The following is a 55,439-nucleotide window of genomic DNA, read 5'->3' as shown; positions in this document are numbered from 1 at the left end:
AGAACTTTCTCCGTGTTGGTAAACATTGACACATTATCAAACAGCATCCATAAAACAAATTTGGTTTTGAGTTCAAAATAACTGATAAATCGCGTGTTGAAAAGATTGCAACAATGTTGTGCTCTGTGATTGTCATGACAATTTTGCTTTTAATTGCGTCCTTATCCGCAACAGTTGTGACAAATGGTTGTGAGCGAGCTTGCTTTGTTGTTTGTTTTTCGTCTTTTTTGATGACAATTTGATTCACTGCCCATCACCATTCAAGGTCAACCCATTCCGCTGAAAAAGACCGTCAAAACCCTTGGAATCATAATCGATAGAGGGCTTACATTCAAACAACATTTTGAGTCTGTGAAAACAAATTGTCGTACTCGGTTAAACCTAGTGCGTACAATCTCTCGTCCACATCGATCTAACAATCGGGCCATACGTTTTCGAGTTGCTCACGCAATAATCGACAGCCGTCTAGTCTACGGTCTGGAATTAACGTGTATCGCTACTGGAAGGCTGCTCCAAACCCTCGCACCAGTGTACAATACATACGTTCGCATCATCTCGGGACAGTTACCGTGTACTCCGGCGGACGCCGCATGTACTGAAGCTGGTATACTTCCTTTCCGCCATGTTATATCCGCAACTATCTGCAAGAAGGCCGCTGCTTTCGCCGAGAAAACCTCCGGAAATGAAAGGATCTTCCTCCTCTCCGAGGGGTGCAGAATCCTTCGTACGGTAGCCAACGTGGATCTCCCTCCAGTGGCCAAGATTCATTGGTACGGAGACAAGAGTTGGCAGTCAGGAAAACCAAAAATCGATAGTACAATCAAGGACCGTTTTCGTGCCGGTGACAACTCCATCACACTTCGAGCGTCTGTCATTGAATGGCTCCGTAATAACTACCCAAACCACCTCCACAGATACACTGATGGCTCCCTATCGAACCGTGGCGTGGGAATCGGCATCTATGGACTTGACGTTTCGAGAAGCCTAAGTCTCGCCCCACTATGTTCCATCTTTTCCGCCGAAGCCGCAGCCGTTTTTATCGCGGCTACTACTCCTGCTGAACAATCCATCTTAATACTTACTGACTCAGCTAGTGTAGTATCAGCTCTTCAGTCCGAGTCCCCCGCCCATCCATGGCTTCAAGGTATTTTACGGTTTGCCCCACCTGACACCACCTTTGCGTGGATCCCTGGACATTGTGGTGTACCTGGAAATACAGCTGCTGATCGCCTCGCTGGTGCAGGATACGCGTCAACAAGGTATACAAACAAGGTTCCTCTTCAGGACATCAAAAGATGGATAACCAAGTCCGTCAACGCGCAGTGGGCAACCGAATGGTCCCAGCAGAGCACTTGTCATCTACGCAAGATCAAACAAGATACCCAACCATGGACCGACGTTATTTCATTAAAAGAACAGCGGATCATCTCCCGACTGCGGACTGGATACACCCGTTTATCGCACAACATGGAAGGCTTGCCTTTCCACAGAATTTGCACCACTTGCAATACACACAACAAGGTGGAACATTTGCTATGCGTCTGCCCTCAGTACGAATTTCATCGTAGAAACCATGGACTAACGGGGAGTATTCGGGAAAACCTATGCAACGATACGACTACACTCAACACTGTCATCTGTTTCCTGAAAGATTCAGGACTATACTCCCAAATATAACCTTACCTCTACTTTTTCCCGCAGTCGGGGTATCTCTGCCGGTGGAGGGTTTCGACCTTCCTCCGGGAGAGCTCTACCTTGTTCTTGCCTCCCCTCCATTCCCGGTTTAGTGTGAAACAATTATGTTTAGTTTGAACCTAATGCTGGCGACTAATTTTATCTCACCGAAAACGTGTTTTTCAAATTTTGTGATAGTTTATTTGTATTTTGATATGCTGCTTGAAAGTCTGTAAAACTCCTTATTAAAAGCAGCCTTTCTGGCGCTTTTCTGACAAATGGTGATGAACTAGCCGTATGCGCTAAAAATCACCTTAATAAAGAACAAAAAAAAAAAAAAAATTGACAATTTTAGAGTTACGTCATGAATGAAAAGGCCTACTTTCCTGCAGTGATTTATACAATGTGGTAATAGTCATTACGCAACTGAAACCTTAGCTGTAATGATTCATTACGGAACGCCTTCTCATTACGTAACTGTTTTGAGTTTCGTAATAAATTATTACAGAATATTTTTTTCAGAAATAGTGAAAGAATGGTGAATGGATGCTTGTATCCTCAAGTGGTCTTCTACGAAATTGCAATAAAAATGTTGTACGCAACTCATTGCAGAACTCGATTTTTACAACACTCGTCGTAATTATTCAACTCGGTAAGCATCGTTGTATAAATGTACGACGCGTGCTGTAAAAATCATCATTCTGCAACTCGTTGCGTAAACTACTATTTTATTATGGATCCATGATATCGAGTCATAGAACATCGACTCATAGAGGTTTTATTGTATATTGTTTCGCAGATAGTGCCAACTATTCCAAATGGAATCTGAATACGCCAAAAAATGTTATAATTTCCAAAATAATTTTCACCACTGGCACTAATGTTTTTTTTGCTTGCTTGAATTTCCACCTTAACTATCTAAATTCACAGTAGCAATCACAATAGTCGTTCTCTGAGATCGTTCTGAGCTCACTGACATGGCGTCGCGTTAATTTTATTATCTATCTATTATTCTTTCATCTATATCCGTCGAACCATTCTGAATGGCCGTTTTGCTAGATATTGCAGTTTTGTTGAGATATCCTGAATTCAATTCTATAGTCAGTACCGTATATGGCGTACAGGATCAAATGATCAATTTTTTTAACTTATGTGAATGCCAATACTACAATAAAGCAAGTAACAATCACTAACATTGCTTTTCTGCTTGTTCGTGTTTTCATACCTAACCCGCAATTACTACGAGAAATAATTCATCAGAGAAGAAGGACAACGATAGTGCCACTTTTAGTAAACATTTTTTAAATTAATTAAAAGGAAAGTCACATTAACTAATTATTTAATTAATTACAAATTTGATCCTCAGCGCAATTTGCAAAACACCACACAAAATCACTTCTTTCCAATATCCCTAGGCAAAACATTTCACAAACCGCTATATGTATGACTGATTAATGTTCTATTGACCTTGCATCATTCATACGTGTAGTGAAAGTCCAGAGTAAAAGCAAAACTTAAATAATTTTCTGGTCAAAGATGTTGCGTTGTGTACTTTCCAAACTTTTAAAATCCGGTGTATTATGGAAGGTGTGAATTTTCAAGCTCATGCCAGTGACATGGCTATTGATTATACATCATCAATAAAAAAAAATAAATAAATATATTTGGTGTAAATGCCATTTTATTTCCCATAAATTAACAATTAATAAACTCTGTAACTTTGCAATACTTAAAAAAGCATCTATGTTTTAAGACTACTGTACATTTTCCAGTATTTTCTCAGAAAATACGCACCATAATTTTGTTCGAGTATGGCTGTACACACTACCGCCACCTGTATCCTTATTGACCAATTTTCTTGGCAAGATATCGATCACAATTTGTGCTAAGAGTTACGTCTGTTTGTCTGTGATTCTTCTTCCATTACATGACATTGTTCCTCGGCAAACCAGAATGCATGATCTTGCATTTTCTGCTTCCAGTAGACGGTGAGATCATGATAGGATTCTCCGGTTCCACCCAACTCGATGGGTAGATTCACCAGGGTGCCTACGTGCGTTCCGCGCCTCGACACTTTCACGCGCGATTTCATCTTGGGGCTCATGAAACTCCTACAACAATAGAGATAAGATGTATGATTAGCGCCAATAATCAACGATTAAACACAAATGTCGATAGTCACCTGAATACATTCAACACGATGTTCACGTGAATCGGGGCGTTTATAAATTCCAATAATTGAGGTCGGCAGGGGTAGTTCTCCCAGCTCTCGACGGTGCTACAAAAACAATATCAAGATAACAATGATCATATCTCGCCAGCTACTTTCGTCCACAGAGAATAGACATCCAAATCCAATTTCAAAAATACGTTACGCATGGTATCGTCAAATTCTTATAAAAATAAGAGTAATGATATAAAGTTACCGTGGACACTCCACCAGTACCGGCAGCTAACCCCAATGCACAACATGCGACCGGATGCATTGTAAGCACCTTGCGCACCTAGCAACAACGACGAGTGACGACGACGACGACGACGCATCATCGGTTGGTCAACATTTTAGGCTACTTGCAGATTCAGCAGATTAAGCTATTAAATAGGGCCGATAGGATTCCGATCAGGCAGTCATCAGTGGTTATTATGTGAAGATAGTCGAATTGTGTTAATTAATTGTGTAAAAGTGAATAATTGTCGATAAAGTAAATGTAACAGTGATTAAATCTTTTTTTAAAAATCCGATCACGATAGCCCTGTGATTATTGGCGCAGCCGTCCGGAGTCGGCTGAGTGACTATTTGTGATAACAGTGGAAAATTCACGAACTAAAAACGTGAATAAAGTGATCCCGCGGCGTTCAACGCGAATTGGACAAGGCATCAGTGACAAGTAGACGGTACATGTCGTCACGCGACTCGAGGATCCCCCTGCAAATAGCATCTGGACAACCAGCAACGTCAGCCAGACCTACGAGGACACGACTACAAAAAACCGTAAGTAATTTTTATTCCATTTTCACTCCCCCAAAAATTACTTGCGAGGAGATTTGCGAACTACTAAATAGGCGCATAATCTCTACAAAGAAATCGCACTATCAGATAGACGATTTCTTTGCCGCAACTTGATTTACTACCAGATAGGAATCAGGCCAAGCCTCTCCTTACCCCCTTCTTAGCGTACTACCAGATAGGCGCACACTCTTTACGACGTGTCGCTCTACCAAATAGACGACCCGTTCGTTTCAACTCAATTCACTACCAGATAGAAATAGAGCGAAGTTCCCCCCCCCCCTCACTCAATTTAATGCCAAAAGTTAAAAGTGCTTTAAAGAAAACTCGAGAGCTCTTTCGGCCCGACATCGATAGCAGCTCTGATTCGGATAGTAGTGAAAAATCGGAGGAAAATTCCCACGTACCGTTAAAAATCTGACTATCCCAATCGAATCCCTTAACATGGCAGAACAAAACGCGCTTGAAGCCATGGCTCGCCAAATGGAAGCTATGATGCAAGCCATAAATACCCTCACTACAAAACAAATGCAATACGAAACGCAAATCGGTGCATCAACCAGCCGGGCTAGTGACACCCGCGAGGCCGGCAACACATTTACACTGATGGGTGATCCATTCAGGATACCCGATCCAATAAAAACCTTGCCAACTTTCAACGGCAATAAAAAACAGTTGAATTGGTGGCTGGAAACGGCCGAAAAAACATTGAAGAATTATGAAACTCTAGTATCACCCGAAATATTCCAAATTTATTTGACTGCAGTTAGCAACAAAATTGAGGGTCACGCCAAGGATGTATTATGCACGAACGGCAACCCCACAACTTTTGATGAAATTAAACAAATTTTAGTAGCTGCTCTTGGTGACAAACAAGACCTGTCCACATACAATTGCCAACTCTGGCATAATAAAATGGACGGTAGTGTGAGCAAACACTACCAGCGAACAAAACAGCTGGTCCATAATATAAAATCGTTGGCTAAGCAGAACCCGAAGTATACCGACCATTGGGAAGCAGTCAATGATTTCATTGATGAATATAGCCTCGCAGCGTATGTCAGTGGGCTGCAAAAACCATATTTCGGCTACGTGCAAGCTGCCGAGCCCAAGAATATTGAAAGCGCTTATGCATTTCTTTGTAAGTTCACCTCGAACGAAACCAACAGAGAGATGACGCTTTATCACCAAAACGGAAAAGATAATTTTACAAGATCTAGCGATCAAGAAAAACAATTTAAACCAGGATTTAAAAAACCTTTTGATGCTCAAAACAGGGCAAGGAACGAAAATAAAGTTCAAAAACCTGAATCAATGGAGGTCGGCTTGACACGCAGTCGTCTAACGTTAAATAATGTAAATAATATAGAAACCAATTCTGGCAACGAAGAGGAAGAGGACGAAGCTTTTCAAGACACAAATTTTTGCGTTCTGAACGAGTCCGACTCGGACACATAGAACATGATTTTTTACCTTACATCAAAATCAGGACTCCAAAAAAAACAAATTTTCAAAATTTTGATAGATACAGGTGCCAATAAGAACCTTTTGAGACCAGGCATTTTAAAGAATACATCCAAAATAGAAAGCACCCAATCCAAAAATGTAAGAGGTACGTTTAAAATATCCACTAAAGGAAAAATTAAATTACTCGGTCCCGACTTCCCAGAATTAACTTTCTACGAACTTGATTTCCATCCATCATTTGACGGACTGATAGGCTCTGAAACCCTTTCTAGGCATAAAGCCGAAATCAATTATGAGAAAAAAAAACTATCGTTTTTAATAACAAAACGATACCGTTTTTCAAACATTTCATTAAAAAGGAAAAAACATTCAATCACATTGTTACTCTCAAAAGTAATGAAGATGGCGATTGGTTGGTAGGTGAACCCACCGAACTTTATAAAAACATCTTGATAGAACCAGGAATCTATAAATCAGTTAACAACAAAACATCATTTCTTGTACGGACAAATAGCAAAGAACCCCCTAAACTCCAAAAAAATATTATTCATATCAAAGTCAATAATTTCGAAACGCGGAATTTTTTCTCGAACGATAAACATCCTCCTATCCAACATGTAGAGAAACTAGAAAATTTAATAAGAACTGATCATTTATCCATTCTCGAAAAGAAGTCTCTCATTGAATTAATTAATAAACATAAGAATGTCATACTGAAAGAAAACGAAAAGTTGACATCTACCACAAAAATTAAACATAAGATTCAAACATCCCACGAAAAACCAATTTATACAAAAACATACAGATACCCCCATGCCCACAAGCAAACCGTGAAAGATCAAATAGAGGATATGCTTGAAAATGGCATAATCACGCATTCGGATTCTCCCTGGAATGCACCAATATGGGTAGTACCAAAAAAACCTGACGCCTCTGGGAAAAAAAAGTTCCGAGTAGTTATCGACTACCGGAAACTTAACGAAGTAACAGTTGATGACAAATTTCCAATTCCTCAAATTGAAGACATCTTAGACAATTTGGGAAAATCAACATATTTTACGACTCTTGATCTGAAATCAGGGTTTCACCAAATAGAAATGGATGAAAACTCAAGGCAGAAAACGGCTTTCAGCACTGACCTTGGCCACTATGAGTTTTTAAGGATGCCATTCGGGCTTAAAAATGCGCCAGCTACTTTTCAAAGAGCCATGAATTCCATCCTTGGAGAACTAATTGGAACAGTATGCTATGTCTATCTAGATGACGTGATTGTGTTTGGTAGATCATTAAACGAACACATTACAAATTTAGGAAAAGTATTAGAAAAGTTAGAAAACGCTAATCTCAAAATTCAACTCGATAAATGCGAGTTCCTAAAGAAAAATTGTGAATTTCTAGGACATGTAATCACACCAGAGGGAGTTAAGCCGAACCCCGACAAAATTAAAGAAATCCAAACCTGGGAGTTACCAACAACAGAAAAACAAATAAAACAATTTTTGGGACTAGTTGGATATTATCGAAAATTTATTCGAGATTACGCCAAGCTAACTAAACCTATGACAAAATACTTGAAGAAGGATGTTAAAGTAAATACTGACGATCCAGACTTCAAAAAATCTTTCGAAAAGTGCAAAAACATGCTTATTTCAGACCCCATTTTAGCCTACCCAGATTATTCGAAACCATTCGTACTGACCACAGATGCGTCTAATTATGCACTGGGGGCAGTATTATCCCAAATTAACCCATATCCGCCCAGCGTCCTAAAAATAGGACAGAAGCCCCGAACGCCCAGCGTCCTATAAATAGGACAGTACTTGTAGTGCAAATATCTTGAAAATAAAGAGATGTAGGAGAAAACTGTCTTCTGCAAAGCTGATCACAGGACTGCTGACTTCCACTTGGTAACTATTTTAATTCACCAGGTGGCGCACAGACGCCACCAACTGTCGCATATAGAAGCAACAAATGAAACAACTTTCCAGCGTACAAATATTTGCTTCGTTTATATCTCAGTCTAGCAATGAGATACAAAAATGGTGTCTTCGACAAAGTTGAACATCTAAATAATACCTATTCGCATAGAACCTTACAAATTCGGAAAACACTCCCAAGATGGCGCTAGTGAGCCAAAACTTCATTTGCTTATATCTTAGTCCAGTTATGAGATACAAAAATGGTGTCTTCGACAAAGTTTAACATCTAAATAATACCTATTCGCATAGAACCTTATAATTTCGGAAAACACTCCCAAGATGACGCTAGTGAGCCAAAACTTTATTTGCATCTTGGATCTTAGTCCAGTTATGAGATACAAAAATGATGTCTTCGACAAAGTTGAACAACTAGGGCAAGTGTACCATTAGTGGTGCACCTAAGGGAAAACTGCTAAAACACGGTGTTAAGATCATGAAATATATGATTTTAACGTATCATTCGATAGATCTCAAATCCTTCTATCATTCAAATGTATAAAAATCACGATTCATTTGAAATTTCCCTGCAAAAAGCCTTGCACCAATAATAGGAACACTGTTCCTTTAGTGGAGGTATATTTTAAGGATGGTTCCTTTAGTGGCGCAAACCATTGATTTCTTATGGGACCCTCCACTATGGGTACTGATGCACCACTATAGGTGCAGAGGAGCAAAAAAATTAAGCAAAATAATTGTTATAAATAGTTTTACGGTTAAATTTCATGAATATTATTCGATTACTTGTATCATTTTCGCATCGTACATAATACAAAAATATCACATAATCATTTATTAGCGCGAAACATGCCAAAACACACTACCTCCACTATTGGAGCTACCTCCACTAAGGGAGCGTTTGCCCTAAATAATACTTTTTCGCATAGAACCTTATAAACTTGGAAAACACTCCCAAGATGGCGCTAGTGAGCCAAAACTTTATTTGCTTATATCTTAGTCCATTTATGAGATACAAAAATGGTGTCTTCGACAAAGTTGAACATCTAAATAATACCTATTCGCATAAAACCTTATAAATTCGGAAAACACTCCCAAGATGGCGCTAGTGAGTCAAAACTTTATTTGCTTATATCTTAATCCAGTTATGAGATACAAAAATGGTGTCTTCGATGATTGGTGATCAACTAAATGAAACCTATTCGCATAAAACCTTATTAGTTCGGAAAACACTCAAAATATGGCGCCAATGGTCGAACATTTTGATTGTTTATATCTCAGCTCAATGATAAGATACAACATTGGTGTTTTCGACAAATGTGTTTAACGGAATGAGATCTAGTCACCCGAAAACTTATAAGTTCGGAAAACATTCACTAGGCGCTAGTGAGCAGAGATTTTATTTGCTTGTATCTCAATCCAGTTATTAGATACAAAATTGTTGTATTCGAAAATTTTGAAACATCTGTAGGTTTTCTTTTATAATCAAAATATATGACGTAAGATTTTATTTTGTTTTTGGTATAAAGGGTGTACATGTACATGTACATGTACATGTATGGAAATGTATGTATGCCTGTATCTTACTTACGTGGTAGAGCAGAAAATTGCATTGAAGTCACTAAATAATTTAGTTCAGGCATGCATCTTTCGCCTCTGGAATTTTCATTCTTTATGTTGCAATTTATTTATCAGAGTACGTCCATAAATTACGTCACGCAAAGTTTTGCCATATTCATCCTCTTCAATTTTCCTCTATATCACACTTTTTGTGTGGATATTAATATTTGTATGGGCAGTCACGTTTCCTTGTGACCCCCTCCTTCCTCTTCTGTACGTGACGTAATTTATGAACTACCCCTCACCTGCAGTTTTTTCAACTTGTTTACATTGTAATGGGTCAAAGAGCATGAAAATATATTTGATTAATCTCGAACATAAACTTATAGAACAACTAGATATGGACGACACACTTTCAAGAATTTTTTTGGATCCCCACCATAGACTTGAAATTTTTTGGTGAAATAAGGTTTAATTTATGGGAATACGACTATGAATAACAAAAACAGAGCTGAATTCCAATTGTGAGATACCTTGGGCGTTAACGGTTTAATGAAGGTAAAGACCAACCTGTAGCATTCGCATCAAGAACCCTCAATAAACATGAAATAAATTACTCAACTACAGAAAAAGAAGCTTTGGCAATTATTTGGGCAATCGAAAAATTTAAACCATACCTCTACGGTCAGAAATTTACTCTAGTTACTGATCATTAGGGTGCCAATGAAAATCGATTTTTCGAATTTCAAAAAAAGGTAGGGCTCAAAAGTTTTGTCTCCTCGAAAAAAGTCCCCATGCAAAATTTGAGCTCAATCGGACTTCATTAAGTGGACCCCCAAAGCGGTCAAAGTTTGGCTTTTTTGACCCATGAAAAATCTTGATGGGTCATGAAAAATTTTGACCCATGAAATTTCCGAAATCGAAATTTTTTTTTTGATGCCAGATGTCTTAGAAATGCATGAAACGTCGAGATCTGGTGTTATTTGGAAATTTTTTTTTTTGAAAAAATCGACCTTTTGGGACTTTTTGAGTTGGGGGAGTGAATTGAATTTGAAATGAACGATTTGAATTCAATTGCTAAGAAATTCAAGGCAATAGTATTGAAACTTATCCTATATGATTGTTGGCCACTGAAAGCATATGATATGTGATATTTCATTAGGGTGGTTCATTTACTTTGCATTAGAGTGGTCCTTTTTGTTAAAAAATAAAAAAAAAATAAAAAATAGAATTTTATTGAATATTGAAGACAATAGTATTGGAACATCTCTCACATTATCGTAAGCCATTTTCTACATTTAATATGTGGTATTTTATTAGGGTGGTTCACTTATTTTCCATTCGGGTGGGCTTTTCTGTCGAAAAATCATAATTTGAATGGGATATTAAAAACAATAGTATTTTATCACCTCTTTCATCATCGTAGGGCATTTCCTTCATTAGATTCGTGATATTTTTGTTTAGAGAGGCTTTAAATTCCTCTGAATTCATGCGCCTCTAGTTCCATTTGATATGCGACATCATCGTAAGATACTGTTAACATATTTCATTAGGGAGTTTCTCTTATTTTCCATTAGGGTGCATCATTTTTCGTATAGTTTGAAACCATGATTTCTCGAAAAAGTCTCGTCCACTTTCCTTAATTATGGTATCATTGTAAAAATTTCAACCTTAATATCTACAGACCGAAAGATTATGGTGTGGACTACTACATAATATTTGCGTAATGTTCGACGAAAAATGTAAAGGTAACTTAGTTAACAACAAAAGAGTTTTCTAGAAAGCCTCTCATTGTTAGAAAGGTCTTTTGAAAAGTTTTGCGTGATTTTCATTCGGAATGCAACACTTCACTAAGCTGAACCAGTTAGGAGTCCTCGTCTCATACAAAATCCGCTTGCTACTTCGTGATTTCAGATGCACTCATCTCAGAGATCAAGCATTGAGCCTCGTGACCTTTCCAATTTAGTTTAGCGAATTCCAAAGGAAATTCTACAGAAAATTCTGAAGGAAATTCTAGAGGAAATACTGAAGGAAATTCCAAAGGAAATTCCAACGGAAATTCCAGAGGGAATTACGAAGGAAATTCCAGTGGAAATTCCGAAAGAAATTCTAGAGAAAGTTCCGAAGGAAATTCCAGACGAAATTTCTCAGGAAATTCCAGAGGAAATTTCGCAGGAAATTCTAGAGGAAATTCCGAAGGAAATTCCAGAGGAAATTCTGAAAGAAATTCTAGAGAAAATTCTGAAGGAAATTCAAGAGAAAATCCCGAAAGAAATTCCAGAGATAATTTCGAAGAATATTCTAGGGGAAATACGGAAGGAAATTCCAAAGTAATTTCCGAATGAAATTCCAGAGGAAATTCCGAAGGAAATTGCAGAGAAAATTCCGAAGGAAATACCGAAGAAAATTCCAGAGGAAACGAAAATTATAGAGGTACTTCCGAAGAAAATTCCGAAATAATTTCAAAGCTTCAAAAGAAATTCCGAATCAAATTTAGCATGAAACTCCAAAAGGAATTCCGAAGAAATCTAGAAGAAATTCCGAAGCAAATTGCAAAGTAAATTTCGACGAAAATAACGTAGAAAATTCCAAATCAAATCCCGAAGGTAGCTCCAAATGAAATTCCAAAGCAAATCCCGAAAGAAATTCCAAAGCAAATTCAAAAGGAAATTCCAGAAAAATAAATCCGAATGGATTTTTGAAGGATGTTCCGAAGCAAATTCCAAAGAAAACTCGGACGAAAATTGCGCAGAAAATTCCAAATGAAATTCCGAAGCCAGCTCTAAAAGAAATTGCAAAGGAAATTCCATAAGAAATTTCAAAGGAACTTCCGAAGCGAATTCCAAAGGAAATTCCGAAGGCAATTCCAGAAGAAATTCCAAAGGAAACGCCGAAGAAAATTTTGAAGAACTGAAGAAGGAAATTCCGAAAGTAATTCCAAAAAAATCCAAAATAACTTCCTGAAGCAACTTACTGAAAGAAATTCATGAAGAAATTCCAAAGGAAATTCTGAAGTAAATGAGATATGAAGTTCCGAAGAATACAAAGAAATTTTAAAGGATACTCCTAAGAAAATTCCGAAAAAACAATACGAAGGAAATTCCAAAGTAAATTCCGCGAAAATTCAACGGAAAACAGTCCAAAGGAAAAAATTCCAATCAATACTTCTAAATAAAATTTCGAAATCTCCATAGGAAATTCCAAAGGTTATTCCAAAGGAAATTCCGAGGAAACTCTATAACAAATTTGGAAGTAAACTTCAAACGAAATTCCGAAAGAAATTTCAAAGAGAATTTTGAAGGAAGTAATAAAGGAATTCCTAAGAAAATTCTGAAGAAAATTTGATAAGTAGCCCCAAAGAAAACTGCAAAGGAATTTTAAAGGATACTCCTAAGGGAATTTCGACGGAAATTCCAAAGTTAATTCCGAAGGAAACTAAAAAAAATCCAACGGAATTTCCGAAGCAAATTTCAGAAGAAATTCTGACGAAAATTGCGTAGAAAATTCCAAAGGAAATTCCGAAAAAAACCCAAGGAAATTCCGAAGAAAAATCCGTGGAAAATTCCAAAGGAATTTCCGAAAACTCCATAGGAAATTCCATAAAAAAATTCAAAGCAAATTCCGAATGAAATTCAAAAAGGAATTTCTAAGGAAATTTCGAAGAAAAGATCACAGCTCCAAAAGAAATTCCAAAGGAAACTTCGATGGAATCTTTCGAAAATACAAGGGAAATCCCGAAAAAAAAATTAAAAAAAAATGAATAAAATTGCAAAAGAAATTCTGAAGCACATTCCAAAGGACATTCCGACGACAATTCTGAAAAATATCCAAAGCATATTCAAAAGGGAATTTCTAAGAAAATTCCAAAGAAAATTCCAAAGCAAATCCCGAAGCAAATTGCAATGAAAAAAGGAAGTTAATGGAAATTTCGTAGAAAATTTCTAAGGAATTTTCTATGGAATATCCAAAGCAAATTTGTAAGGAAATTCTCAAGAAAACTCTGTGGAAATTCCAAAGAAAATTGTAAAGGAAATTTCTAAGAATATTCCGCAGTAAATTTCAAAGGTCCAAAAGAAATCCCAAATGAAATTCCGAAGAAAGCTCCAAAGAAAATTTCGAAGGAATTTCCAAAGTAAATTCCAATGCTTCGAAAGAAATTCCAAATAATATTTCGAATGCAATTCTGAAGGAAGCTCCAAAGATAATAACACAGGAAATTCCGAAACAAACTCTAGAAGAAATTCGGAAGGAAACTCCAAAGCAAATTTCGAAGGAAACTCAAAAAGAAACTCCGAAGTAAATTTCGAAGAAAATTCCAATGAAAAGTTCAGAATGAAATTCCGGAGGACACTTCATAGGAAATTTCGAAGGAAATACCACAGAAAATTCAAAAGGGCACTTCTAAAGATACCGAAGAAAATTCCACAGGATATTCCGAAGCAAATTCAGGATAAATTTCCGATTTTGATAAAAATTCCGTAGAAAAAAAAGGAAATTTCGTAGAAAAGTCAAATAAAAATTTTTAAAAGGAATTTCGAAGGAAATTCCGATTAAAATTCAAAAGGAAACTCCAAAGAAAATTCCATTGAAAACTCCAACGAAAAAATCCATATGAAATTCCGACGAAATTTCTTGAAGGAACTTTGTTACATCTTTGAAGAATAAACGAGAACTGATTGTCAAAACTTGAATTACCTACGTTGTCACAACCGAATCGCGTGTACTATAGCAAGCAGAAGGCAACGTACTTTTGTTTCGGGAATGAAGGAGCCCAAGGCTGAGAATCTCTTTTGAAAATATAAACTAAACACTTTTGTTGCCCTTCATCGTCGCTCATCAAGCTATTGTCATAATTTGTATACGTCAAAAATTATTTCATTCCTTTTTTATCTGTATTTTGAATATGGCAGTTAGAATTGTGCTTCACTGAATTCACTGATGATTGGAACGTTTTATTTTAACTATTCAAAAGAAACCCTTAATGAAAATAGCTTAACGAAGAGTTGCATGCCAATGAAGAATCATGATTCAAAACTATACAAACAAAGTTGATTTGTTAGATCTATTGAGAATATTTTACAAATTAAATGATCACCCTTATGCAAAACTGAGGACAATAGCCCCAATGAAATATCACATATTATACATTAACAGTGGCCTACGATGACATAGGAGATGTTTAATTACTCTTGTATTTACTATTCCATTCAAATACTCAATTTTTTTTAAAGAATCACCGTAATTGAATATAAGTGAGCCTTCCCAATGAAATATTACGAATCTAATGAAGGAAATGGCCTACGATGATGAATGAGGTGATAAAATACTATTGTTTTTAATATCCCATTCAAATTATGATTTTTCGACAGAAAGGCCCACCGTAATGGAAAATAAGTGAACCACCCTAATAAAATACCACATATTAAATGTAGAAAATGGCTGACGATAATGTGAGAGATGTTCCAATACTATTGTCTTCAATATTCAATTAAAATTCTATTTTTTATTTTATTTTTATTTTTTAACAAAAAGGACCACCCTAATGGAAAGTAAATGAACCACCCTAATGAAATATCACATATCATATGATTTCAGTGGCCAACAATCATATAGGATATGTTTCAATACTATTGCCTTGAATTTCTTAGCAATTGAATTCAAATCGTTCATTTCAAATTCAATTCTCTCCCCCAACTCAAAAATTTACTAAGTCCCAAAAGGTCGATTTTTTCAAAAAAAAATTTTTCCAAATAACACCAGATCTCGACGTTTCATGCATTTCTAAGACATCTGGCATAAAAAAAAAATTCGATTTCGGAAATTTCATGTACCCCCCCCTTTGGAGATTTTTCATGGGTCAAAAAAGCCAAACTTTGACCGCTTTGGGGGTCCACTTAATGAAGTCCGATTGAGCTCAAATTTTGCATGGGGACTTTTTTCGAGGAGACAAAACTTTTGAGCCCTACCTTTTTTTGAAATTCGATGGCAAAATTTTTCCCATACATTCCATTGGCACCCTATTATACAGTAATTTACAAGACGGGCAAAACAAATGTAGTGGCTGATGCGCTTAGCAGGAAAGTCGAAACTAATGTCAACGAAATATCTGATCCTTCAGACATCGAAACAGTTCATTCTGCATCAAGTTCAGAAGAATTTTTTATTCATTTCACGGAAAGACCCATTAATAACTACCGAAACCAAATAATTTTTAGAACAACAATTTGTGACAGTAATTTCACAGCAGATAAAATTACTGATTATCTTAAAAGATATTGGAATGGTAGACAGACGGCTATTCACGCGCCAGAAAGTTTACTGAACATGATCCAAGTGTCCTATAGAAACCACTTCTCGCATGCACACCTTGTTATTACCCAAAACATGGTAGAAGACATAATCAGCGAAGAACGTCAAGATAATATCATTAGGCAGGAACATGATAGAGCCCATAGAGGAATCCAAGAAGTCGAACAACAGATAAAAAGATCCTACTTTTTCCCTGAAATGGTCAAAAAGATAAGACAGTTTAACAATGCTTGTCAAATATGTTCCGGGCACAAGTATGATAGAAAACCATATAACATAAAAATTTCACCAAGACCCATTGAAACAGCACCCTTTCATAGAATACACATCGATATTTTTGGAATGGACAAAGTTAACTATTTGACTATAATTTGCGCATTTCCAAAACATCTGCAGGCTATTAAAATTGAAACAAGAAACACTATTGATATCCAAAATGCCCTTAATCAATATTTTTCAAACTTTGCAATACCAAGATCCATAGTGTGCGACCATGAAGCCGCATTTACAAATATACAGATGGCAGATTACCTTGCAAATTTAGGAACTCAAATGGATTTTGCATCATCATCCCAGTCCAACGGGCAAATCGAAAAAACGCATTGTACTTTAATTGAGCTTTACAACACAAACAAACACAAATTTCCGAACATGTCTTCTGAACAAATTATGGGAATTATAGTAGCATTGTACAACAACACAGTACACTCCGCTACGGGATTCACCCCAAATGAAATAATATTTAACAGAACAGATGCAACAAGTCCTGCGGAGATCGATAATAACGCAAACAGAATTTTCAGAAAAGTAACAGAAAACTTACAGAAAGCCCAACAAAAAATGGAACGTTACAATGACGAGAAAGAAGACCCCCCAGTAATAGAAGAGGGACAGACTATATTTGTTAAACGTGGTACTAGGAAAAAAAAAATGGATCCTAGATTCAACACGACGAAATGCTTGGAAAATAAAGAAAAAACTATTAAAATTCCTAGAAATACGAAGCGGAATAAAAACAAGATTAAAAGAATTAGGAAACCATAATATTTGTTCTTTATTAATCAATACTCTACTTTTCATTTCAGAGAACCCACTTTTATTTTAAACTTATGCAACCCGGACAGACATCGTTGTGAATATCACGTACATTTTCAACAATCAAAACTAAAAGATCAATTCATTTATAGAATTAACCAACCATTGGGAAGAACCTTTCATACCTTGACGACATACATAACCAGCCAGGAAGCCAAAACTTGCCGTATAATATCACAAATTTCATATTTTCAGACAAAGCATATTTGATTTAACGGATGAAACACAGCATACTGTAAACCTATACATTTGATTTATCCAAATCTAATATTAAACTTAACCAACTTAAAAAGCAACTATGAATATTACGCAATTTGTACTACTTCTGCTATGTGTAATTTCAATCGTTCACCCACAATCGTTAAACATTAGAAACCTTTATAATGAACCACTTTTATTATTGAAATTCAAAGACAGTAGAATTCAAAAATCTTTTATAAAAATAGTACATCCAATCAATCTTACATCTATCGAAACAGAAGTTATACGTATAGCTAAATTAGCCAGTCAGTTAGATCAATCTTTACAGATTTCTCAATTAACGATTCAGAAAAGCCGAATGTTGATCAACAATCTTCGACAGCTGAAACCAATCCATCATAGGAGAGTACGACGTTGGGACACCATTGGAAAAGCCTGGAAGTGGCTAGCCGGAACCCCTGACGCAGACGATCTCAGGATCATAAACAGCACTATCAACCAACTTATAACGCAAAACAATAACCAGGTAATCGTAAACGAGATGATAACGAAACGGATAAGCGGAATGACAAGCGTTATAAACGAACTTATAAACAAACACAACATGGAGAACAGAATAATTCTTAAAGAATATGATGCTCTAACACTCATACTGTACATAGACAGCATGAATCATATTATCGAGGAAATCCAAGATACCGTTTTGCGTACCAAAATAATGCTCCCTAACAACAAATTACTAACGCTCAAGGAAATAACATTAGTCGAATCGCTTCTCGTCGAACAGGGAATAAACGTACGGTTTCCCGAAGAAGCACTCGAGTATGCTACACCAAAAGTTGCCATCAGAGAAGATTGTTTGCTCTATATCCTACAGATTCCAAAACTCTACGACCAAAATGCGGAAGTCATCGAAATTATTTCTTTGACTACGAATAACTACATCATCCCAGAAGCACCAAAATACGTGATAAAAATGCAGAACAGCTGGTTTCTAACACACTACCCAGAGAGAACCATCCAAAAGGAATCAGACTTAAGCACAATGAATGACGATTGCATCCACGCGATACTCAAAGGTGTGGTAAGTCATTGTAAAACCATAGAAAATCATGACATCACTGTTAAACAGGTGTCAGGAAATAAAATCTTAATCAACAATAGCAAACAATCCTATATTGGATCGAACTGTGGCCCACATAATCGATCACTAACAGGTAACTACTTAATTACATTCCATAATTGTACGGTAGTTATAAATAACAAAGTATATGCACCAGAAGAAGTGATCGACAATATAACGTACGATTTCCAAGGAGCTTTTCCGAACTTAAAAATCAATTGGAGCTTTACAGAGCATTACAATATTTCAACACTCAAAAATTCAACAGAATTCAACAGAGAGCACATGGAGCTGATGAAACTGGAACAAAGTCAACATAAATCATGGATCATCACCCTTACCGGAGGACTCTCGACTACAACATTAACAATAATTGGAATATTTTTATACGTTTGTCTCCGTAGAAGAAAACTTATCATCAAAATCAAAAACCCTGGAAGAATTAACCAAAAGCTCGAGGACGACCTTTCTCTACCCCCCCGAGGAGTTACCGTGGACACTCCACCAGTACCGGCAGCTAACCCCAATGCACAACATGCGACCGGATGCATTGTAAGCACCTTGCGCACCTAGCAACAACGACGAGTGACGACGACGACGCATCATCGGTTGGTCAACATTTTAGGCTACTTGCAGATTCAGCAGATTAAGCTATTAAATAGGGCCGATAGGATTCCGATCAGGCAGTCATCAGTGGTTATTATGTGAAGATAGTCGAATTGTGTTAATTAATTGTGTAAAAGTGAATAATTGTCGATAAAGTAAATGTAACAGTGATTAAATCTTTTTTTAAAAAACCGATCACGATAGCCCTGTGATTATTATATACCAACTTTTGAATACTCATGTTCATCACTGATTGACCCAACTCGCTGTGTGTGAGCGCTAGGGATTCCAACGTAGATGTTTTAGTTTGAATCTTTACCCATCATTTGCAGAGATGTTTGTTCTAGCATGGACGTTTTTCTCTGTGACTACTTCTCTGAGCAATTCCCGCTGAAACCAGGCCGCCATCGGCACACATCGTTAGAATTCCAATTTTATGTCACTGATCGCTAGTATATGCTAAAACTAAAGGGTGGTCCTTTCGGTTTTTTTCGGTTGGTGGACACCTCGTACACCAGCTAATTAAGGCTGTGAACCGTTTCACCAATTCGTTTAACTATTAGTTAAAATTTGACATATCGATAGTTATTTTCCCCTCAAATGGTTATATTGAACTTCGCGGTCGACCAATTTGAGCTTTGACAGTCGAGTAGTTATTTCAGAACAAAATGATGGTTAGTTATTCTCAAATTCACGGGAGCAGAAAATAACTGAGGATCGCAGTAGGCAGCGCGCGCGAACGGATGTGTTGAAAATTTATCTGTCACGTTTTTATCGTCTCCGAAAATTACTAGATTCGGATGGTGAATGCAGTAAAACGGCTGGTGCAGTTTGTGGACAAAAGTGTCTATAGCGAAAATGAAACGGTTATTCTGCTGGGCAGTGTTTCGTTAAAGCCCAAGCAGAAGGTGAAAATGCTTCGTGGCCGGACCTCAAATTTTCGGGTACACGGGTCTGGAGAGCTGGAGAGCAGATCAGACTGAGGGCTTGATCGAATGCTCGCTCGCTGGTGGTGACAAATCGATAATGTTTTCTACTTGAAAGGCTGTCTGGATCTCTAGATTCGTGTTTCGGGGGTTAGGGTTTTGGCTTTGTTTCATCTTCACTAAATCGTGTTTTTTTGCGTCGTCGCCGGAGTTTTTTTTTCTTGTTTTAATTTGCACGCGTTCTGAGTGCAATCGAGTTTAGGTTCTCGTGTCGCCGGAGTGATATTTTCGTTTTGTGAACCAAGCATGCTGATCAAACTAGCTACAGCTCCTCAATCAAGGATGGATGATGAGCAATTTGGTGAGCTCGTTTCATGCTTTTATTTTAAGTGTAAAACATATTATGGAACATCTATATATTATGACAACGGTGGGAATGTTTCTTAAATGAATTGACTTAAAAAAATATGAACAGTTCGTCACTTTAAGTGTCGACATAGACTCTTGTACATTAACATTACAAGCACACACCTTTCCCTTTACCAGATTTTTATCATTTAAAAAAAAAACTTTGAATGGTTCGACGCTAAAAGTGTCGACTTATCGTATGTTCACGTCTTTAGAGTACTGATAGGTGATTTTTTGAACTGAGGTTGCATGAATCGCATTACTTACCAAGGTGAATCCTGATCATGCAGCTATGATCCCTTCCCACTAACACAACTCCTTCCCATGACAACCATGGAGATGCAGAGGTGATCTCGGTTTCTAGTAACAATGGATGTCACACTAACATTCCTTCCCTTCCCCCGATGACCGTAAGGACGTGGCCGGCGCCGTTATTGACTTTTCAATGTCTGGAGTTCTCGAAAGTGTACATTGAAGATGGAAAGCTACTCCCAAGCTACATCTGTTGGTTCCTTGTGCAACTTCGATTATTCTGGTCAATCACGGAGTAGCAACTACGAATTGTACGGTCATCAATGCTTATGCTTATGCTTATGCTTAATTCACGGGAGCAGAAAATAACCTTCGAACTGTCAAGTTTAACCATACTCCAGAGCAGGGTTATTTCTAACCGGAGGGGAAATAACTATCGATATGTCAAATTTTAACTAAAAGTTAAACGAATAGGTGAAACGGTTCACAGCCTAAACAGTTTGTAAAAAAGCCCATTTTTTGATAAATCTTGGGTATTTCTTCGCGTGAAATGAGACACGGTTGTTCCTTTCCACTTTTTAGTTTTAGCATATACTAGCGATCAGTGACAAAAAAAAAAATGAATTCTGACGATGTGTACCGATGGCGGCGATGTGTACCGATGGTTTCAGCGAGAATTGGTCCTCTAATGTTTTTTATCGCTTTTATACAAATATTTTAAAATTTGCTACCACGCCCCGCTTAAAAGTTTGAAACATAAAGAAAGTGAAATGAATGATAATTTCATCAGTGTTTCGTCTTTTGTTAACAATTGGTTAAGGTTCGAGTGTGCTATATTTGTGTTACCATTCTAAATTACCGATAATTTTTCACACACGTTAGAGATTGTACTTTGTCTATTCTCTGTGACTTCGATATAAACATGTCTAACATTGCATTTTTTTTTAAATAATAAGCAGAATCCACCCGGTAACTTACCGTTTCACTAGAGATGGCGGCAATTGTAACGCATGGTTCAAGGTTACGTTTTTCATGTCGAAAACTGCTACTATTCCATAAATGGAAATCGTTTCATCCAGATGGAGCAGAAGGTCTAGAATCATTTTGTCCACTTTGAACACATTGTCCTGCGAATGGTATTTTGGATTGTGCGCAGCTGTCCGTATGATCACAACCTGGCGATTATGAATATCTTTTTGTTTCAACGGTAAAAAGACGCCAATATCGAGTAGCTCCTGTATTTCCGGCAAAAATGGATCCCTGTTTTGAAACCACTCTATGCGTGTTGATCTGATTTTGCAGTACCTGTAAAATACATTTATTAAGTTCGAAATAATCAATATACACCCGATTCTGTTTTTGCACGGATTTTTTTTACACGGCCGTTTCCATACATTTTTTTCCGCCAAAACCTTATTTTTGCATGAAACGTCGAAAAATGGTGTTACTTTTTTTTAACGGTTTTTGAAATTTTGAACTGAAAACTTTTTTTGCATAGCTACAAAACGTAGTACATACAAGTACAAAACGAACAATTTTTCCCAGTTCTCCCATGGCAAAGTCCCGTATATTTCACGGCTTTCTCCGGGTGGTGTGAAATTCCCGGATATTTTCCGGTTTTCCCGATTTTCCAGTTCACTGGTCACCCTGTGAAAAGCACTGGCAAAGCCATCATCGTGTTCACGTTGGCTACATCATGTTCAAACCCATATTCCAGTCTTCATTGAAGATTTTTTAATATTTTGCAGCGTTGATGTGCACCATGCTACTTAGGATCGTTTGATCAATCTGACGTATTTCATAGAGGATAAAATAATAAGGATGCGCCTTGAAAAGTTATTTTTCGATAATAGAAGATAAATGTCTCATATCTATCATATGTTGCGGGGAACACTGTGAAAAATTGACATTTATTACAAGAGCACCTGGAAAGAAATCAACTTCATGCCAGTATCAACCCAGGATGGTTTCGGAGCTGAATTCATATAGATGGACCCGGAGAAACTGGCCATTTATCTGCATCGGCTGATAGGCACAATCTGGGAAACAGAACAGCTACCGAAGGAGTGGAAGGAAGGGGTAATATGCCCCATCTACAAGAAAGGCGACAAGTTAGATTGTGAGAACTTCCGAGCGATCATCATTCTAAATGCGGCCTACAAAGTATTATCCCAGATCATCTTCCGTCGTCTGTCACCTGTAGTAAACGAGTTCGTGGGAAGTTATCAAGCCGGCTTCGTTGACGGCCGATCGACAACGGACCAGATCTTTACTATACGGCAAATCCTCCAAAAATGTCGTGAATACCAGGTCCCAATGCATCACCTTTTCATCGATTTCAAGGCGGCTTACGATAGTATCGACCACGTAGAGCTATGTAATATCATGGACGGGATGCTCACGAGACAGATAAGATCGATGAAGGAAGGTGGGCAAACTTGAGTGAAGGTTTCAGTTCGTTTGGATCCCGCCGGGTGTAGTAGATATAGGTTTCGTGGTAAATTAGAAAATCATAATAGTGAAACAAGAATGAAAAATTGTAAACGTGTTTTATAACACTCCTATTTGTTCATGTAATGTAAGGGATTGAGTTTTGTTCGGGTAGACACGGATGAACTATGAAGAGTTAAGAGCGAACAGTCATACACACGAATTTGTCCGAAGGTTCGGCTTCGGTACACTGAACGAAATCTCCCGCCATGAAATGAATGATTTGTAATTCACATGGCTACAAATCCTTATATACCTCATTTTAAATGATTATTCAAGAATATGACCATTCACCGACAATCAAATTAAAATCATCCAATATGTTGATGGCTTTCAGTATACATTCGTATGATTAAAAGTAGATAATTGAATTATGCCAATACGAATGAATAACATGCAGCTTCTAACGGATTTTCTTTTCTTCGATGTCCCAAACCAAAAATCATTCAATTGTAGTCCAAAAACTCATATGAGAAGTTAATGATGCTAAACTTGAAATCATCCTTGTCAATGTTGTTATAAACATGGTGGCAGCAGCATGGAGCGGAGTTTCTTCGTGGATTTTACAGGTAATTTCGCATTTTATGATGGAATTATGCAGAGGAATTATCAACTGTAGTTTCATTTATTATTATCAGAAGGATCAATCACCATTCAACGCACGAGTCATCGTGTATGTGCGCATCAGAGGCGATATTTAGACATCATGTTCGCTTCAATCAGCTACAGTATTGGACAAAACATTTGCAACATTTTCGATTTTCCATACAAAATGACCAACTTTGGTAAGCTAGATCTCAGTTATTTATGGACCGATTTGAATGATACTTTCACAGAACATCAGATATAACTTGAATTTTAACATATATTTTTGAATAATTTTTCCAATCACGAGTTTATAAGTAATAACGGTTTGATTGAAGTGTAATTTTCGACGAAAAATTCAAAACTTTTTATCTCAAAATCTGATAGCCCTACACAAAAACTGTCTTCAGCAAACTTATTCATCTCGTCAAAATCTACAACTTTGCTGAAGATACCATGAAGCTATTCCTTCACTATGTTTAGTTATAACAATTATAAAAAATCGTCAAAAAATTCACTTTAGTCAAACCGTTACTGCTTTCCAACTTGTGATAGGAAAAATCACTCAAAAATATATGTTAAAATTCAAGTTATGTCTGATATTCTGTGAAAATTTCATTCAAATCGGTCCATAAATAACCGAGATATAGTTTATCAAAGTTGGTCATTTTGTATGGAAAATCGAAAAAGTTGCAAATGTTTTGTCCAATACTGTATGTTACGCGCAGCTTGGGCATTTGTTTAAATGTTAGTTGTTGTGATTGTTTTTATATTGTAATTGCCTTGTGAATAAATGGTGAGCTACGCGAAACCACCAACAATGAGTTATTAATCCTTTCAAATTACGAACAAGCATGTAATGAGGGATGTTTACATTGAGGTATGATAATCATTCAATTTCGTACGTTTTATTGAAGGCTTAAAATCGTTTCAAAAGTGGATGATTTTCATTCGGTGTCATTTGTAAACAGATGATTCCGACGATAATGAAAATCATCTTGTTTGTGTAGGAAAATAGGTATGGGGCTCGGATGAGGCAAAAATCATTCAATTCATGGCGGAAGATTTCGTTCAGTGTAATTGACGACGAAGCATTGTGTACGGTAAAGGTACACTCAAAATAATCCAAACGTCATTGTTACGTGGAAACATACGTGGTTTTTTTCCATCGCACTTTTCACGTAGCTCTTACGGGAATCGTAAGTAACGAAGAATGAACCAATGAACAAATGAACTTGTATCATTCCATCGGAGACACTCATAACAGCTACGTGATTTTTTCATATATTTTACCAAGTAGTTGGATAGAACCTAAAGTATGCTCCCGGTAGACTGTACTAATGTTTTGTATAGGTGGAATGCTGCTTTCGCATTGTTCTTTTTGAATGGCATTATTAAAACAAAAAGGAGTTAAACATAAATTCTTACTTTCGTTTATTGAACCATCGGTTTTGACAAAAATAAGGTATTTCACACAATGCCACAGTATCGGAAAATCTGGTAACAAGATAGTCTGGTTTTGATGTGTGTTTCCGGCTCGTTTTTTTCGAAAATGCTTGGCACATAGTTACAGGCAACGTTTCTGTTTCAGAAAAAGAATGTCGAAAACAAAGATAGTTATATTTGAAAGTATTACAAAAAAAGTATACTCACTCTTAAATTTCAAAAACGGGAAAACCATGTTTGACCGCCACCAGCTCTTCCAGTACCACGTACCAATCTGACCCATATTGCTAACAATGAAATGGCCAGATAATCTATTGAGAAGTAAACTTCAAATCAATTTAAGCCTACAACTACAGCATTTAAATATACCTTGCAATTAATCAAATTAATGGAGAGTCCACCAAATCTTTGTTTATTTTCAACTGACGCCATCTTAACAATTGATCACAACACAAAATGAATCGAAGAATGAACAGGTACGGAATGAACTCAAACATGTACGTAGATTTCACGTAAGGTCGATAGGTTGACGCAGTGAAAATTATCAAAGCAACATAGCACGTTTATTTATGAACCCATAACTGTTACCTTAGTCAGGTAAAGTCAGAGGATGGTTCATTATCATGAACCTACGTGATTTTTCACGTAGTAATGACGTTTAGATTATTTTGAGTGTATGGATGCCACCATCGAGTGCACGTTCGAGAAAAAGGGCGACTGAAATGTTTCACACTAAAGAGGAATTCGATAGAAGATATACCTGTGAATATCCTTCGATTCGGATAGAGAACGAACGTCGGAAGTGCGGCCGAGAAATGCACGAGCTGAGATTACCTCGCTACGAGATGACACGAATCGGGAAATACGAAGAGTAACACGAGCCGTTGATCGGAAACGAGCCTGGTTCGAGGCCGCTGGTAGAGGATTCTGTTGGCTAATGTTAGGACGGTCAAACGTGTTTTGCAAAGTGTGATGTTTAACATTTAGAGGATTCAGTTTCGGCGGAAGGTAGATCCGGAGAATTGGTCAACTGGATACGACACCGGGGACTACGCCAAGGTGATGGACTCTCGTGCCTGTTGTTCAATATTGCGCTAGAAGGTGTTACGAGGAGAGCCGGGCATAACAGCTGGGATACGATTTTTACGAGATCCTGTCAATTTGTTTGCTTCGCGGATGATATGGACATTGTCGGCCGAACATTTGAAAAGGTTGCAGACCTGTACACCCGCCTGAAACGCGAGGCAGCAAAAGTTGGACTGGTGGTGAATGCGACCAAGACAAAGTACATGCTGTGCCTTAAATTGCAAAATCTTGTCAGATAAATGATTGTGGTGATTTTTCTACCAAAATTATCACTAGAAATTTTGATTAAGAAGCATTAATCCCTATTCTAGAAAAGCGCCATTTAGGCATTCAGCTTTGCGTTAGATCACCAATTCCTCGCATTTTTTTTTCCTTATCGATAGTTTAACTATTTGAAAACCCGAAATTTGTTAGACGAATTTTCACTTCATGCCAAACAACACACTTTATAGACAAATCCAATTGCCTGCGTAGTGGTGAAATGTTGGCAAAATCTCTTTGCTTGCTGTGAGAAAGTAAACATAAACAGAATAGCGTCAAACAAACATCGATAGGTTTTCATTCTGAGGAAATCGACTAGTGTTAGATAGATCGTGCGTTGGTACTCGTGGCACTTTATTTTATTAAAAAAATTAGGTTTGAGGACAATGTTCCCCAATTGGCATTCAAAACTGTCCTCCCAAATTTCATTCGTTGTATTCTCATTATAATTAATTCGTCAGTTAAGCCCTAATGTCACAGGCAGCACGCCTTCAAGTTGGGTTATGGGACCAACACGTATTTTGCTGCTCTTGGAGATGCCCTTCATGATGCCTTTTCCAAAGGACATCACACCGAGATTGTGTCGCTTGACATTTCTAAAGCCTTCAACAGAACGTGGACCACGGCAATCTTGGAAAAGCTGGCCAACTGGGGGCTGACTGGCCATATTCTACATTTTATTCAAGGTTTCTAGTCCAACCGCACTTTTCGCGTAGCAATCGGTAACATTCAATCAAAAACCTTCCCTGAAGAAACTGGCGTCCCTCAGGGGTCTGTAATGGCCGTCACTCTGTTCCTCGTAGCTATGGATGGCGTATTCGATGATTTGCCAGTGAACATTCACATATTTGTGTACGCTGACGATATCGTCCTACTAGTTTCTGGTTCTACATTGGCTGCAACAGTAAGAAAAACACAAGCCGCTGTGAATAGAATCGCCAAATGGGCCGCAACCAATGGTTACGATCTTTCGGCACCCAAAAGCGTCAGATGTCATGTATGTCCGTCTGGTCATCGCATAACTGGCAATCCCATTACGATAAATGACCAGGATATCCCGCTCAAAAAAACAGTAAAAATACTTGGTGTCATAGTTGACCGAAAGCTTTCCTTTAAACCCCATATTGACAACGTCAAAGCCAACTGCCAAAGCCGACTCAACCTGATTAGGACGATCTCCAATCCTCACCGCTGTAATAATAGAAACACCCTTCTTCGGGTTGCAAATGCCGTCGTCGAAAGTCGTTTAAGGACATATCTCCTTGAGTACCAAAATGGTCTCTAATATGACACCTTACTTCCCCCTTCACTTTCCGCTCCCTCCTCCCACACTTCTCACAGTGTTTTGGAGAGCGATCACAAAAAATGATTATTTGGAGTTACTAACCTTATCGTAGAGGGGTGGTTTCTTAACTGGAAGCATTCCATATTGTGTTATTCACAATTTATCAGTTTTTGAATGCAAACTCGTAGTTACTGCTGTGATTTGTGTTGTAAAATACTATTCACTACCGAATCACTTCTTCTTCACGCACCGTGATGTTATTTGCTGGCTTTTCGGTGCCCGTTCTAAAATTCACTTTTAATGGTATTTCTACTCACCGTAGCCACTCAAAAATCTGATGCGATGCTTGAAACAGTTTAATTTTTCTCGCGCCGTGCTCCTGGGAGCAATAAAATGCTTAAATTAATTGATTTCTAGAGGAATTCGCGATTAGGGCCTATCTGACAAATCAATAACAATGAGAAAATAATCAATGAAATTTTCATGTGCAATTTTAAATCCCAATTGGAGAAAATATACTCAAACTTCAACCTTTTCCCATTAAAACATATTTCATAAACTAAGTTTTAAAATCCTCATCAATACCACACACATCTCCTACAATTCCCCTAGCTATTTCGTACTCAAAAAAACTTTAAAGGTTTCGCCTAAAACGTACTCGAGAATGCCAGTATCGCCCAATGTTATGAGCCTGTAAGCGATATTATTTTCAGTGTCGCCTATTACTTTGCGCCGTGTTTACATTCTGGTTTCAATTAAGCCCGCCATGTACGCCTTGTTTATTTTTTGTTTGCAGTGTCGCCGTTTACTCTCGCTGTGTTTTGATTTCGATTTCAGATGCGCCCATCACTTTGATAAACAAAAACACAGGCGTAACCAATAAAGTGTGTGGTTTGGCATGAGGTGAAGTTTCGTCTTCTACAAATTTGCGTTTTTTTGAATAGTTAAATTATCGATAGGGGAAAAGTTCAAGTGCAGTGAATAGACAATCGAGCTACAATTTCAACGCTATATTTTCTTAAATTGTGTACATGTTGTCAGTTTCGCCTGATTCGCGAATGTTTCTAGATTTGTGCTCGAAAAATAACACCGGATCGCGAAATCACTGCGCCAACATTGTTTATGAATAGGATGCGTAGCTCTCACTGATGGAAGTGATGTCAGTTTCTATGTTTGGAATTAAAATTGTTTGGATATTCATACACTTGCTACAACCACGTTTTTTACAATTTCATAACACTCAAAAGGTGTACAATGTCACAAGTGTTGCAAAACATTTTTATGCGTGAGAAAAACAATGTACGGCGCAATTTAACAGCAAAAATAAATATTAGATATTATACAGTACAAATGACTGTAGAATTCAAATGCATACTGATGGCAACTTTCTCCCTCCGTGAGAAGCGAGAGAAGAGAGGAGAAAACTGCCAAAATAAGTAAACAACACACGCATGGTGTGAAAAATGCTTATTATTTTGGTCAAAAAACATGATTTCACTACTAAATGAAATAAATTGTGATTTTGAGCTTTTATGTAGTTGTTGATGAATTCATATCGACAATAAGACCTTTGTATGAAACGTGTGCAAGTAATACTGCCTAAATAATGCTGTGGGTTTTTTTTTTTGTTTTGTTTTTTACAAGGGGGAAATCTGCAAACAGATCCCCTGAGAAGATAACTCAGGGAATGCGGGGATGACGCACCAACGACGACCCGCTAAAACCAGCCTATGCACTGTGCATGAGCAATTCATTTAGAATTGCTCAAGTGGTGAACAGTGCATCGACATGACCCTTGGACTCAGACCCTCATCTCCCCGGAACCACCTTACGGTATTTCTTCGGGAAGGGACCAGTGCATATAGCACAACACGTGTAGCAGAAGTAGCCTAGGCAAACTGCTTCTCCTAGCCGACTTAAACAATGTTACAAGGGACCAGCCTCGGCAGGGCTAATCCTCTGCAGCCAACTCTTGGTCGGCGCGCCATAGACGCTGCAATTCTAACATAATGTGAGTGACAGCCGTAGTTACTGCATTCCAGCACTCGGCATCCGCACACATTCTCTCTATAATATTGTCGGGGGACGTGTCCCCTCCGCATGTAGTGAGCATGCGACCTCTCACAACAATGAAACGGGGGCAATCGAACACGACATGCTCCGCTGTTTCCTCTACACCAGCACAATTGGGGCACGCAGGAGATTCTGAGTGCCCGAACCTATGCAGGTACTGTCTATAGCAACCATGTCCTGACAGAAACTGCGTCAGGTGGAAATTCACTTCCCCATGGCTTCTACCATACCAATCTGACACATTTGGTATTAGTCGATGGGTCCATCTACCCTTAGTGGAGTTATCCCATTCCTGCTGCCAGCTTCTGAGCGTTTCCTCTTTACACGTGTCGCGGACTCCTCTGGTACCCCTTTGGTTGAAGCATTGAACATCTTCCTTGATGATGAGCCCGATGGGCGTCATCCCGGCTATGATGCACACGGCCTCTTTAGATACCGTCCGGTATGCACTTGCTACTCTTAAGCACATTATCCTGTACGTGCTTTCCAACCGCTTTAGGTTTCTGTTCGTTCTAAGCGCTTTTGACCAGATTGGTCCTCCATACCTTAGTATGGATAGCGCCACGCTTGCCAGCAGCTTGCGTTTGCTGGCAATTACAGCAGAGCTGTTAGACATCATCCTCGAAAGCGCCGCTATAGCCGTAGATGCCCTTTTACAGGCATATTCAACGTGGCTAGCGAAGCTCAGCTTGTCATCGATCATTACCCCAAGATGCCTAAGGGATCGCTTGGACTCTATGGTGCAATCACCTACCGAGATAAGCGCCCGTTGCTCGGACTTGCGGTTGTTGACCACCACCACCTCAGTCTTGTGACGGGCCAGTCCTAGTTTCCTAGACTTCATCCATTCTTCAACCAGGGAAATAGAGTGCGCTGCTGTCAACTCTACTTCCTCCATCGATTCACCATAGACCACTAGGGTGATATCGTCGGCGAAGCCAACAATCTTAACACCCGTCGGAAGGGGCAGCCTCAGTACGTCATCGTACATCGCATTCCATAACAGCGGGCCCAGGATTGAACCTTGAGGTACTCCCGCGGTAATTTGAACGCTTTTCTGCCCCTCCTCTGTGTCATACAGTAGAATCCTACCATCAAAATAGCTTTCTAGAAGCTTACACAACTGCACCGGTACCTTGAGGCGGTGAAGCGCGTGTGCTATTGCTTCCCAGCTTGCGCTGTTGAACGCATTCTTCACATCCAGAGTGACAACCGCGCAGTAACGGATGCCGCTCCTTTTATGCTCGATTGCCACCTCAGCTGTTTGAACGACCGACTGGATGGCGTCCAGAGTAGATTTACCTTTTCTGAATCCAAACTGGTTGTTGGACAGGCCGTCCGCACTCTCCGTATACGGTACTAGTCTGTTGAGAATCAACCTCTCCAATAACTTGCCCGTCGTATCTAGTAGACAGATAGGTCTATACGCCGACGGGTCACCTGGTGGTTTCCCCGCCTTTGGTAGTAGCACCAATTTCTGTCGCTTCCATACATCCGGGAAGATTCCTTGATCAATGCAGCGTTGCATCGTGGTTCTGAACATGTCCGGCTCCGTGTTCACTGCCGCTTTTAAGGCAACACTCGGGTTACCATCGGGTCCCGGTGCCTTGTTTGACGCGAATGATTTCACGACTTCTGCCAGCTCTTCGTTCGTCACTCTCGCCACTTCTTCTCCTTCATCTGCCGTATACGGCGCTGGGGGCCATGGGCTTATGGGATGGTGCGGGAAGAGTACATCGATTATCGATCGTAGCAACTCGGGCGATTTCTCTTGGGGCGCTATGGCTCCTTTGGTCTTAGCCATTACCACTCTGTAGGCGTCACCCCATGGACTAGAATTGGCACTCTCGCATAGACTTTCAAAGCATGCCCGTTTTCGACTCTTGATTTCCTTTTTGAGAGCCAACTTTGCCTCTCTGAATGCTGCACCGCGTTCCTCTCTTTGTGCTTCTGTGCGTGCGCGTTGCATTCTTCGTCTAGCCCGAAGGCAGATTGCTCGAAGATTTGCAATTGATTCGCACCACCAATACACTGGCGGCCTGTTCTCTCTAGGAGGGGCTTTTCTCGGCATGAAAGCATCACACGCTCGTGATATCATAGCAACTAGCTCTTCACCGTTTAGGTCCAGAGTGTTTCGTTCGCGCCTCAGGGCTTCAGTGAATACTTCGCCGTCGAAGCGCGCTGTTTTCCATCCTCGGGCTTGGGTCGAGTTACATCGCGCTGCCTTCTGCCCGCCTGGTATTATACTATAGCGAATCGATTGATGATCGCTATGAGTATAACCGTCATCAACGCGCCAGTTCATGGTACCTAAAAGGTTAGGACTACAAAACGTCACGTCGATGATCGATTCTGCACCATTTCTGCGGAAGGTACTCACTGTACCCACATTTGCCAGCCAGGGATTCCAACAATAGCTGGCCTCTTTGATTGGTGCAGCGGCTACCACACTCCACTGCCCATGCATTAAAGTCGCCAGCTATCACTACTGGCTGCCGATTAGCTAGTTCGGCCATCATCCTGTCAACCATGTGGGAAAATTCCTCAATCGACCACCTTGGGGGCGCGTAACAACTGCAATAGACCACGCCGTTGATTTTTGCTATCGCAAAACCGTCATTTGAGCTAGAGACTACTTCTTGGATTGGGTATCGTCCTGTCGTCCCTATAGCTGCTAGCTGTTGAGACCTATCCGCCACCCAGTTCCCGTTGTTGGCTGGTATGCGGTATGGGTCCGATAATAACACCACGTCAGTCTTGGTTTCCGAGACTGACTGCCAAAGCAGCTGCTGGGCTGCATCACAGTGGTTTAAATTTAACTGTGTTACTTCCGTTTTGGCTGCTTTGATACTCCGCTTGTGCCCGGACATTTGGGTCCGCCCGTTAAGTGTCCGTTGTCTGCTCTGTCGACACATATTAGGCACTTAGCGATTTGCTTACAATCGCTTGCCCTATGGCCTTCAGCGCCGCATTTTCTGCACATCTTACTTCTGTCGGGACCATTGCAATTCCACGACTTATGGCCCTTCCCGAAACACTTGAAGCAAACTTCAGGAGGCTGTTGTATGCTCAGCCGGCAAAACGACCAGCCTACCTTGAGTATGCCCAAGTTCTTCGCTTTGTTGGCCTCTGCGACCGGCAGCCTGATGCCTGGTTCCGGTTAACCCGTGGCTCCTTTTTCTTGGCTTTCTTGGCCTTAGGATTGGTGTTGGCCTCTCCTTTGTTGCCATGTCCTCTTGATCGCGGGGCTTGGCTCGTGCCAGCTTTTCCGCTTTGGAGGACGGCCGCGTAGGTCACTTTTCCCTTAGCAACCATACGTCTTTTCGCCACGTATTCATCCCCGGAAGCTTCCCTCTTCCGCATCGCGTATCGAATAATATCATCAGATATATTCGCGTTGCCTGGGTGGAGGTATACATGGAACATGATGTTTTATTTTTGGCCGACGCACATAACATTGTGCTTCGCCGTGTTGGGTGGCTCGAGAGGGTGGTTTAGCGGGTGGCTCGAGTGGGTGGCAACATTATGTTTACGTGCTCAATGGACCTTCACCTTAACATACGGACTCGAGCTAACATGCCTCGCCAGAGAATCTATAATTGATAACCTTGCTCCGGTGTATAACAATTGCATTCGAATCGTTTCCGGATTGCTTCCATCGACGCCAGCTGATGCCGCATGCGTTGAAGCAGGAATTCTACCGTTTCGATATCGTATCACAGCTGTCCTATGCCAAAAAGCAGCTACGATCGCTGAACGTACCGCTGGTACTCAGAGGACCTTCCTCCTCGATGAGGCTGACAGAGCCCTTCTCAGCGTTGCAAGCTCAAAACTCCAACCGGATGCAAAAATACTATGGTATGGAGACAGGTTTTGGGTTCCTCCAAACTATAAAACTGACTCAAGAATAAAGAACAATTTTCGAGCTGGTGAATCCTCCATACGCCTCAGATCTACGGTTCTGGAACTTCTCAGGACCGATTTCAGAAACTACACGCATCGATATACCGATGGATCCTTATCAATTCTAGAAAGATTCGCGAATCAGGCGAAACTGACAAAATGTACACAATTTAAGAAAATATAGCGTTGAAATTGTAGCTCGATTGTCTATTCACTGCACTTGAACTTTTCCCCTATCGATAATTTAACTATTCAAAAAACGCAAATTTGTAGAAGACGAAACTTCACCTCATGCCAAACCACACACTTTATTGGTTACGCCTGTGTTTTTGTTTATCAAAGTGATGGGCGCATCTGAAATCGAAATCAAAACACGGCGAGAGTAAACGGCGACACTGCAAACAAAAAATAAACAAGGCGTACATGGCGGGCTTAATTGAAACCAGAATGTAAACACGGCGCAAAGTAATAGGCGACACTGTAAATAATATCGATTACAGGCTCATAACATTGGGCGATACTGGCATTCTCGAGTACGTTTTAGGCGAAACCTTTAAAGATTTTTTGAGTACGAAATAGCTAGGGGAATTGTAGGAAATGTGTGTGGTATTGATGAGGATTTTAAAACTTAGTTTATGAAATATGTTTTAATGTGAAAAGGTTAAAGTTGGAGTATATTTTCTCCAATTGGGATTTAAAATTGCACATGAAAATTTCATTGATTATTTTCTCATTGTTATTGATTTGTCAGATAGTCCCTAATCGCGAATTCCTCTAGAATTAGTTCTAGACTACCTCCTCAATGCTCCATTTTTTCTGCTGAGGCTGCCGCGATCCTCGTAGCTGTAACTACGCCTGCTGATAAACCGATTCTCATTCTGTCTGATTCCGCAAGCGTTATCTCCGCAATCCAATCCGAAGCACCTCGACATCCCTGGATTCAAGCAATTGTGAAAAAAACTCCTCCTGGCACCGTTTTCATGTGGATACCAGGACACAGTGGAATTCCTGGTAATGAAGCCGCCGATCAACTTGCTGGTGCTGGACGTACCGGTCCAATTTATTCCAGAACCGTCCCTCTTGCTGATATCAAAAAGTGGCTGGGGGTTACAATCCGCAACGCATGGCAAACCGAATGGACACTATCTAGAGGTCACCATCTACGTAAAGTTAAGCAAGGCATTGATCCCTGGACCAGTGTTGCCACATTTCTATCTGTACCGAAGGCTCAAAAATCTTTTTTATCTGTACCAGAGATTCTAAATATCTGTACCCAAAATCTGTACCACATCCAATGAAAATTATTGAAAAAATCCTTAAAATCCTAATGAATTTGGAAATTTAACATAGTTTTTATTGAAATAATTTCACTAGTTATATAATTATTATTCAATTCTATGGAAATTGTATCTTTCAATTAAGGTTTTGTGTAAATTAGTTACAAATTCCATGTATCTTTTGGATTTTGTGTCTCAAAATTACCAATTCCAAAAATCTGTACCAATCTGTACATTTTCGTGAAAATCTGTAATCTGTACCGTACAGAATCTGTACCAAAAACTATCAAAAAATCTGTACCTTTCCAGATAAATCTGTACTTGTGGCAACACTGCCCTGGACTGATGTCAAATCGTTGAAAGAACAGCGAATCATATCCCGTCTTCGAACGGGACATACTCGTATATCTCACAACTTTGGTGGTGTTCCCTTCCACAAGATCTGTGAAATCTGCAACACGCTAGCCTCTGTGGAGCACATTCTGTGTGTTTGTCCACAATACGAAATGCTTCGTCAACAAAAAGGCATGCCGGAAGGCATCCGTAATGTCCTGGCCGACGATCCATCAGTGCTTCGCTGTCTGATAGGTTTCATCAAAGACGCAGGTCTATATTTTAACATATAATTCGAAGTAGTACTAAACGTCAAGATCTCACAACATCTATCGCAGCGACTCCGCTGTAATCCACGAGAAGTTCAATGAGGGATTCCCGGCGACGCTTCCTGCTACCACCACTGCATTTCCAAATCCATCCATCCGTCGTAATGTGAAACCCAACTTTGTGTGACAAGTTTTATTTTGATTAATGTGAATGTTTCGAAAAATACGTATCCAAAAGATGTTAGTAACTAAGTGATCAAATGTTAAAAGATGGTTTTAATTTAAGGTCACCCTTCTGGTTTCCTTTAAGTTTTTTTCCGAGATGAACCGGCCAATGGCCGAAATAACGAGAGAAATAAAGAAAAAAAAAAACTCAAATCTCTCTTGTAATACAGGCTAAAGCGACCACGCCATCAAAAAGTAACTCGCTACCAGCCCTGACAATAGGTTTGGTATCTCCCTGGGAGGGAGGCACCGATACTACACACGAAATATTGAACAACACTTTTCCAAATTGCAAGATAACTTCCGCTCACCAACGACAATCAAGGCAGGCTTGGGAAAAAACGCTAGTTTTCTTTTGATGTGTACCTGCGATCTTGCTGGACAAACTTGGAAAAAGGGCCATAGTTTTATGTGCATTTAATTTTAATTTTGATTGGAAAAGAGTTAAAAGATGCGTGTTTCAGTACTTTATATTCGATCAAATTAAAAGGTGCTATCGTGGCATTGCTTTTGGGTGTGCAGGGATTGATTTTCAACCGATTGTTGTCAACTTTGTTGAAATGCAAAAATATGTTTTGATCAATTACGCGCTTTTTTCGTGTTTGTCCATTCTTTAAAATCTGGGCTCACAGTGACAGTTTGTGACAGCAGGATCTCGGCTCACTATGACGTACATAAATTTTGTATCGGTTTCTCCCTCCCAGGTATCTCCCAAATATTTGAAAAACAGCAGACCCAATCCTAGTTTTTTTTGCTTAACTACTGAGTTCATAACGTTGAACTGGGGTCATTGCACATTGGGTTACAATTTTAGCTTTGTTCGTTTACAATTTACTGGTCTACTTACTTGACAATCTTTTGCTTGGCCTTTTCGACATCGAACTTGGTGGTGCGTAGGAAATACACCAAGTATCGTATATCTTTATGCATCTGCAAATTCGGTTGGTGTTCTGCTATCCATTGTGTTATTGCTGCAATTCCTTCGTTTCTCGCAATGCTTGTTTCACCGAGATGCTTTTCTGCATGTTCATAGCAGGACTCACTTAGACAACAAATGTAAGATTGTGCCATTTTTACGACTTCCCAACTATTCTAACTACGGAAACACCGTTTTCCTTAAACAACAATGACGCAAATTGTTCACTCTGTGAAACAGTGATATTAATAAGTGATTCAAGTAATAACATCTCTACTCACATACCTACTTTTTAAATGCGTGGTGACGGCACTGATAACAACCAACAACCACTCATAGATTGCACATTCTTTTGCAAAAGCTTCACACTTTGCAAGCATCAATCTCAAAACGATGCACCAATAAAATCACACCAATCGCGCCAGAAGGAACGAAATACATTGAATTCGGGGTCGAGTTCGAGGTGTTTGTTAAGAACATGCGAACAAAACAAAATCCCAAAAAAAACATCGCGATGTGCTTAGGGGGGATAGAAAACTTACGTAACATTATCATTTCGAAATTTGCCACAGGGAGTAAATAAAGAGATTTATCCAGCCCACTGCTAAGTAGCCATGTTTTTGTAGTGAGCATCAAACTCAAGAATTATAGACCTTTTCATGTGACAGATCCGTCTATGCATTTGTTTACATCGGTGGAGGACCGGTGCTAACACGGGCCTGTCATTTTCATACAAGAACTGTCAAAGTGCTTCCCGATCAGCTGATTTGAGACGTCATGTGAACAGGCCTATTACTCACTTTGGCCAAATCGTACACGAAAAAAAATTGTGCGGTAAGAACTACTATTTTAGGGGGTTAACTTAAGCGCTTGCACCGGCAATTTTCAGCAGACCAGAAATGCGCTTGATTTTACCATGTCTGTAGTCGAAATCAAATTGTTGTAAATTTTTTCTGCCAAATGTACCAGTTATATGGTGGGATGTACCGTAAATATAGTAAATTGGTCTAAAATTCCATGGTAGTTTCAAGAATGGGCGTAGTCAGCTACAATAGTAATCATTACCACAGATTTTTTTCCCGTGTATCAATAAATAATAATTTTCCATTTCATCAAACTGTTTTCAAGGCTCACCATAAAAAAACGTTTTCGTTCAGAATAAATTTTTTCAAGCGTTTGCAACTGTATGCCTGTTTAAATCAGCATAAAGTACACGCAGAAATAAAAGCACTCTAAATAGCTTAATTATCATACTAAAACCATATTCGATCTATTCACCCCCTATAAGGCATATTATGTCTATATGCATTGCAAGTATAAACGACATTTATTCAAACTAATGCATATTGGGAAATTATCCGCTTGATGATTAAAAGCCATATAAATCCAATTAAGCATAAAGAACATATTTTAATACACAAACAATGAAAAACAAAATGAAAGCAAATAGCAAAAAACATGTTAATTTATTTCGCTCATTAAATATCTCATATGTGATCATGCTATTTCCAGGCGTCGTTTCGTTTCCGTTGCAATTTTTCCGGGTTATACCTACCATGTAGCCGGTGCAAGTAAGAACTAATACAGCTCCTCCCCTTGCTGTTGGCATTGGATAATTTTACGACGAAAAGCAGTTCGATCCTGATTTGGCTGCGATCGCCTTGTTTTGGGATGACTAGAAACATCGTTCTGGACCTTACCGGGAATGATCCGTTACTCCTAATAGTTATCACAACAGTCTGCTCATTAGATACGACGAAATTCATTCCTTCTCTGGAATCTTCCGACCAGCTCCTTTTCCTGCTTCTGTAGAACTGTTGGTAGATGGAACAGTTTGATAATAGGGTCCTAAAGCCCTGTCCTAATTTTTGTACCAAACGCTTAAGTTTAGGCCAAAAACACGTGTTTACTCAATTTTTAATGTTTTTCGTTTTTTAAGCCCAAAAAAACATTTTTTATGTTTTTGTTGAATTTTGTCACACCCCTTAGCTTTAACTCAAATGTTAGGTGTATTTTGTTTTCCGTGTCCCTTCCGAAATTTCAGATAGGAACAACCCCAGTGTTAAAACTAAAACCCCTGTGGTGTTTTTGCCGACTAAGCGAACGTCAAACATGATCAAAAGTGTCAAGGTTCATTTATGGACTCAATTTTTAAATTAAAGTTTAAATATGATATAGCTGTTATTGTATATCCACTTCAATGTTGGATTATCCCGTCTATTCAGAAGACTGTTCAAAACAGTCGTCGGAAATCGAGGGGAATCTCAATGTATTCCATCCAGATGAAACAATGTTGGCAATGTTGTTGAAACACATAATTAGGATAACTATACATACCTTACGCGCAATAAACTATTGCCACTTATTGAATTGTTACATTGAACCTGTATTTTGAGCATTAGAAACATTTATCACAAGTTGAATTTTGTTTAGTGAAACATACTTTGATAAACATTCCATCCAACCACCCCTCATTTTCCGAGCCGTGCAGCTGGCAGCCGAGTGTCAACAACAGCTGTTTTGGAAATCTGACTCGACGCCCACTCTGCTGTCCTTGTTGCTCTACTTGAAAGAGTAGGGGAACTAGTTTGCGCGCGAAAATCTTCTCGCTCGTTGTTGCTGCCAAATCTGACAGCGACTGTTTCACCGATCGTTTAGAACGACGACTGTTTCAAACGGCCGTGAACAGTTAGGAACTGAACGGTCAATATTTGAGCGGGGAAAATAGCGTTCAAAATTCATTAAAAAATTTTAAAAAAAAAAATCTTGTTTTAATAGGGTCCTAAAATGTTTAATGAAATCTTGTTTTCATTTCATAACACCAAAAAGCATGTTACTGCAACTACTTTAGCATTTTTTCCCGCTCAAATAACGGATATATCATATTAAAACTTTAATTTAAAAATTGGATACATAAATGAACCTTGAAGGCTCAAACGCAATGATAGCGGAACGGCAACGGAAAGCGGAACCGGTTCGCCAGCATGAATCACACCATCCTGACTGAGCTGTCAACGAATGAAAGTGAACCAAGTCTGAGTCGACAAGCATGCTATAGTTCATGCTGGCGAACCGGTTCCGCTTTCCGTTGTCGTTCCGCTATCATTGCGTTTGGGCCTTGACACTTGAGATCATGTTTGACGTTCGCTTAGTCGACAAAAATACCACAGGGGTTTTAGTTTTAACACTGGGGTTGTTCCTATCTGACATTTCGGAAGGGGCACGGAAAACAAAATACACCCAAAATTTGAGTTTAAACCGAGGGGTGTGACATAATCTATAAAAACTTTAAAAATTGTTTTTTTTGTTGTACTTAAACAAATGAAAAGCATTAAAAAATTGAGTAAACATGTGTTTTTGGCCTAAACTTAAGCGTTTGGTACTAAAATTGGGACAGGGCTTTAGGACCCTATTCAATAAGACGAACGAGCATGTTCTTGCAACCACTTAAGCAATTTTTCCTGTTCAAATAACGGTTATATTATGCGTGGCGTGAAAAATTCTCGCGCCGACTATCTTCAAAAACGCTTGTAGATCGCCGCAGGTACTTCAAATCGTGTTGGTGTCCTCTACGCGATCATGTCTTGGACAATCAGGAATAATCGCGCAGAAGACACCAAAACGATTAGAAGTACCTGCGGCGTTCTACACGCATTTTTAGAAGATTTCAAGATCGCCGTCGCGATAAATAATCGCGCAATGCACAGTATCACATTTGAAATTTAATTTTAAAAATAGGTTCAAATTTGAACCTTGACACTTTAGATCACGTTTGACATTCACTGAGTCGGCAAAAACGCCCCAGCGGCTCAGCTTTTTAACACTGGGGTTGTTCCTATTTGACATTTCGGAAGGGACACGAAAAACAAAATACACTCAAAATTTGAGTTTAAACCAAGGGGTGTGACAAAATCTCAAAAATCAGAAAAAAAAATTTGTCCGTAAGCCAACGAGAAGCATTCAAAAATTGAGTAAACATGTGTTTCCGGCCGAAACTTAACCGTTTGGTACTAAAATTAGGACAGGGCTTTAGGACCCTATTCACACGACGTTTCAAATCAGCTGATCGGGAAGCTCTTTGACAGTTCCTCTATGCAAATGACAGTACCGTGTTAGCACCGGTCGTCTACCGATGAAAACAAATGCATAGACGGATCCACTTGAAAAGGCCTATACGGAAACGGAATTGGATCCTAAAATATTTAATGAAATCTTGTTTTTAATGATTTACACGAAATAGCATGTTACTGCAATTACTTCAGCAGTTTTTCCCGCTCAAATAACGGCTATATCATATCTATACTTAAATTTAAAAATTGGGTCCATAAATGAACCTTGACACTTTTGATCATGTTTGATGTTCGCTTTATCGTCAAAAACACCACTGGGGTTTTAGTTTTAACACTGGGGTTGTTCATATCTGACATTTCGGAAGAGACACGGAAAACAAAATACACCCAAAATTTGAGTTAAAACCAAGGGGTGTGACAAAATCTAAAAAAAAAAAAACATTAAAAAATGTTTTTTGGGCTTAAACAAATGAAAAACATTTAAAAAATTGAGTAAACATGTGTTTTTAGCCTAAACTTAAGCGTTTGGCACTAAAATTGGGACAGGGCTTTTCAACTGCGTACTGCGATCGAAGAAAAATGCTTTTCTTGAGCATTTCTTGCAAGAAATTTCCCACGCATCGAGATAGGCGATTACTTTTCTGTTTAAGTGCATACTTCTCTTTGGTCATCATGAAGTGCATACTTCTCTTTGGTCGTCGAACGTCGTGTGTCGGTGTTGTGAAACGTAATCGTAGTCGCTGTTTGACAAATTTCGATGTGAAACTGTTGTAGTTTTGGTACTCTTTTGCATTGAATACATTCGTTGACTTGAAGCGAATTTCATTATTGTGAAAGTTTATTCTGTAATCTACTGGCTCATTGAAGTAAACTAGATTTTTTATCGTCGAATCATCACATCACTATTATCGTTTTTTCACAATGGAGTGCAATAAGTGTTGTTCTCCGATTGACGCCAGATCTGAGTCGTTTGTTGTATGCGAAGGAGATTGCAGTAAAAGCTACCACACTCGTTGTGTTGGACTGTCAGAGTCACATGCGGAGATCTTAGCAACGAAGAATATTCTTTGGATGTGTGACGGCTGTTTGGATCAATTCTACAGACAACGATCTGCATCATCGTTGGATAAGCCACAACACGATTCCTCTACAAGGATCGAATCTGAGCTTGTTATCATCAAGTCGCGCATTGATTTCATCGTGAACACACTCTCAAACGTTACTTCGCAAGCAATGTCAGATGTCGCCGTAGCATCTTCAACACCGCTTTCATCAACCAAACTCCAGAAAGATTCTGATCCAGTAAATGAACTTGACCGAAATCATGTAAACAGCTGTTATTCGTTGACATCGAGTTCGCAGAGGAAAGATTATTTTTCGTTATTTTTGACCAATATAAATAGCCTAACCACTGAACGAGAGATTGAATGCATGGTCCGTAAGTCTATGAAAGTTGAAAACTATGAAGAAATTAACGTTTACAAATTAGTACCTAAATGGAAGGATCTTTGTCATATCGAATACGCTTCTTTCAAAGTAGTTATGAATAGTAGTTGGAAAACTAAGGCATTAGACCGTTCCACTTGGCCGCCGGGAATAAAATTTAGAGAATTTGTGAGTGTATGCAGGAATATCTGGAGCCAGAATGCCGAAATATAAAACTGAGAAGAGTAAGCGAAAGTTGAGTATGTTCCCTACAGTGTCTAGTTTGTAATGGTTTTATGTTGATAGCAATAATTTTGATTTGATTTTTGTTGTGTGTATGATTAGTTTGTATGTTGAACACATTATTGTTATTTGTTACTAGTATAACATGTTTTTGAAAGGAATGATTTATATCTTGTATGTTCTTTGTAATTTCACGTATGTTATAGATTCGTATATGTAGTATATCTAGTTTTTAAATGGCAGTCTGTGCAGTAATTTTACTGAAGATGAAGTTGAATAAATAAATATTTAAAGCGAAGTATGCACTTCAACAGAAAAGTAATCACCTATCTCGATGCGTGGGAAATTTCTTGCAAGAAATGCTCAAGAAAAACATTTTTCTTTGATCGCAGTACGCTGTTGAAAAGAAATGTCAATTCAAATGGAGCTCACTGTAGGAAATTTCATGACCATTTCTTGGGCAGAAATTTTTACTTTTCTTGAGCGGAACAGCATACTTGGCTTAAAGCCTGATTTGCTGCTGAACAGGAATCGCTAAAGAAATTTCTCGCCGATTCCTTGCAGAAATTTTCTACAGCGACTCCCGTTTGAACTGACATTTCTTTTCAATTGCGTACTGCGATCAGAAAAAAGCGCATTCTTGATCGATTCCTTGCAGAAATTCTCCATGCATCAAGATAGGCGGAGAAATTACTTGTCAGCAGCGAATCAGGCTTAAGGCGAAGTAGGCCGACATTGAAATTTGTACGCATCGTTGATGATTGTTGCTAATTCATCTCACGATTTCGAATCAAAGAAAATTAGTTGGTTTTGCACTGGCACAGCTGAAAAAGTATCAGCATACTTTATGCATGTTAGCGCGTACAGTTATACTTTTTCAAGTCAATATATATCAAGACTGAGTTTTATCACTTTGAAATGCAAGCTGAAAAGTCATCATTGATGCCAAAACGAATGACGGGATACTTAGCCTTAAACATCATGCTCATCGAGCTCGCTCACGTTTTCAATGCCTGATCGAAATCCGATTTGTTTACATTTCGATTACTGGCCCTTTTGTATCATGACGCGCGATTTTCGCGGAACACCACCATCAGGAGCGCATATTTTTACCAGTGGGCTTCCGGTTAAATGTCATTTGCAACTTCAAAACACCCCAGCAAACGAACACAGTTCTGTCGCACTGCAGAGATCGTAGTGCTGTTTTCCTACAAAATGTGTTGTTAATCGCGCTTCGGTTCGATAATAATAATTTTTGGGTCGTTTTTACGGCAATTTAATACGTTTGAACCGTTTACCGACGAAGTGTTTCAAAAGCAAACATCAATCAGTGTCATAAATGTGCTCTTAAATGTAACACAGTTGGAAGTACAAATTGACAAATAGTTTCTGGACAGTGTGTTCGCCTTCCGGACAGACCACGATTTTGAACTAAGAATCGTTCAAACCATGGTAAGTAATTATTAATTGTAAAATGTCTACAGAATGCGCTAAGGTCGTTTTCTTGATCCTATTTTGACTGACTTCTGTTTCACAAGGATATAAAACAAATCAAGCTTATTCCTAACCTTAAACCTTGTTTACCAATTTTAGGCCCTGTACGTCCTTTACGAACATGCTGCCGGCTATGCCGTGTTTAGCGTCAAGGAGTTTGAGGAGATTTCGATGTTATTGCCACAGGTGGAACAGTCCGTGACCGATTTGTCCCGCTTCAATTCGATCGTAAAGCTGGTGGGATTCTCTCCCTTCAAAACGGCGGTCGCTGCGCTGGAAAACGTCAATGCCATCTCGGAAGGAATCGTCCCGGATGACCTGTCGGTATTTCTGGACTCGGTTCTTCCGAAAGCGTCCAAATCCAACAAGTTCACTTTGGGTGTGGCAGATGCCAAGCTTGGCGCGGCTTTAGCAGAAGCGCTGAAAATTCAATGCTCGCACATTGGAGCCGTTCCGGAGATATTGCGGGGAATTCGTCATCACTTCCCGAAGCTGGTCAAAGGATTCTCCGACAAAAGTGCTGGCATTGCTCAGCTGGGTTTGGGCCATAGCTATTCACGATGCAAGGTCAAGTTCAATGTCCATCGCTCGGACAATATGATCATTCAATCGATTGCGCTGCTGGATCAGCTGGACAAAGACATCAACACGTTTTCGATGCGGATTAGAGAGTGGTATTCTTACCACTTCCCAGAGCTGGTTAAAATCGTCCCAGACAATTATCTATTTGCCAAGGTCGCCCATTTCGTCAAGGATCGCAAATCACTCTCCCAGGAAAGTTTGGAAGGTCTCGAAGAGATTGTGATGGATTCGGAAAAAGCGCAGGCCATTATCGACGCGTCCAAAATGTCCATGGGAATGGACATTTCCGTAATAGATTTGCTGAACATTGAGATGTTTGCCAAGCGAGTGGTTAATCTGTCGGAATATCGCCACCAGCTAGCTGAGTACCTGCACTCGAAAATGACCAATGTCGCTCCAAATTTGCAATCCTTGATCGGAGATCAAGTTGGTGCTAGGCTCATTTCAAAGGCCGGAAGTCTCACAAACCTGGCCAAGTATCCTGCATCGACGGTGCAGATTTTGGGAGCAGAAAAGGCACTGTTCCGTGCTCTTAAAACCAAGAGCAACACACCGAAGTATGGTCTGCTGTTCAACTCTTCGTTTATCGGACGAGCAAATGCCAAAAACAAGGGTCGTATTTCGCGCTTTTTGGCCAATAAATGCTCCATCGCATCTCGTATCGATTGCTTTACCGAAGCTCCCAACAGTGTATTTGGGGAAGCGCTGAAGCAACAGGTGGAAGACCGTTTGAAGTTCTACGAATCCGGTGAAGCACCCCGCAAAAACGAAGAAGTCATGAAGGAAGCAATCGAAGTTGCTGCTCAGCTCAATGCCAGCCAGATGAGTGCTAAGAAGAAGAAAAAGAAGAAGGACAAGAAGCGTAAACTTGAGGAAGAAGATGATGCGAACGGAACTGCAGCAGATGAAACGCTGAATGACACTGCTAACGGTAATGGATCGATCCTGGAAGCAGAGCCCGAAGCAACAGGCGAGCCCAAGAAGAAGAAAAAGAAGAAGAAGAGCAAGGCCGCCGAAGAATGAGAAGTGTGAAGGTAAATGTATGAGTAAATCATCCTTTTTTCCTAAGGATTATTTTTTTCCTTTATAATAGTTTCATAGATGCATAACTACCTATGCATTAAATATAACCTATCGATTTCTAGATAAGATTGTAATTACAAGAAGACTTCTATTATTTTTCATTCGAAATTCCAACTACACATCGACAACAATCGGCTAGGCTCCGCTCCATTTCAGAGCTGGTGACATGTCTCTTTTAGCAATTTGGCCACTATTTTGAAGCTAGACACTAAAAAGTCTCTTCAATGGATGGCCTCTTTTACAGCCAAATGGTCTCTGCAGTCACTTTGCAATGGATCAACTAAGAGCATTTTAGGAATGAAACATGATTAAAAATCATGGTTTTACTGAACAAAACAATATTACCTCCTTGGCACAACAGAATATAGCTGTTTTTGGGAATACTCTTCAAAATTTGCGATTATTTGCGAAAAAATGACGATTTCTAAAGAAATTTTAAACGTTGTAATTCTCGCTGAAACCAGGCCTCCATCGGCACACATCGTTAGAATTCCAATTTTATGTCACTGATCGCTAGTATATGCTAAAACTAAAGGGTGGTCCTTTCGGTTTTGTCAAATTGGTGGACCCCTCGTACGCCAGCTCGCTAAACAGTTTGCGAAAAAGCCCATTTTTTGATAAATCATGGATATTTCTTGACGTGATATGTCTTATATTTTCCTTGGAACACATAGCAAACTTAGTGGCATCGTATAGAGGGAGGATGTTACTATAAAAGTAAATTTTCGCATAACTTATGATCTCGCCCTAAAAGAATGCAGTTCTACGAGAAGACCCAAGCTGACGTGTTCGGATTCGCGCACAATCGAAGTGATTTTTTTCTTCTCGTGTTTCTGGGCAGTTATGCGAAGGCCCAAGCTAGAGGTTGCAAATGAAGAATTCGGTGAGTTTGTTCCAATATGAACCAATTCCAAAATATTTTTCATAGGTGCCAGAACGTCTGCCAAACGTATTCTATAGCCTTTCCTATCCCATTAAAATTCCACAACATCACGTAACACCTATGATAAGTCGTACACTGAAATGAATTGCATTGTAAGCCGAACGTTGTTTGAGTAGTTAAATTTCATTGTTTTGAGAATGTTTATAGTCATCTAAATATGTTAAAACTAACGACAAACTGCAGTCAAAACAAACATGCAATTTGACAACATTTTATAGTATAAACAGCTACATTGGTTCTAAATTTGAACATGCATCATTGTTTGAGTGATCGTTGTTGTAAATTTTACCATATTCATAGTACAATCAAGAATATGTCACCAACAAAATTCAACCGAAGTGGCTTGACAGTCAAATCAACTGTAACAAGGTAGTAATTTTTCTGAGTGTTTTGTTACGCAACGAGCCGCCATTTTATCATTCATTGCCATTTGCGAGTAAAACCGTGCGGACATTTTTCAACACCTCTGAAAATTGTGGAAATTCGTGCGAGAATGGATAAAAAAGAAGATCGTGAGGTGAACTTGGTGGAGCTAATTATCACTAATCCGGAGGATATCGAATTAATCGATGGTAAGGCTAAAAATTATCATTATTTTTACATTTTAAGATTACTTTTCTTTTGTTGTTTAATTTAGATGCCGGTTCGGACTCGCAGGCGACGCAGAAGTTGCAGCAAGCTGTAGTTACCAAGTTCCAGTATATAACGTGGCAACTTCATCGGCAGTCGTATCACCGAAACGTAAACTGATTCAGACAAGTGCTACGAGATCATGTTGTTTGTGACAAAAATAAAGAAAAAAAAAACATAAATCATCGCGATTATTTTATTTTACCATGAAAATACTATCAAGAAAGCTATTTTACTATGTTGTTGTATATCTATATAAATATCTATTCTAACATTTACTACAACATGGTATAAATTGAATATAATTACTTGAATATTACAATTACTGGCTAGTCATGTTCACAATTTACTATGGTTAAATGAACTAGCTAATAGTACAACTAACAGTTAATTTTACTACAATGTGATCAAAATTACTATCTTCAGCACAAACTGCAATGGTAGTAAAATATACAATAAATCTTGTTGATTTAAAGTTAAAATAACTTCAGTTGAAAATCGTTGGTGCTGTTCTGTTGATAGTAACCCCTAAAATGGTATTTTTCACCACAAAGCTTGTTTCAGTGTAGAGTTCTCTGTATCTTTCTTAAGTAGGTGTTCAATCAATCATTCCTTGCCATTCCTCAGCATTCGCAAGGACGTGGCCAGGACAGCTCTCAACTGTTGGATGATGCGTCAATCTTGTCTAAGAGTCAAGGGTTAGTTCCAAATCTTTGACTTTGGTAACGGATAGGGAAGAGGCAACCCTCATACAACGGTTTAGAACTGTACCACCTACGAATTTGTGCGAATTGCTTAATGCTAATGCTAACTTATGATCTCGCCCTAAAAGCCATTGATAACCAAGTTTGTAGCTCGTTGTTTCTAAACAAATGAATGGGTCAAGATGAAAACTACCATCACTGGTATATAGAGAATGATCTTCTCTTTACCGTAGCTTTGTTGAATAACGTGTAAGTATATTCGTTTGCTCAGTAGCAACAAGCTACACACTTGCTTTCCAATGTCTTTAGGGCGAGATCATAAATTAAGCGAGATTTAAAGTTAAAAAAAATTGGCGGCCATTTTGAATATAGCCGCTATTAGCGCACCGCTGGTTTTGAATTCGAAGAATTATTTTGGCATCAGCTTTATAAAAAGATTTTTTTTATTTAATAACCTGTTTTTTAACTAATTAAGCTGGGAAAAATATTCTTTTCAGTAAGGACGTAACGCCAATAAAAAGAAGAAGTGTAACCAATTTTCAGCGGTAGCCTCAACATTTAACATGTTGAGTGCTAACAAAGTGAAAAACTTATTCTATTACTTAAAACCAAGATGGCCGCCAGATTTTTCGTCAAAATTATTTTTTTATGTATTTATTTTGTTTTGTGAATTAAAAATGCATTTCGTTCAGTGCATAACACATTTATGTCACACATACCACTGAAGTCCAAATAAAATTAGTTAGTAGAGAAGCTCAAGCGGATGGCCGCGTTTTATTTTCCTCTTCCGTATTGAGCCGAATTTCGAATACAGTCCACTTTGATTCTGCTACATTTTTGGTCCGTGACGAGCCGGATGTAGTGGACATTCGCGAAAAACGAAAACTGATCGCCGTTCCTAGCGTGGAATGAGCGAATTCGACAATTTGACGGTGATCGTGCCGAATTCGATCGACGCCATTTTGTATCGGCGGTGCGCGACTCCCTAGAACAGAGTCATTCGTGTGAGAACAACATGTCTGCGAAAGGCAAAAATAAGAAGAAAGCGTAGGAGCCCGGTCAGCCCGGTGATGTAGACCTTGATTCTACTCTGACCGTGGGAAGTGGTTCGATAAGTGAACAGTTAAACCAACAAAAACAGAAAGAAGAACGAAGAAGAATCGGTGAAGAACTAAGAGTGTTATTCCTGAGAAAAGAATCGGCGAAAATGCGATTGCTTCGGGTGCAAGGTGCGCTCACCGCGGGTCCGGAGAATGCGGAGAACAAACATTTTCTACACCTGCAGCAGAAGTTAGTGGAGACTGCATACGCCGACTACAGCTACTTCCAGAATCAGCTATACGAGCTTTGAGTCCCCGATGAAGTGCGATGTGAAGAAGAAATGAACTTCATTAATTTCGAGGCGCTTTACAGTCGTGAAGCTTACGACGCTGTTGGAAGCGGCTGTCAAAAAAGAACTCAACTGCACCAGTTGAGAACCATCCAGGAGCTCTATGTTCCGCCATTGAAAGCCCCTTTGCCAACTTTCGATGGCAACTACGAGAACTGGTTCGCCTTCAAGAACATGTTCACAAACGTAGTGGCCAGATACGAGCAAGAAGCGCCTGCGATTAAGCTCTACCACCTGCGCAACGCTCTGGTGGGTTCTGCAGCCGGAGTTATTGATCAAGATATAATCAATAACAACGACTATGAGGCTGCATGGGATACGTTGCGCGAAAGGTATGAAGACAAACAGGTAATCATCGATAAGCACATCGATGCCATTTTCAATCTGCCAGTCATGAACAAGGATAGTGCGGTGGGATTGCGCAAGATCATCGACACATGCACTAAGAACGTCGACGGTTTGAAGAACTTGGAGCTACCAGTCGATGGATTAGGCGAGATGATGCTGCTAAACGTTTTGGCGAAGAAAATGGATATCGAAACGCGCAAAGCATGGGAGCTGAATAAGGGAAACCAGGAACTGCAAGATAACGACTCTACGATGGATTTTCTGAAGGAAAGGTGCCGAGTTTACGAGAAGATAAGCCGAAGCAGCAAGCCCGTTGCGGAAACCGTGAAACCGGTTCGTGCCTCAGGGAAACACGATATGAAAGCCCAGAGTCTGGTGACGACTACAGGAAAGTGCTCGCACTGTAAATCCGACCATGAGCTGTGGAAGTGCGAACAATTTAAAAAGGCGAGTATCGCTGATAAGTATCTCTCGCTAAGAAAAACCGGGTCGTGTTTTAACTGCCTCGAAAGAGGCCACGTTACGTCACGGTGTACGTCCCAACATTCGTGTAAGGTGTGCAACAGCCGTCATCACACATACTTACACAAGGATCAAACGCCTAGCGAGTCACAACAACCAAAATCCAACAGTGCTGTTAATAAGGAGGCTCCGGAACTGAATGCCGGTTCAACTGTACCGACCTCGTCATCAACCCCAGACAATATTCCAGGATCGGTGCTGTGTACAAACTTGAAAAGTGAACAGGATACACTACTAGCAACTGCAGTCGTGCTGGTTTACGAAGCTGGAAGGAAGCTGGTTCCATGTAGAGCAGTACTGGATTCAGCATCACATAAGCATTTCATCACCGAAGAATTTGCAAGCAAACTGGGCCTGAAAAGGAAGAGAACGAACTACAAAATTTCCGGTATTGGTGGAAACGAAATGTCCATTCAGTTCAAGGTACACGGCCGACTGAAGTCCAGGGTAAGCGAGTATGAGTCCCCTTGTCTCGAACTGTTAGTTGTGAAGAAGATTACAAGCGATCTCCCAATGACTGGTTTTGACGCTCAGCAGTTGAATTTTCCGACTGGACTCGAGTTAGCAGATCCAACGTTTAACGTACCGGGTCCGGTAGACGTTTTAATTGGCTCCGGACTTTTCTTCAAGTTATTGAAACATGGGCAGTTGAATGTGGGAGATCACCTACCAGCTGTGCAGGAAACACATTTGGGCTGGCTAGTGAGCGGAGTGGTACCGACCAGTCACACCAACGTGGGCCGAGCACTATGTACCTTGATCACCGAGGAGGACGTCGGCAAAATACTGCAACGATTCTGGAAATTTGATACGTATGACGAAACAGCAACTACAGGATTTTCATCTGAAGACGATTGCGTGGCCCATTTCAAGGACACCTATAAACGTGATGCTGGTGGTAGATACGTTGTACGTTTACCCTTCAACGACCTGAAATCGCAGTTAGGAGACTCGCGAACAATGGCTGAAAAACGTTTCTTGGCAGTTGAACGAAGATTAAGTCGGGATCCGCCGTTGAAGGCGCAGTATGCTGCGTTTATTCGAGAGTACGAGGAGCTAGGTCATATGAAGGAAATAGGACCCTGCAGGAGCATACTATTTGCCGCATCATTGTGTTTTGAAGCCGACCAGTTCAACAACTAAATTGCGAGTGGTATTCGACGGCTCAGCTGAGTCATCGAGTGGTGTGTCTGTTAATCAAGCAATGATGGTTGGCCCAACGGTCCTAAATGACCTGATGTAACATGTGCATCACACATGTTAGTTATCCTTTCAGTTCTTCCAAAAAAGGACCACACCAGTGGTACCCATTTCTGAGAAATATTTGTTCCTATGCCATCGAACTGCCTATGCCATGAAATGCAAACGAGTGCATAAGCATGGTCGATGACTTCCAACTGTGCCCAATAAAATACTCATATTTCACGCAATGCAAACTCGGCGCAACGTCGCACAGTGCTTCGAACGTATGGCACTTGGGGACAAAAGTCATATCGGGATGTTTTATGCGGTTTTGCCCTACGATGTTGAGGAGGATCTCGTTATACACAAAAAACTCATTATAGGCATAAATGACACATATTACATCAGTAATGGCATGAGTGGCTTATACGTCAAATGTTACATTTCACACCATAAAACAGTGCTCGCTTGGAAGATATGTTCAAAATAAAAGTGCATGAAAAAGTACTTGAGTCGTACGCATGAACGATGTATGTGACATACGTAACCATAAAAGTGTCTCAATAACCAACTTTTTATAAAAATATTGGAGTACGGATTATTCCAATGAATAAAATGAAATCCAATGAAAAAGGTTGAATAAAGTTTCTTTTTATTAGCAACACAATTCATTTACGAGCTATTAATCATTCGAGAACTGAATTATTGCTACAAAAGAAAATTGAAATGTCGTTTGACCAGAGGGTTTTATTTTCTTTTATTTCGATCATTTTCAACGAAACGTCGCAATGGTTCCGGTCAGCAAACTTTCATCCGATTTTCCTGCTTCCGAAAATGTTTGTTTGCACATGCTGTGTCCTGAACGTCCATCGAAGCCCCACTTGCAAACCAGTTTTACAGCAGTAGAAGCTTCCAACCAGTTATCCTTCATGATACTGAATGCAGTACAATTCATGAGCTGTTGTAGTTCGACTGTAGCAGCTGTTTCTTATGCAGAAATCGGTTTCGGAATTATTTTTTGTTTCTCTTGCTATAGCGCATAATCGCAAGGAAGCAAGTTCGGATGTAATTCGTTCAAATTGGTTCGAAGAAAATTGTACTTTCGTTCCGACAGATCTAAATCAATGTTCAAATCTAATGCCTGTGCTGCAGTCATGACCTGTACTTGATCCCCAGTCGAAGAATTTGATGAATTGTCAGCGAATGCGAGCACTTCGTTGATAAGATCTGCAACACGGCCCTTTTTAGTTTTTCTTGGACATTTATTGAACGGTTTTTGAGGCCCCATGCCAGCCTTTGTAGCCGAGCTGGAAATATCTGCATCGTCAGTTTCCTGATTGCGCGGGAGCTGAACTGGTTTTGCTAACCAGTCGGAGTTTTGCTTCACGAAAATTTTGTATGATCTTCCACATTTAGCCCACTCTTGGTTTATTTTGCAACAATAAAATTTGCAAAATATCTTTAGCTCGTTCTCAAATATCTTGGAGAAAGAATCAGTGCTATAACAACTATACATGAAATTCATAACATGATTTTTCCGATTGGCTGGAGCGGCAGAAAACTACTGCTCGAAACAATCTTTATTGATGGTTGTGGCAGCATATCCTAAAAATCTTAAGATGACATACAATTGGCAAACATATGCAGCTGGAATCACTTCCAGAATTTGAAAAATACTTCAAATTTTATTTTTAAGTGGATTTCAGAAAGGTACTTTGAGGTACTTTTTTGTATGGGCAAAAAGAAGATAAGTGTTTTAATTTTCTTCTGTATTAAAAAGCATGTAGCTCAGAAGCATCTTTTTCAACAATTGTTAACATATATCACAGAAAATTGAATGTAATGACTCATACTTACTTGTTTCAATACGGTCCATAACGATTTTCATTTTGAAAATATAATAAGGATGGGAATGAAGCGAATTGTAGAGGGACTGGATTGGCACGAAAACAATGAATAATATAGAACGATGAAACAACTTGTCAACACGTGGTGTTTTGGTTTGTTTTGAAAACTGCACGAAATTTCTAATATCTGTACTAAACGCTCAAAACATATGTTAACATCATGGCCTACTTGATTCGGTCGAATATGAAAGTTGATTTTTTGACTTTTGTCTAAGGGACGAAGCACTGTGCGTCGTCAAGCGACTTGTTGCTAAGAGCCTTCTCCGTATGTTCTCTTGCTCACTCTCTCCGCCCAAAAATTATTATCGATCACTGATTGGTGATCGAGTAAATAATGAAATGAAATAACTGATTCCCACTACCTCCTTAGGCTAAGCAGGGTAACTTGAATATTCTCAATAAACATTCTTGATCAACGATCAGTCCGGGTAGCACGTATTCCTTACCATGAACTGATGACATCCGTAATCAAGTGTTAATAATTCAACTTAGAAAACTTAGAACTCAAAGTAGTTCTATATGGCTGACCGCGAACAGGTGACAAAAGTCTGCAGTAAAAGTGCTTAAGAAAAGAGCAAGTGTTAACAAGTGTTACCCATTGCGACATTTTAGTAACCCAAAATCAATATGGGAAAAACAAATTCAAAACCAGTTAATAACAGTGGGGATCCACAATTTTTGATCCAAAACCAGTTAGAAACGCATGCTGAAATGCATGAAAGCCACGACTTGAAATTAACGGTGATAATGGTTATCGTGTGCCTCCAATTAGCCATCACAGTGTACGTGATGTATAAAAAGCACTCCCGTAAAGAGGCCTTGAAAGTTGCAAAATCGGTCGCCTCATTACAGGTTTAAATCAAAGACGAAATAAGAACTCAAAGTGTCTAAGACAAAACGCTAATCGAAGAAAATTGTTAAAAGTGAAAACCCCCCAGCTAAGGGACAATCACCAATATGAGTGATAGAGAAAAATAAACAGTTCAAACGAAGCCACCATCTATGCCGTGTGCCTAAAAATATCGAAAAGTGTTATCAGCGATGAAGCTAATCAAAGCCCACGAAAATACCGAACGAGTGTTCCTGCGTACTGAATACCAACAGGGGTGAGCGTTGAGGAGAGCGCCTCCGCCATCCACTATCTACTAAACCATCAAGGTGTTGAGGAGAGCGCCTCCACCTGAAATACACTCGTGTGGAGACGCGAGCCAATGTCGTTCATCAGCAAGCAGCAGAGACAGGAAGTTTTCAACAAATGCGTGGGTAAAACGCATGTATCATGAGTAGTTTTAAAAATTATTTTTTCAAACATTGTTAGATATTTGGTAAATTGTCATGAAAGACAAATACAACTCTTTGAAATTATTATTAGAAGAACTAAAGTCAAAGAGTGAAGTAAGGTCTTCAACCAGAATTCTAAATAAAAAGTTAGCTACAGCTACGGAATTATACAAACAAATTACTAGTAAATTAGGTGATAGCGAGCAACATGCACTAATATTTGAAAAAACAAAATTAGTATACGAAACGATAATAAGATTAATTAAAGAGAAAAAGCAAACAAACCTAAAATCATTCAAAGGAGTGGCTACCGCGATTATCTTCACAAACAGATTGAATAATCATCTAAAGATGGCGAATATAATGGAAATAGTGAAAATTATTAACAGTTGCACCGGAAACCGTTATTGCGAAATTGCACGCCACAAAACAAGTCGGTGAATTAACAAAATTCACCGAACAAATTGAGAAGTTAACGTTAGATCTCGAAAGATCATATCTTAATGAAAAAGTCCCGGTGGATACGGCCACAAGAATGTCGGTCAAAGCCGGTGTAAAAGCACTCGTTTCCGGGTTAAGGAGCGAGAAATCTAAATTACTACTAAAAGCAGGGCAATTTACCTCGTTGTCCTCTGCTATTGAAAAAATAACAGAAAATGAACCAATACCGACCAACAACGTCTTACATGTCCGCTCAAACAACTCTGGACACAGAGGTAACAACTACGGTTACCGAGGAAATGTTCAAAACTCACGAGGACGTCAGCGTGGAAGTGATAGAAGCTTCAGAGGACGTAATCAACAATCAAATTATCGTACAAATTACAATTATTCAAATGGGAACTATCGCGGATACAGTCGCGGAAACGGTCGTGGAAATAGCCGTGGTAATTTTTATAGTAATAATTCAAGATTTTTTTACAA

The 55,439-nt window shown here is 39.3% G+C and overlaps 2 protein-coding genes across 3 annotated transcripts; one reads left to right on the top strand and one right to left on the bottom strand.

The window, feature by feature from the left end:
* Positions 1-3,333: 3,333 nt before the first annotated feature.
* On the bottom strand, positions 3,334-37,184 carry LOC5572776 (retinol-binding protein pinta). Of its 2 annotated transcripts, none has more exons than XM_001654125.2 (5): positions 36,997-37,184; positions 36,643-36,940; positions 21,541-21,867; positions 3,857-3,952; positions 3,334-3,785 (listed from the first exon to the last, which is right to left on the bottom strand). In XM_001654125.2, exons 2-5 carry the CDS (start codon positions 36,864-36,866, stop codon positions 3,560-3,562), a joined length of 873 nt encoding a protein of 290 aa, XP_001654175.2. In that variant the 5' UTR covers positions 36,867-36,940; positions 36,997-37,184; the 3' UTR covers positions 3,334-3,559. The 2 variants fall into 2 exon arrangements, with proteins under 2 accessions (XP_001654175.2, XP_021708114.1); XM_021852422.1 differs by having other exon boundaries at positions 37,001-37,184.
* Positions 37,185-43,583: 6,399 nt separating this feature from the next.
* Positions 43,584-45,688, top strand: LOC23687841 (nucleolar protein 56). The gene is made up of 2 exons (XM_011495220.2): positions 43,584-43,901; positions 44,043-45,688. The coding sequence occupies exons 1-2, from the start codon at positions 43,899-43,901 to the stop codon at positions 45,546-45,548; spliced, it is 1,509 nt and encodes a 502-aa protein (XP_011493522.1). The 5' UTR covers positions 43,584-43,898; the 3' UTR covers positions 45,549-45,688.
* Positions 45,689-55,439: the final 9,751 nt, after the last annotated feature.

This window comes from Aedes aegypti, chromosome 1 (assembly GCF_002204515.2).
Source record: "Aedes aegypti strain LVP_AGWG chromosome 1, AaegL5.0 Primary Assembly, whole genome shotgun sequence".
Lineage (NCBI taxonomy): Eukaryota > Metazoa > Arthropoda > Insecta > Diptera > Culicidae > Aedes > Aedes aegypti.
Note: the sequence above shows the minus strand (reverse complement) of the source record. Positions and strands in the feature narration are given on the sequence as shown.

Excerpts from the sequence above, each read along its gene's own strand:
- LOC5572776 (XM_001654125.2), bottom strand. The coding sequence starts at position 36,866 with ATGGCACAATCTTACATTTGTTGTCTAAGTGAGTCCTGCTATGAACAT. Across the intron at positions 21,868-36,642 it reads GCCAAGCAAAAGATTGTCAA|GTACTGCAAAATCAGATCAA; the intron begins GTAAGTAGACCA and ends TGTATTTTACAG. Across the intron at positions 3,953-21,540 it reads CCGCCATCTCTAGTGAAACG|CACCGTCGAGAGCTGGGAGA; the intron begins GTAAGTTACCGG and ends TTGTTTTTGTAG.